We start from the raw sequence: 71,504 nt of genomic DNA on the forward strand, positions 1-71,504 counted from the left end.
AGGAGGGAGGGAGGGAGGGAGGGAGGGAGGGAGGAAGGAAGGAAGGAAGGAAGGAAGGAAGGAAGGAAGGAAGGAAGGAAGGAAGGAAGGAAAGAAGCCTGCTCTATTCCTCATGATTCTGTCATTTTAGTGGAGGTCAAAGGGAAGCTCTAGGAGCTTCAACCATCAAGAGTCAGGCAGCCACATTAGACCAGGTTCTGTATTTGGCCAGGGCCCTGAATTATATTGTGGACATCTTTCCAGAGGAAAATATTTCATCTAAGACTCTTGCCTGGAGGTAATTCCATGGTGCCTAGTCATCTACCAACTGACCTCCTACCCCAGGCAGGACAGGTTGGATGAGCACTCACAGAGAGTCATTCATCATCCACACAGCTACAGGGAAACATACCAAGTTTCCTTGAAAAGAAAGGAGGGAGTTTCCAGGTCAGTCTCAGAGCAGAAGGGGTCAACCAGGAAGGGAAACTACAGCACCCTTCCTTAGGGAGCTGTTGTTAACATGTCTGTCACCTGTATTGATCAACTGACCAGTGTTAGACTCCAAGACCACATCCCCACCCTTGCTGCCTGCATATTCTACCTATTCCAAGGAGGGATTCCAACAAGGCAGATCTCTAGGAGCTAGGGTCAGGCTATGGAGCCTAAAGAAGCAGAGCTGGGAACATTACCTACACTGGGTTTGTCTAGCATGGGAGTAATGTCTGACTTGAAGAAAAATCAAAAGACCAAGGTAGCAAGGTAAAGCTCTCAGGGAACTGTAGGGGTGGTAGTAATGATGGGAAGGGCACTCTTGCTTCAAGAGAACTTTCTACTGGGAGCAGAGTTAACTGCTGCTCCTCTTTTAATCTATGGTCATGTTCACATGAGGCTGTGCTTCCTTTAGGCTGTTCCTGGCATACTCAGAAGTCTGACAGGGATACTTGATCTAGCCCGTTCCTGCTCAACATAGGACTCCTCCAACAGACACACTTTGTTCTGGAATCTCCCATTAATTTGACCAAGGGTTTCTCAGAATGTTACTGGGTTTTTGAACATTTCCTACCAGAGTCTCTTTTCCTTTGATCTTTTCTTCTCTCTCGAGTGTGAGTTCTGTGCCATAGCCTAAAGGCTCTCTCTTATGGTTTGAATTGCAAACATCCCCTAAGGTATCAGGTGGTAGAGAGAGGCTTTAGTCCTCCTTTAGGCTTGGCCCTCTGCTGGTTGCTCAACCAATGAGAGGTACCAAGACTGGATGCTGAGGGTTCTGACCCAGTCAATGGGTTGGTCTTCAGTGGATTCTTAATCTGATGGCTTTATTGAGATGTGACGGAGACTTTCAGAAGTGGGACCTAGGTTGGAGAAAGTAGGTCACTGAGAGCATGTACTTGGGATCTGTGTCTTGTTCTGGGTCTTTCTTTTTCTTTTTTTTTTTTTTAATTTTTTATTTTATTTATTTATTTATTATATGTAAGTACACTGTAGCTGTTTTCAGACACTCCAGAAGAGGGAGTCAGATCTCATTACGGATGGTTGTGAGCCACCATGCGGTTGCTGGGATTTGAACTTAGGACCTTTGGAAGAGCAGTCGGGTGCTCTTACCCACTGAGCCATCTCACCAGCCCGTTCTGGGTCTTTCTATTCCTTGTCATCAACAATAGATGAGCGACTCTGCTCCACTGTGCTCACTCTGCCATGATGCAGTCCCTCAATGCAGGCCCATGGAATTAGGACCAAGTAAGCCTGAACTAAAACTTCTGAAACTATGAGCTAATAGTAATGTTTCCTCAATTTAATTGAATTATTATTGTTGTTGTTGTTATTATTATTAATTATTATTATTATTATCAGTGTGAAACCCAGCCTATGGGATGGTACCACCTACACTGAATCCTCTCTCTTCAATCAAACTATTCTGGAAACACTTTCATAGACACACCAAGATGTATAGTGATTCTAACTCCAACCAAACTGACAGACTAAACAGCACACCTTTCAAGTATTGTCTCTTTGTACTATTTTCACCTAGGAACTCCAGACATCTTGTAATCATCCCCAACATATACAACTGTTTGTTCACTTCAATTGAAGATCGAAAATATATCCCATGTACCCCACTTTACCCAAGAGCTGTGTCCTGAAGAACGTAAATAGAAATTGGATTTGGGAAAAGTCAATCCTATTCCTCACGTTCCGAGGGAACTGACAAAGAACAGCCAAAGTCAGCAATGTTGACCATGAAACAAATGACTGGGAGTAGACCGTAGAGAAGTCAAGCGCACAGCAGTTGTAGTGAGTCTCTGGCCCTGAGGGGAACACCCTGCCCCCTGGAAAGAGGCAGGATTCACTTGGACAATGATAAGATACAGAGGCTGTGTGTGGTGATCACATGAGTAATTCATTGAGAAGCAGGAGAGAGTTTAAAGAATTATCAGGGAGAAGACAGAATGGATACCTAGGCCTGGGCTCTAGGCTAAACTATCTCTGCTACACGATATTATCCTTTTTCTGTCTTTCCCTGACTGTCTTAGTTGCTCTAGGGGCCTCCTACTCTGTTCCTTGGGCCTGGCCACATGCTTGGCCGCCTAAGGAAGATCTGGCATGGTTCCCAAAGCCAGAGGTGGGATACAATTTCGTGGGCTGGTTGGAGTATGGCCAGCCCTCAGGGCCAGCTGCAGGGCACAAGGCCAAGTTGACAATGCCAACCACTGGAGACAGAGTGGCAACTTCTTCTCTAGCTTCCAAAATACCAGTGGAGGTTTTCTTCTACTTCGGTATTTGGAAACTATTTGTATTCCTATTGTGCTTCTGTTTTGTCCTGTTTTCCCTTTTTATGGCCGTGGTTATGCCTGTAGATGAGACAAGACCAGGGGAGCAGGAAAGTTAGCAGAGCATGCCCTGGTTTTGCCTGCCAGCTTCTCCACTAGCCTTGCCTTCCTTCTCCTGTTCCTGGGCACTATGCCTTCTGCGACTTATTCTCCAAAGACAAGGACCAGCAAGGATCCTGTTCTGCCCCATTTTCTCTCCCTCATCACAAATTGCCTTTAGCATGGCTCATCTTCTCTGGGACATTCACTCTTCCTGGACTTCCTTCTGTCTCTGCACATCAAACCTCAGAACCTATTTATAGAGCACAAATCCCACATTAGTTTCATCAGTCCCCATCTCTCCTCTGAGCTCCAGACCTACATACCCAACAGCTTTATTCAGCCGTGTGGCTCATGGGTACATCAAATGCTACATGTCCATCATTTTCAGTCTACCTGTGTACCAAATAACATACTTCTCCAAGAAAGGGCCAACATCCTCTACTCCACTCTTCTCTATCTTAGTGAATGTCACCACCACTCTCTTAGCTGTTTAAGCTAGAAAGATGAGGGCCATCATGAACTCTGTCCTGTATTTCACACACCACACACACACATTCAATGTCAACAAATCTTGCCACTATTATCTCCTAGGTAGACCTCAAATGTTTCCATATCTCTCCAGTCCCACACTACAACTTTAATTAAAATTAGCATCAGCACACTCATAGACATTTAAATAACCTCTAAATTTGTTTTTCTATTTCTTTTACTTTCTCTTACCCCTCTAGGAAGTACCAGTTTCTCCTTAAAATCAAATCTGCTTGTGTCTTTCCCCTCTACTGTGACTTCATGTAAGCATGCTGGAGTAAATTATGTCAGAACACCCTCTTGCCATTAGAAAATCCTAGGGCTGGAGAGATGGCTTAGTGGGTAAGAGCACTGACTGCTCTTCTGAAGGTCCTGAGTTCAAATCCCAGCAACCACATGGTGGCTCACAACCATCTGTAATGAGATCTGATGCCCTCTTTTAGGGTGTCTGAAGATAGCTACAGTGTATTTACATATAATAAATAAATAAATCTTTAAAAAAAGAAAAAAGAAAATCCTAGAAACACAAATACACGTGCGCACGCGCGCGCGCACACACACACACACACACACACACACACACACACACACAGAGGAAACAACTGTTTTCAGATGTTATATAACAGATAGGCAAGGACTGTGATCCAGTGAGAGAAGGGGAATTGCTGAGGTATAGTCTACTGTAGCCTTTGGGTTTTGCCTGGGAAGGGGCCACCCAAGAACAGCATGTAGTCTCTCAGAGTTAATCAGAAAGATGAGAGATGGAGGTAGCTAGAATTTGTCAAGTAGTGCTCTGGAAAGGAAAGAGTAATACAGAAAAGGAGCTCTAGTTATCTTCACAGGGGTCCTTTTTGATTAACGTAGCTGAGCTACACATGTAACACCATGAGACTAGGAGAAGCATGACCAAGAAGCTTCAAGCCCAAATTCCAAGAACACTCCTAGACATCAAAAACATGTACTTCACCACTTTGACTGGTTCAGGGTGATAGATGGTTACTATAATGGCCTTCCAGAAAGAAGCAAGGTTCAACTCCTTAAAGAAAGACCCAAAATGCAAAGACTCAACAATGAATCATTCATAATATTTAGTATCCAACGATTGATTCCTAAATATAGCCAGGTAAAAACATCAGTCAACAGAGAGAGAATCAGAATGGCCAAGATGAAAGAGTGAATAAGTGAAGAGTTTTGTAAGTATGCTCAAGAATTTAAAGGACAACAGGCTATAGTGGGGAAAATCTTTTGAAATATAAAAATAGCCAAATAAAGTTTTGTGTCAAGGTCTTACTATGCAGCCAGCCTAGGTTCAAACATAATTTTTCTACCTGATCTTCCTGGATGCTGGGATTATTTATAGCTATGTGCCACCAACTCCTGATCGAAATGGAAATTTTAAAGAAGAAATACATGATTTGAAATAAAACTTCACTAAAAAGGCATAACCATGGATTAGATCACGCAGAAGAAGAAAAAAAAATCAATGACTAGAGGTGATAAGACTAGAAATTGAAGTTGAGAGACTGGAGAGATGGTCAGCAGTTAAAAGCATGCATTCCTCTTCCAGAAGCCCCCAGCTCTGTTCCCAGCACTCAGTTCAGGTGGCTCATAACCACCTGTAACGCAAGAGGATACCATGACCTTTTCTGGCCTTTGTGGGCACTCCCCTTCACACACACAGCTTACACACAAAGAGATATGTGCACACACACACACACACACACACACACACACACACACACACACATATATATGTGTGTGTGTGTGTGTGTGTGTGTATGTATTTATGTATGTCACTAAAAGGATAATGAACTATAGAGATCAAGGGATTTAGGGCTGCTTAGAGGCTGGTAAAAATATCCTGAAATAGACCGTAGCAAGGATTGCACATTCTCATGAATATGCTGAGAGTCATTAAATTATTCTTTCTTTCTTTCTTTCTTTCTTTCTTTCTTTCTTTCTTATATTGAATGAAAATCTATTTTCAAAAAAAAAACTTTGTGGATCTCTTGACATATATCTCTGGTTAGTCCTTTGCAAACAGCATTCTACGGGCTTAAAAAGGAATTTATGAATTCTTCCTTTTCAATGGGTGAACTGGTGGCATGCAAATTATCTCTCAATAAATTATATTGTTTTGAAAGTGTTAACAGGGATCAGTGCCCCGTGCTCATCCATGTCATAGCCTGACAGCTGTGTAAATAGAACTGAAGGAGCCATAGGCAAAAATTCCAATAAGTAGTCACTGACATTTTAGAAAACTTGAACACTATAAACTATAGATTTAAGAGGCTCAGAAAACCTCAAGGATACAAATAAAGAAACTAAAACCAAGGCATCACATATGCAAATTTCTCAAGATCACAGACTGAGAAAATATGACCAAAATGGCCCTAGAAAAGAAGACATTATATACAGGACAACCAAGCTCAGGATCCCCAAAGACTTCTCAGGCAATATGTAGCAAGCCAGAAGGCAATAAAAATGAAGCAGCATTTCTAAACTACTCACACATCTATGGTACTGGAGATACTAAATGGAAATTCTTCAGGCTGAAGAATAATGATGTCAGAGAAACATACAGGTTTACAATAAGCAGTAAGTGTTAGAAATGATAAACACATGGGCAAATATATTTTCTATAAAATATTTGATTTACTGAAATTTCACACTTTATTCCATAAATTGCATAGTTAATGTGTAAAGCAAAAAAAAAAATTTTTTTAGCCAGACACGGTTGCACACATCTGCAGTCACAGTACTTAAAAATCAAGAGAACGATGATCAAAGAGTTCAAAGCCAGGGGCTGGTGAGATGGCTCAGCAGGTAAGAGCACTGAGTGCTCTTCTGAAGGTCCCGAGTTCAAATTCCAGCAACCCCATGGTGGCTCACAACCACCCATAATGAGATCTGATGCCCTCTTCTGGTGCTATCTGAAGACAGCTACAGTGTACTTATTTATAATAATTAATCTTTAGGCCTAAGCTATCGGGGTCGATTGGAGCAAGCAGAGTTCCTAAATTCAATTCCCAGCAACCACATGAAGGCTCACAACCATCTGTACAGCTACAGTGTACTCATATACATAAAAGAAAAAGGAAAAAAAAAGTTCAAGGCCATTCTTGGCTATATTGAGCGTTCAAGGCTAGCCTGGGTTACATGGGACCTTTTCTCAACCCCCCCCCCAAAATCAATGTATAAGCCAGATATGGTAACACATATCTTTATTCCCAGCACTCAAGAAGCAGAAGCCAGCAGATCTCTGAGTCTGAGGCCACTCTGGTCTGCAGAGCAAGTTCCAGGACAACTAGGGCTACACAGAGAAACTCTGTCTCAAAAAATGGGTGTGTGTGGGGGAGGGGAGGGGGCTGAAGAGATGGCTCAGTGGTTAAGAACATTGGCAGTGCTCTCAGAGGACCCATGTTCAATTCCCAATACCCACATGGCAGCTCACAGCCCCAGGGGATCTGACCCCCTCACACAGACATATATGCAGGCACAACATTAATAAACATAAAATAAATTAACAAAAAGACCCCTCCTCATATTAAAATATAAGGCTAGTAAGATAGGTAGCTCAGCAGGGAAAGGTGCTTGCTACATAAACCTGGTGACTTTGATGTGTATGGACCTCATAACAAGCTTCAAAAGACATGAAGCCAGCTATGACAGAGCTGAAACAAGCAAGGACAAATTTGCAACTAGAGTTGGAAAGTCTGACGTTTCTCTCTCAATAACTGATAAAGCAAACGAACAGAGAATCGGTAAGAATGTAGAAGAGCTGAACAACATCATCCATCAACTTGACCTAGCTGACAGGACTAGAACCCTACAGCCGACATCTGCAAAATACACACTCTTCCCAAGCACACATGGAACTTGCTCTAAAATAGACCATATGCTGGGTCAGGAGACAAATCGTAGTAAATATAAAAGGACCAAAATCATGCATGGTATGCCCTCTGACTTTAATGGAATTAATTATCCAAGAAAAATGAAAACACATGTCCACAAGCAGCCTTCTACAAAAATACCAATAGTAACTTTGTGAAGGCCCCCAACCTGTAACCACCTAGGTGTTCAGCAAGTGTCTATATGTCTAGATGAGTATGTAAACCAAGTGTGGTATCAGTGGTATGCCAGCATCCATCATGATGTACATCAATATGCAGCATATACTATGGCTTATACATATAAAACATACTAAGTAATCACAGGAAACAAATTACATAGAGGATCTCAAAAAATATTACACTAACTGAAAGAAACCAGATACAAAAGTTATATACGGTATTAGTCCCATTTATTCAAGAAACTAGAATAGGTAGCACTAACCTATAGTGAAAGAAAGCAGAATGTTGGTGGTCAGCAATGGGAAACAGAGATAAGATTAACCACAAAGCTCTTCATGCAAACTCTTTGCTATGATGATAATAGTATGACTGTTGTGATTTTCCACACTAGGGCAGTTCTACAGTACCCAGAGCCTTACCAAATACAATTGTGTAGTTCCCTGTTTAGACACGCAGTTTATATCACCCAAAGTCAGTGTGTCTATACCATTCTGGTCACCCAATCTTGTGGAATTCTGTCAAAGACATGTTGTTTTAGCTGGTGAAGCAATCCCTTGCCCCACCAACATCCTGGAATCAAAAAGCCAACCAAAATGATCCATAAATGATCTCATGAGTAAGAATCCTTAGTTTCCTTGGTATATTCACTGGGAACCAAGCACATGGTGAGGGAAGGTCTAGAACCTCAAAGACAGAGAGGAAGAAAGGCATATATACAGGCTACAGTCATCTGAAAGGAAGGAACCTCAATTGAGACAATGCCTCCATAAGATCCAACTGTAGGATATTTTCTTAATTAGTGACTGATGGAGGAGGACCCAGTGAACTGTGGGTGATATCCTCCTTGGAATGATGTTCCTGAGTTCTATAAGAAAGCAGGCTGAGCAAACCATGGGAAGCAAGCCAGTAAGCAGCATCCCTCCATGGCCTCTGTATCAGCTCCTGCCTCCAGGTTCCAGCCCTGTTTGAGTGTTACTTCAAACTCAGAGATCCACCTGCCTCTGCTTCCCAACTGCTGGGATTAAAGGTGTGCGCCACCAACGTCCAGCATACTTTTCTGGCTTACAATTGGCTATAGAATCACATCCAGGAAGCACCTCTAGCCTCACCAGGACCTTTGAGCTCAGCTGAAACTCTCTTCTTTGATCAGTGCTCCAGACACACTGAACTTCGAAGCAGTCTCTAATGGTGCACGCATCTCTTTGCAAAACTAATATTGCACCTCTGCACGTTAGGTTTCCCCCTCTTGAGCCAGCACAGTGTCCACACATGGACTTCTTACCAGTCTTTAAAATCAATCTGAAGAGCCACCTTTTCTGTGTAGCCTTTCACAGCCATCAAACAGAAATGGGATAGAGGGATGCTTCTTCTTAGCAAACCTACAAATCTGGAGACAGACTCCTTATGATTCCGGCCATTTGTCAAAAGTGGAGTGATGTGGAGCTGGGGAGAAGGTCCAGTCAGTAAAGGACTTGCCTCACAGCATGAAGACATGGGTTTGATGCTCAGAACGCACATAAAAAGGCCTGATGGCACAGGCTTGTAATCCCAGAGCTGGGGAAAGCAGAGACAGAAGGATGCCTGGAGCCACAACCAATCGAGACTAATTGGTGAGGTCCCTGTCTCAGAGGAGGAGAGGACAGTGCTTCTAAGGATGACATCCAAGTCCATCTTCTAGTTTGGATTCGTGTGCACATGTAGGCATATATACATGTGTGCCCACATGCACATATGCACCCATATGTACTAAATACGATCTGGGCCCAGTATGGTGATGCACACAAATTTTTGTGAGTTTGAGGCTAGTCTTGTGTGTGTCTACATATGGGATTCCAGGCCATTCAGGTCTACACAATTAGATCATGTCACACACACACACACAGACACATACCGCACAGACTGGTATCTGGGGGTTTTCTCCCATATTGAATTGTAGACTCCTCTAGGACAGATCTTAGGCTCTCAATATAAACTGCTAAATGGTGCATAATGAATCAATAAGTGAAACTATGCTCCCTTTGGGACATTTTAATGGGAGCCCTTGGTTTAGAATGGTTTTGCCACAAATAGTAACCTATAAGAAAACATCTGAAGGGTGAGCCAGCTCACAAAGTAAGAGTTCTTGGTCCATTTTAACTCCATAGATTAGGCTGCTGATATTTTAGCCAGGCTTGGATTAGCCTTTGTGAAATGGCCAGAGCTGGAGCTCAGTTTGTGATTGGCATTAGGTGTCATCTACACTGCCAGCACTATCACCATCACTATCCTTTATTGGACAGTCGGTGGCTGGAGCAAACAATCTGTCATCTTGTTTACTCTTCACAATAACCCTAGGAAGAAAGTGTTTGGGGAATGAATCATAGTAAACTGACAATATTCAACCTGTCTTGTTTTGTTTTGCTGAGATGGGGGTCTCACACTTTGCCTGAGCTGGCCTGGAACTCATTATGATGTATCTCAGGCTGGCCTTAAACTTGCTGTAATTCTCTCCCCTCAGCCTCTCAGCTACTGAATTAGAGGTGTCGGCCACCATACTAGACTCAATCTGGTTCGACCTACAAAGCATCATTCTCATACGGTTCAGCCTAATATTACTTGCTTTTAGAGCCAGGGAGATTGAAGTTTTAGATGAGCCTATTGCCCAAGTTTGAACACACATCTGATCCCATAGCTCTTTTGTTATTTCTTCCCCATAAGGCTCCCATTAGCTGAGAAATCCCTGCTAAAAGCCAGTCCACAGAAGCTAATAGGTAGGCCAGTTGGAACTCACTAGGGTTTCAAATGCTCTTTTGCTGATGGATCTGGCATGTCCTGCAAGTATTGTTAGTCATTTAGTGGTCATGTTTCTAATTCTTTCAGTCTCTTATTTCTCCAGAATCCATGCTCCTCAACACACACACACACACACACACACACACACACACACACACACACGGTGGGGGTCAGAGAAAGAGAGTAATGCAGGGGGAGGTGCAGACTCACACACTACACTATAGCACAGTTGCTTTGATTTTGTTCATGTAGCCTCAGTAACTGAGTGGCTGGAGACTCCTACCCTAGCCTTCGTGGTGTCCACAGCTGGCATCCACAAGAGGCACCATGGGCTACCCTCACTGTGGACATGGCTAGGTCAACTTCTTTTGACCTAGAATAAGAAAACCATCAGAAGTTGGCAGATGTCCACATGTAAAGTCAGTGAGGATTTCTGACATCTGAGAGGGCAGCGAGGAAGTCTGGTCATCTGGATGCTTGAGAGAACCAGCAGCTACTGGGGCGAATCCCAATCCTATAATCTCTACCTTACTTACCAGGTCCCGTGAACTGCCTGCTAGGGGCAACAGACCTGGCAGTGTTATAGGCTGGGAAGAAAGACACAACACATGTTACAGTGACCCTTAAAAGACATCCACTGTGATGCCAAACCGGAGTGTGAGGGTAATGAGAGAATTGCCAGGGTGAGGATGTGTGCAGTAGAAGGCAGGAAAATCTGATTGGCCTGAGAAAGGTTAAAGTCCAGAGAGAGGCCCCATGAATTTCTACCTTAAGATGGGTTCCGGGGAAGGGTCGGGATGACTGGGATGTTAATCTATGGCAACAAAGCCCTGAGACACAGACACAAATGGGAAAGGAACCGGAAGGGCTTCCTACAAGAACCCAGGAAGTCTCTGGCCTTTCCTGGCATAACAAGAAAGAGACACTGACAGCCCCAGGATCCTAATAAAGGACAGCTCAAAGGCTTGTCTTCCTGTTTCTGTTCATGAGAGGACAGCCTCAGATGCTTCAAGACAATGAGCTGGTAGTTAAGAGGATGGGTGGCAATCTGACTCTTGGAGACTTACCCTCTGTGGTCCCAATGCTCCCCCTCTGTACAAATCAAGGTACAGTGGAAAAGGGGATCCATTATTCATGGTTTTTAAATGTTTCTATTTGGAAAATATATTGGGGGGAGGACAGGGCTTTATACCTCTGGCTGGCCTGGAGCTCTCTATAGACCAAGGTGGCCTTGAATGCACAGAGATCCACCTGCCTTTGCATCCCGTTATATGGCTTTGCTTATTTTGTAAATATGTGTTTTTATTTTTATTTACATGGATATATACATATATATATATACCTATATATATGAGTATATGTATATATACACATATATATTTCACATATTGAAAGCATGGAAGAGTCCCTAGCATTGTACACAGCACACAGTAGGCACTCACAGTTGTTAGAATGTAACTGTAAATGCTCTACATGTAAGTCTCTTTTGATGTGTAAAGCTACTGGTCAAGGGGTTCATAGAGGCTGAGTGTTCCCTATAATGACTTTAAAGTCTGCCCCAGCCCCACCACCCACAGGAAATAACACCCCCGCTAATTCTACCATTAGAGGTTATTTCATGTTCAGCATTATCTTTTCCAGACATTCTCTTTCTGCCAGATGACCCCCTTGGGAAGAGGGCAGTTGTTCAGTCCCTGTCCCCCCGCAGTGTTTCTCAGATGTTTTCCCAATTTTTACGGAACATGACCTCGATCATCTGTGAGTTCTCGCAAAGCACCTTACCTGTATCGTTTGACCCAAGATTCCCCCATGGTTCCTAGCACAGTACCTGGCATAGTAGCCAATATAGGAGAATAGAAATACGTGAGCCTGAATTGACTCAGTCCACGTAGGTTACTGGCCCCCACCATCATGGTTAAGGCTGCTTACTCGGGAAGTTTGGAAGAGCACGTGGAGCGCAGGGCTGCCGCCACATTCACCTAGGACTGCTGCCCAGAAGGCCTTTCGAGCCGGTTCCGGGAATGCTCAGAGCCTCTCATTCTCCATCTCCCCTCTTTCAGCCTCACCACTTTCTTAAACAAATTGGCATTGACCCTGGTGACAGACGCGATCATTTCCCTTTGCTTCGTGATTGTGTTAAGTGGCTGCCAAAGTCCTGTTCCTGAACAGTCAGCACATTCCTCAGGGCTGCGAGGGGGAGCCCATCTGCTCCCCCAAGCACTTCCTCTCCTTTATTGTGCTATTTTGGCTTCTACTTCCCATTTGGACAGGAGCATCTTCCAGACGGTCAGTCGGGAAGGGGAGAGGGTGGAGAGGATTGCCACAGCCTTCCTTCATTGCTCATTCATCTCCTTGGTTTCTCGGGGTGGGGGAATATCAACAAATATGACACTACTTGCCAGGCACGTACCACCTTTTGCTTTCTATACATGTCTATGAAGTTCATGCTTATAAAACCCGTGTAAGGAAGGTATAAATATGATTCCCATTTCCAATGGGAAAACTGAGGCAGAGAGAGAGAGAGAGAGAGAGAGAGAGAGAGAGAGAGAGAGAGAGAGAGAGAGAAGGAAATGCCCAGAGTAACACAATGTGACACAGCCGAGAGTTATACCCAGGTATGCTTGGCTGTTCTTACCGATAGGCTATGCCATCTTGAAAGCCTTCAACTGAGAACCTAGAACTAGGCCCAGTGGTATCTGAGGCCATAGCCCTTTCCCTTGTTGCTTTCTGTCCACTGAACCAAAACTCACTTACATCAAAAGCATAATGCTTTGCAGAACAAAAAGGATTCTCCGAGCACTGGGGATGTAGCTCATTAGTAGAATGTTTTCTTAGTGTGCATGAAGCCCTGGATTTGGTCCTCAGTACTACAGAAACTAAGTGTAGCGGTACAGTTATGCAAAAGTAGGTAGTAGAGGAGAATAGGCCCAAAGCAGCCCAAAGTGGCCACAGATCCAGCTGCTGTGCTCCGCTTTTGATGTCAGACAGTGGGGAGCCTTCCCTAGGTGTTAGACATTACCTAAACCCAGTTTTGCATGGACTTAATCCTACAATAAGTCCTGAAGTAGGTATGACTATTACCCCTGCATCCCATTTTACAGATAAAGGAGCTGAGGAGTGATGAGATAAGTAACTTGCCTAAAATAACACAGCCAGGAAGTAGCAGACCTGGGATTAGGATCCAGGTCCCTGGCTTAGACTGTGGAAGACCCAGTATATACTCTTAGCCATTACACTCTACAAGCTTTTGGCATCATGACCACTTCCAGAGGCTACATTTACCCTGCTACCACAACCACCCCCACCACCTCCTCTCCTTGACTTTCTACTGCTCCAGACAAACTTGGTCTTTACAATAGCACTAACTCTTCAAGACAATGAAATGGAAGCCCCAGCTCAGCAGCCCACTAGCAGGGTGGGCTCTGCATTTCTCTCTTGTCACATTCCTGATTTTCAAAGCAAAGACGCTAATAGTAATGAGCTCATAGAGTCCTTGGAGTATTTAGGTCAAGTAGGGTGGATTTCCTCATCACCAGCACCATCTCCTGCTGCATCTTCTCCAGCCCAGCCCAGCTCCAGCATCCTGCAGCATCCTGCAGCATCCTGCAGGGGGAAATGGTGCTTCACGCCCTTTCACTTATCAGTCTCACCCTTCGTGGCTGTCCCTTCCTGTCCCAAATGAAAAGCAGCCCTCAGTTACATGTTCCTAGGGCTTTTCAAAACTTGGTAATTGCAATTCCTCCCAAGAGATCAGAGAAATCCATTTCCCTAGCATTTGAAGCAGTAATTCTATTGTCATTTCATAACTCATGTGTGGCCCAAGGGGGCCCAGCCCATTACCTTTCTTCTCTGCCCTCAGTAGAGATGGAAGATAGAAATAGACAACTTGTCTTGAACAAACCCCACGAGCACCCTATGGCTAGAGTCCCTGAGATCAAAATCCATAGCAAAGAAAGTCTCGTATTTCAAAGATTTATTTGGAGTCTGATCATTATTATTATTTGCTCCAACAACTGCTACAAAAATGAGCCTTTTCCTTCTCCAGCCCCTCCTAGTTGCTGTAGATATCTTAGGTTTTAAATTCAGGTAAACTATAGAGCTACCTGCAAGCAGGCAGTCAAGATTACAAAAGGAAGACCCCTTGCTCAGTTCTGCAGCTACAGGGTCTCACCCTAGCTTTTAGCCGAGCCCTACCATTAATTCAGCCTGGTTTTGGTCTATCTCCTCCTCCTCCTCTTGCTTATTGAAAAAGTCTTAATGTTATCACTATATATTCTTTGTACAAAACAACGGGTTTCCTCATGACATTTTCATACAGGCATATTCTGTATTTTGATGATGTATACACCTTTCTCTCTCTTTAAAAACATTTGTTGTTGTTGTTGTTGTTGTTGTTGTTGCTGCTGCTGTTTTCTTTGAAACAGGGTTTTTCTTTGTAGCTCTAGCTGTCCTGAAACTAGGTCTGTAGACAGCGCTGGCCTCGAACTCTTAAAGACTTGTCTACTTCTGCCTCCTGAGTGCTGAAGTTAAAGGTATGCGCCACCACCACCTGGCTCTTTAAAAGCATTATAAGTGGTTTTTACAGTTAGGATGATAATAGTAGACTCTGTTTGTTTGTTTGTTTGTTTGTTTGTTGTGTGTATGAAGTATTTCACCTGCATGTATGTCCGTGCATGCAGTGCCTCTAGGGGCCAGAAGAGGGCACCAGATCCCCTGGGACTGGAGTTACACAGCTGACTGTAAACCGCCATATCAGTGCTGGAGATTGAATCTGGGTCCTCTGGAAGAGCACTCAGTGTTCTTAACCTCTGAGCCATTCTTCCCAGTCCTAGTAGACTCTCTTAGGTTTTTCATTTATTTAATTTTCATGTGCGTATATGGATGTGATTCTACATGTGTGAGTACTTACATATGAGCAGAGTCGCCCTTGGAGGCTAAAAGAGTTGGACTCCCCTTAACCTGGTTACAGACAGTTGTGAGCTGTTTAACATGAGTGCTGAGAACGCAGCTCTGGTCTTCTGCAAGAAGCAATATGCAGTCCTAACCACTGTGCCATCTTTCCAGCCCCCTTAGTAGACTCTTTAAAGAGACCTTGAACTTCCAGAGACATGGCTCAGCAGATAAGAGAACTTGCTGTTCTTCCAGAGGACCCAGGTTCAGCTTGATGCATCCATATGGTGATTTGCAACCATCTGAAACTTCAGTTTCAGGGGACCTAACATCCTCTTCTGACCTATGCAGGCATCAACCACACATATGGTGTATAGACAATACATGAAGGTGAAACACCCATACACATAAAATAAGTAAATAACAAATAAATTAATTTTTAAAAAAGAAAATCTCTGAAAAAAATAAAAATATTTATTTATTTTAGGGGTGTGTGTGTGTGTGTGTGTGTGTGCACACGCACGCGTGTGTGCTCATGGATGTTCTGATACATGTGCCCTATGTGTGCATGGATGCAAGAAGAGAAGTTGAATCACTCAAAGCTGTAACTATAGGGGTTTGCAGGACACATGGCTTGTTGCATGGATACCAGAATCCAAACTCAGGCTCTCATGATTGTGCAGCAAGTGCTCCTAACCACTGAGCCATCTCTCCATTCTCCTACCTCCCATTCACCCTCTCTTCTATCCCTTATACTGGTCCTCTCTATCCTCCCAAATCCCAATTGATATGTGTATACATATGTACACACACACACACACACACACACACACACACACAAAACACACACAACCTACATTCCATATATGAGAGAGAACATGTGATATTTGTCTTTTACATTCCAGGCCATTTCACTTAGTATGATGCTCTCCAGTTCCATTCTTTTTTTTCTATACGTGACATGATTTATTTGTTCCTATGGCTGAATTTTTAAAAAAAAAATGTTTTCATCTAGCATTGTCTTTCCCCATTCATCAGTTGATGAGATGGGTCCATATCTTGGCTATTGTGAATAGTGTAGCAGTATTATCTCAGAACGTTTCCTGACCTTGTTCACAGAATGGGCCCTGGTAACTGGCTGCCCTTCTTTTCATCCAAAGGTTTAGCACGCAATCAATCACCAGACAAGGGGCTCCAAACCAAGAGGCAAAGCAATTTAGCAGGCACCACACACAACTTGCCGTATACGCAATCCTAGCCGTATATTATCTCTGAACTTTAGCCCGTAGTTTTAACCACACAAGGCAAAGCCACAAAAATGTGTCTGTCTGTATCAATGAGCGGGGATGTCCACTGCTAAAGTTCCAACTCAGACAGGTGGATGCACACTACATCTGTGTTTCTGAGGACAGCTCACTAATCTGGTCTTTCTGGAATTTTTGCCTACAAAGAGTGATTTGTCTGATGAAAGAAATCAATAAATTGCTATTGAATGCAGTCCAACCTCATTTACTGAAACTAATTGGAGATAGCCTTTCAAATTTGTGGACCATCTGTATTGTAGGTTATAAATGAATAAAGCTAGGGGCCAGCAAGATGTCTCAGCAGGTAAAGGTGCTTGTTGCAAAACCTGATGACCCAAGTTCAATGCCCAGGACCCACAAGACAGAAAAACGGAACTGACTTCTGTAAATTGACCCCTGAGCTCAATATGTGGGTGGTGGCACATGCCCATCACTCCCCGTAAATAAATGGGTGCAATAAAAGAGGAAATGAAGCTTTACAGCTGCAAATCATCCCCAGTAACTGTAGGAAGGCTGACAAATTGTGCCTATTCGAAGCCTTAAGAGATTGCCTTAATGAAATGAGAAAACTCTCCGGCATCAATCACTTGAGCGAAAGCGGGCGTGCCCAAGCAACGACCTTTGTTTCCTAGAAGTTTGGAGGCCCGAGGTTCACAGCTTACTTATGCGATCCATTTCTTTACTGGTAGTAGAAGTAAGGCCGGGTAGAGCCCAAGCCATCCGCAGGTGGTACTCAGGGAGTTCTTTTCATGGGGTTTTACTGTAAAAGGATATGACTGGGAGGTGGTCTTAGTAACAGGTGCAATCCAGCCAGTAATGGAATAAAAGATGGTTTTAGAATACTGTCACTTCCTTTCCATTCTCCCCCCCCCCCCGAGGAGATATGGGAGGGGAAAAAAAAAGCTACCGACACAAGTCATGTACCTTCGTGCTTTGTCAAAACCCGGAACAAACAGTAAGCTGAAAACAATCTGAAGGTCGAGGAAAGGAAATAAACAAGAAACATAAGTAAAGCATGAGTCATCCCTTACCACCTGATGGCTCCCCCAAAATACAAATTAAAGCCATGGAAGGAAAGAGAGTCCATGTCACGCTTTGGCATTTTGATAGAGGACCTGACAGAGACTCTGTGCCCTTTTATTTTTACAGAAGGGACTGACCTTTGGCTTCTGGTTTGTATTGCCTTTCCTTCAAGGCCTGATGCGGCATTAGGATGACAAGACTCACCCCGCCTGGGCATCCACCTCCCTGCTGAGCACTGGGAATGGAGACAGGAGAAGGAGATTGTATTGGCTTAGGTTTACTAGCCCTTATCCTGTCTCCCTTAAATTTTTGAGGTTGTTTATAACAATGACAAAATAGAAACAGAGATTCAGAACCAGGATAAATAACAATACATTTTTTAAAAACCAGCTGTTAAAGAGCTTAACAAGCATGTAGAGTTGGCCCTTAGGTTGCCAAAAAGAGGAAAAGCTGGTGGCATGGTCCACTTGTGGGATAATGGCCTCTCTCTTGAGATAACACTTGTTTCTTAGGCAGGCCTCTCTGGAAATGCAACCTTACTCTAAATACCCAACTTTCCCAAGCCTGTCTCATTAGAAAGGTAGGCCTAATAGAGATAAACTTCAGAGAGTATTATGGCAATTTTGTGACATGATATTTTGTAACACACCGAGCCACACTCTCTGGTACCAGATACGCGTCTCTGAAAATGGCATCTGAAAGGATGGATGAGCAATAGAAAGCATTCGCCCTGGAAAGTATCTCTATCTGGCCCTGACATCAGCTAGAGCTTGGACTAAAGGTCACAGAGAAGGGAGATCAAAAGAGAGGAAAATCCTGTAAGACATAGCACCCAGCCTGGAGCTTCTCATGGCCAGAGATGTGCTGTCATTCCAGAATGCCAGAAGATGGCAAGCTGGAGGCCACTCCAAGCCATATAGCAAAACCCTGTTAGATAGAAATAGAAGACAAGAGATAGATAGATAGATAGATAGATAGATAGATAGATAGACAGACAGATGGACATACAGACAGACAGATAAGTAGAGATAAATAAGAGGAATGTTCTGGCAGCCCATGGGGATAGTGAGAAGACGGCCTGTGCTGGAGCAGAGGGATGCATAGGAGATAGGTGCACAGCAAGGAGGGCAGAATCAGCTCCTACAGCTGCTTGAATTTGGCCAAGTGGTGAAGGCATGTGTAGCCCATTTGACAGGAAGTGGGGAGTCACTGAAGGATTCTGAGCAGGTTGAGCAGGGGAAGGATGTGACATGCTGAAAGGGATGTTTTCAAAAGCAGAGTCTGTCCTCCGTCATCGAAGTGGTGTGCGTGCAGCTGGGTCGGAAAGGGAGGAGGAAGCTGGCAGACCAGCTGCAGCTTTCCAAGACAGAGGCAAATGATGAGCTCACAAGCTAAGGCAATGGGGATGGAGAAGATGGGAGATGCCAAGTTCTACCTGAGGGGTAGTAATTTAAGTGGCAGTTTCCTCAGGGCATAGACCATTCATGCTTTTTTTTTTTCCTGTATCCCTGCAATTTAGCATCCTGCTTGGCACACAGCAGGCACTCGGTCATGACTGACTGAATGAGTGGGCGAACACCTCCCTTGAAGACTGACGATGAATCAGAACAACTGTTTAATCAACAAAAGGCAACAGTATAGTACAAAACAATTGGATAGAGGATTATTCAATGACTCGGATTACATTCACTTTCTCTCACTGTCCTTGGACACACACTGGCAATGTGGTATAGGAAGGCAACCTAGAAGAGGCTGGACCGGCTGGGAAAGAAGCCACCTAAAACAAAACACATGTCAGCAGGAATTCTCTGTAGGAGAATACCAACCATCCATCCACTGGACACTTCACACATGAAGAAATGTCACACAGCAGGTAAGCTATAGATGGGAGAAGAAAAATTACAGCATTTACCTCACACAAGGACTAACTAAAAAAATCCACTTCACTTAGCAGGATTTGAGTTCCTAAAATTGAATTCCCATCCAAGACAATGGAGAAGAATGGGGGAAAAATACGAGAGTCTCCTAACCCTTGCCTTAATCCTCAGCTTTGTTTTGTTGTTTTCAATTCTTTAAACATATATTTACTTGTGTGTGTGACAGTGAGTGCCACAGCATGCACGTGAACACCAGAGGACAACTTGAATTTCCACCATATGGGTTCTAGACTTCAAACTCAGTTCATCAGATTTATGCCACAAGTGCCTTTAGCCATTGAGCCAACTCAAGACAAATTCGATTATATTAAAGGCAGGTTTATTGGGAAGTTGCTCTAGGTTGAGTTCCCTTGCCTCAAGGACCAAGAACAGGGAAGTTGCCATGGGGAGAAAAAGAGCGCAGAAGGGGAAAAGAAAGAGCACATGCAGAGAGAGAGAGAGAGAGAGAGAGAGAGAGAGAGAGAGAGACCTTGAGGAGACAAAAATGTCTGGATTATATAGGGAAGAGCCTCTGGGTTAGAAAGTTCAGGGTTAAGGGCAAGTAGGGACTGAGGGATTCTCAGAGGACCTGGAGGCCAAGTCTGCTGTGATAAGTAAATATATACCTCAGTCCCTTGTCCTGGGGTCTGACCAAAACAAACTGCTATCCCTGGACAGCTCTAGCCAAACTCTAATGTGGGATTAAGACTCCCCAGATTCTTCCTTTAGGTTTCTCATCCAAGCCAGAGGGCTGCAATCGCACCAAACTCTGCTGCCCTCTGCTGTGTGGCTCCAGATGTGCTGGCCCCAGTTGGGCCAGTAAAAGCAGCTCCTGGAGAATGGTCAGTTTCTTTCAGCCCTTGCTGCACTCAGACCTCTCCAACAGTGTGCATGTCATGCCTGTCCCTAATCTACACACATGAAACCTTTCCTATTTAGACCAGGCATAGCCCTGCTACAGCTGATGGGGTCCATGAGACCAGAATTGTCTTCAGCAAAGAAGGTGAGTTACTATGAACACACATATTCTCATCTAAATCCCATTTTAAAAACATTCCTTTATCATGTATTGAGCATTTGCTGTGTGCCTAATGCTGTAACACACACACACACATTACTTTAATGAATGCTGGCACCAATTTTGCAAATAAGTAATATCATTGTTCCCATTTTACCGCTGAAGAAACTAAGACTTGGAAAATTAAATGGCATGCCTAAAGCCACAGTGAAGGGCAGAGATGAGCCACAAATGCAGATCTATTTAGTTCTAAAGCTCTAGATTATTAGCCACCAACTGTGTCGTGGAGGGTAGCTTGGAGGGGAAGAGATAAAGGCAGACATGCTTGTCAGGGTCTGTGGCAACAGTTAGTGAGAACACCGGGAACCTGACAACCTTTAGATGCATTTAAGAGATGGACTAGGTTAGACAGGGTATTTCCCTGAACCTGGAGATGGAGGAGAGGAAGGGATCTGAAATGGCCCTCGGGATGATGGCTTGGACATCTGGGCCCACAGGGACATGTTGGTAGTGTGAGGGCAATGAAGGAACAAACACATATGGTTTTGCTGACTATGACATACGTAGGCAATTTGTTCCCTGAGTTCAGAGCTCATGAAAGAAGTCTGAGTTGGTGTTGGCTTATAGATGAGTGAGATTATCTCGAAGCAAGTGTTAGTCATCAGGAGAGAACCCTGAGGCTCAGACATGATCACGAAAAGAGCAAACTGTGTAGAAAGAGGACAGGAAGAAGCAACCATGAATGGAGTCAGCTTTGTCTTGATTTATTTCGTTTTGTTTTGTGACAGGGTGTTGCAACGCAGCCCGAGAAGGCCTTGAGCTCACACTCCGCCTACCTGGACCTCCAGAGTGCTGGCATTATGGGCCCTTGTCGACATGCCTGGCCAGAATCAGCCATGGCCACAAGGAGAAAACTAAAAATAACTCTCAAGGATAAAAAAGGAGGGGAGAGCTCTCTTAGGTGAGCTGCCACAGTGAAATCAATACTCTAAAAGTGGTCCTTTATTTTAAGAAGGCTATTGCTAAGTAAGAAAAACATACTGACTTTAAGCAACAGACACCATGGCATTAACCTGATCTCTCTCAAGGTGTCTGTGGCTTGGGAATCATCTAACTTGGGGGTCTCGCATGTGGTACAGAAAGTGGCCAGAACCAGGGCATTGGGGGAGGGGGAATGAGGTGGGGTAGAGGATAGCTAATGTAGTTGGGTGCTGGTGGAGCATCTATGTCTCTCCTGTGGTGGTCTCACCATCTCTCCAAGCCATCTTGCTCATAAGCTGCTTTGAGCTCCCCGGAAGCTTAGACATTCCCAGGGTAGTTGGAGTGCTTGCATAGCCTCTTGAAGATTGATTCAGTGTGCTAAGCACTCAGTGCTGTGTCCCCTAAAACTCTCATGTGGAGATTCTTGTCTCCAGTGGGTTGGGATTTGGAGAAGGAATCTTTAGGAGTAATTAGTCAGATGAAGAAGTTCTGAAGATACTGAAGACACCCTCAGGGGAGCCGTGCTTGTGTTAGTTACTTTCCTCCGTGCTGTGACAGAATATCTAACAAAAGGAGCTTAAGGAAGGAAAAGTGTGTTTGGGCCCCCAGGTTTGAAGGTACAGACCATGATGGCCCAGATGGCCTGGTGGCAGGAACGTGAGGCAGCTGCTCACATTGCATCTGCAGCTGAGAATCGGAGAAATGGGGGCTAGCGCTCTGCTTGCCTTCTCTATCCTCAGTCCAGGCCTCGGTGGGATGAGGCTGTTGACATTTAGAGCGATTCCCCCCCCCCCCACATCAATTAACCCAATTGAAAAGTCCCACACGGGGGTGGGGAAAGTGGAAAATCACTTCACCATCTGCTCATTTTCAAACAAGTCACAAAACCTGCCTCATTTCAAGGTGAGCCCCATTATCAATTAGGGAGCACCATGAAAGCCATTGGTACTTCTGCACGAGTACCTTCAGTAGAGTGGCCAGGGAAACTTTACATGGAAAGTCATAAAACAGAAAAACAAAACAAAACAAAACTAGATGTGTTCCAATGAGGTTCTTTTGTCTCTGAGATTAATCGAAACATCTAAAGCCATCTTGACTCCAACAATAATAGGGGTTTTTATAGCACTTGATGAGCTGATTATGTAGACAATAAAATATGTAACATGACAAAAAGTATTTGAAAAACATAGAGTAAAGCTTTTACTACCAGCTATCAAAACACAACACAGACTGCAGTCAACAAACCTGTGGGATACTGGCACAGGACACCGATCAGTGGAACAAGCCAGAGCTTAGTGTAGTCTCGTGTGTATGCTAACTTGCAATGCATGCTGAGCAAGGCATTACAAATCACAGAGCAGAAGATGTACCCGTCAATAAATGGTGTGGGAACAGTTGTCAAAATTGAGGAAAAGCCCAAAATATTGTTGGATCTATATTTCTTTTCAAATCTAAAGATAAAGTCCACTTGGATTAATGATCTAAGCATGCATACACATACATACACACACACACACACACACACACACACCTAAAATTCTGTAAGAAAATGTAGTATACCATTTCACTTGGAAGTAAGTCACAAACCATAGAAGTTATAAATGACTATTTTTAGATAACTATGTGTATGCACATGCATACAGAAAATTGATAAAAATTTAAAGCATTAATAATATCCATCATTGATGACTTTATGGAAAGAGTTATTTTCATACTCTGCTGGTCAGATGTGAACTGGCCCAGACAATTTGGCAGAATCCATTAAAGTGAAAATGTACTTTTTCTATTTCTAGGTATGGATCCTAGATAAATCCTTCTACATGTCCACAGATTTTCCCCATACCTGTTTCTAACAATTCTAAGTCGCAGGCAGTCCAAATGGCCATTAGTCATGGGAAGCAAGCTGACTCAAGGTTGGAGGATAGGTTAAGTGCCAGGAATTGCTAACGAAGATCATGGGAAATGGAGCTGACCCAGGATTAAGTTAAAAAAAAAAGAGGAAGAAGAAGAAGGAGAAGGAGAAGGAGAAGGAAGAAGAAAAGAAAAGAAAAGAAAAGAAAAGAAAAGAAAAGAAAAGAAAAGAAAAAGAAAAGGGTTGTCAAGCAGTATCAGGAGGCCCACCAAGGTTGGGCACTGCGAGTCTGAAGTGACCTCAATCCCACAGAGAAGACAGATGGTTCAAATGCCTTGGGAGTCACACACTCACTCCCTCAATTCGTACTTATTATTTCACTGCCTATTAAATGACAACAGTAGTCTAGGCCTTGGGATATAGGACTGAACAAAAGCAAACATAACCTACAGAACATAATGCCAAGTCAATGCTCCGAAGAGTAATTAAAACAGGATAGATGATGACAAGTACTGTTGAAGCACGGAGACCAGGGAAGGCCTCTCTGTAGAGGTAACATGCAAACAGAAGTCCATATGAAATAAAAAAGAAATGTCTGGAAAAGGAGATGGCTCATTTAGGGAAGTTCTGGACATGCAAACATAACAATCTGCGTTCAGATCACCAGCATCCAAGTAGGAAAACTCAGGTATAACCTCTATAGTCTCAGCACAGGGAGGCGGTACAGACAGATCCCTGAAACTCATTCACTAGCCGGTCTACCCAAATAGATGAACTGAAGAGTCAGTGAGAGAGCCTGTTTAAAAAATCAAACTGAGGGATTAACAAGAGGACTCAGAGGACTGAAGCAGTTGGTGAGCCTGATAGCTTGATTTTGAGCCCTACAACTCACACGGTGGAAGGACAGAACCAATCCTAGAAAGTTGTCTCTGACCTCTACGTGTGAACCATGGAGCACAGGTGACTCTACTCTCACACACATACTACACAAAATAATAATAATAAAATTGGAAATGATCAAAGAGGACATCTGATGTCTACCTGTATTCTCTATACTCATATGCGCGTGCGCGCGCGCGCGCACACACACACACACACACACACACACACACACACACACACACAGGGGAGCACCTTTTTTGTAGGGATGTCATGTACAAAGGTCTTGGGGGCAGGAGCACTGAGAGGATAGATGGAAAAGGAGCAGAAGAGTTATATGTAGTGGAATTACCTGAACTGAGGGAAAATGTAGTTTGGATCAAATAAGAAGGAAATTGGGACAAGGAGATGCTAATAAGTGGACAAGAAAAACAGGAAGATTTGGGATGGTAGAATAAAGGATAAAAGTCTATTATGGATGGGAGGATGTATTCAGAGGATAAGAGACTGGAGTTAAGAGAGTGAGGGAATAAAAATTCTAGGCAATACCAAGGCCCGAAATGCTGCTGTGGGTGAAAGGTTAAGGATGTGTGTCAAAGAAAGGGCTGAGAACGGAGGGACTGTGGACTGGAAGGATGTGCCAAATATGGTTAGAGGCATGACAGGAAGGGACAACCTACCTTCCAGAGCAAGCAGCCGAGGAAAGACTAGGAGGGTGTGGCAAGGCCAAGTCAAGAAGAAAGAAACCTGAGAGAAGGACAAAAGTGGTGTGGCAAGAGTGGAGATGGAAAAAAGGCGGCACAAGATGGCTGAGAAGTAAAAAAGATCTGGCTACCAAAGAGGACAGATGGTGAGGAAAGTTCCCAAAGAGCCTTGCCAAGTCCCAGGGGTGCAGCCGAGGATCCTTATGTAATGAATGCACACAAGGTTTGTGAGAAGCCCAGCAAAGCACAGAACTCAGCTGGGCCTCCAGATCTGAGTCCGTCTGTGAGTACAGAATGAAAGGAAACACGCTGGGGGACAGAGCATGAGTTCCTAGCCCATGACCACTAATTTAGTGCAGGGGATAGAAGAGGAGGAAGTGAGGAAGAAGACAGGTGAAGGAACAGGACATGGGAAAGAGACCAAGCAGGAGAAGTGGAGGTGGAGGAGGGAGAGGAGGAAAAGGAAGAAGAGGAGGAAGAGCCAAGAGCTTTGGCAGGCAGCTTGGAAGAGCCACAAGCAGTTAGGAGCCACTAGAAAAGAGTTGCTCACCAAATCTACCAGGCACGGCAAAGGGCCAGCCAACATGCTCTCTGGAAAGGATGAAAGACCATCTGCTGCCCTACTGTGAGCAGACGAGGAGACCACGGGCTACATAACTCTGAAGATCAAGTTCCATGAAATAAACTCTGCCCCTCCCTTTTGACCACTCCCTACCCATGCTCCCCAGCACGAACATACACACTTATGTACAAGGAAGCATTTTCCATGCTTGCTTTTCCGCTCTTAATATAGAAGATGAAACCAGGAAGTCTCACATGCTAGGCAGGTATTCTATCACTGAGCTCTATTACACACACACACATGCACTCAAGCACACACACACATACACCTTTTTTTTTTTTTTTTTTACCATTTTGACACTGATCTGAATATATGATCTGAAGGTCACATTCTTTTGAGGAGAGATGCAGAGGCTGGTCTATGCATTGCTGGGGTTTAGTGCCAACAACCTCATGTTAATCCTATTCTGCTAGTCTCTGTCCTGGATGCTTTGATGAGGCCAAAATTCTGTAACAGCAAGCTCCTATCTTCAGGGATAGGTGACACAGAAAGGAAAAAGGAATAAAGTAAAGCTAGTAAGGCAAAGTTGTGGGGTTTTTTGTTGTTGTTGATGTTTTTGGGTTTTTGAGACAGGGTTTCTCTGGATAGCCCTGGCTGTCCTGGAACTCACTCTGTAGACCAGGCTGGCCTTGAACTCAGAAATTTGCCTGCCTCTGCCTCCCAAGTGCTGGGATTAAAGGCGTGCACCATCACGCCTGGCAGTTGTGGGTTTTTTAATGCCCAAATTGTTATTTGTTTGTCTGTCTGTCTGTCTGTTTGTTTGTTTGTTTGTTTGTTTGAATTCTTTTTTTTGTCATTTGTTTGTTCTGAGGCAGAAAGGACAGATCCTGATCAGAAGTCGGGATGGTGAGGAAAAAAGCAATGGAGGCATGGTGGAAAGAGACTCTCTCTGCAAAGCAACTTCTCCAATGTCAGGACTTAGCCTTTAGTGTTGAGGCCTTAGGTCCAGCAAAAGCAGAAGTAAACTGTCTACGCAGCCACGGGGGTACTGCAGAGTGTGACTCATGGGTTTCCAAACAGCTTTGATACAAAGGACCCTTGGCCAGTCACCCTGCCTATCTTCAATCAGTGCTTTCCACTTCAGGACTGTTGCCAACATTTGAGGTCAAGTCCCCAAAAGGATGAGAGCAAAGACAGTAGTTTCTCGATAAGGAGATAAGGAAGGAACTGAGGGTACAGGCATGTGAGGTCATTGTTACCACCAAGGCCAAGTCAAGGTCCCAGGGGATGGAAGTGGAAGGCTTAAGTACTAAGCAGAGACATCCCAGGACAGAGTTCAGAAGGTGAAGGCAGGATGCCTGGGTTGTTGGATTGCTTTTGAAACATAGGTCTCACTGAGGTTTACTGTTGTAGCAATAACTGCCATTTCAGCAATGTTGGTGCCAGGGACAGAAAGGACAAAGTGTAGTTGAGACTTGCTTTGCTGCTGGTGAAGCATGCCCATGAACAAGCACAAAGCCTTTGGGCTTTGCTCTGTCAGGCAGCTGCTTTATAAGGACAGATTACCCCACTGATGCTCTGCTCCTTGTCGAACCAGGCTGTCATGTTTCAGTAACAGCATGTTACAGGTAAAGAAACTGAGGGCTCAGAGAGGTGAAATCAACGCCCAAGGCCACACAGATGACCGTAGACAGTAACTGTCCCCGAAAGGCTATCTCTGCATGAACCCGTGCTTGTCCTGTGAGGTATTTGCTCCAGCCTAAACAGGAGGTGAGTGCCTTTGAGTGGCCATTTCCTCTATCCTCCGATTTCTGGGAATTACGTCTTCACCAGTCATGGAAAGGGTGGGAAAGAGGGGACAGGATGGAGGGGAAGACAAGAGCTTTGGCAGTCATGGAATGACACAGAGTTCTCTCCCAGTTCTTGGCCCTGAGGCTGGGGTCTTCTGCCCTTTGCTTTCCCCTGAAGACAGAGGTCAAGGAGTATCCTCACTTAGCTTGACTCTGCCTTGTCAGGGGGTCCCAGAAAGACCCCCCTTCCCTCTACAGAAGGCTCTACCTCATCGTTCTTTTCTATTGCTTGATAATTTCATACACACATAAAATGTATTTTGATCAAAGCACCCCTATTCTTTCCACTCCAACTCCTCTACTATCCCATGTACCTTTTTCCCCTCCCAACATACTGCACCTTTTTTTTTTTTAAATACTCTGAGTCCAGTTAGTGGGTGTGGGAATACCCACTGGAGCACGGAAAGCCTCTTAGGAGCACATATCTGAAAACAGACTCTCCCTCTCTTAAAGGCAATCAGTTACCTCAGAGAAGGGTGGGACTTCACGAACCCCCCCCCCCAAATCTCCCGTAGGAATGAATGCTTCATCATTCTTAAATGGATTGTTGAAAGCCACCAACAATTTATTATGGTTACATTAGAAATAAAGTCAAAGCTAGACATGATGGTCAATGCCTGTAACCCTAGTAGCCAGGAGGCTGAGGCAGGAGGATTATAAAATCAAGACTAGACTGGGCTGGTTTTTTTGTTTTGTTTTGTTTTGGTTTGGTTTGTTTTGGTTTGGTTTTTTTGAGACAGGGTTTCTCTTTGTAGTCCTGGCTATCCTGGAACTCACTTTGTAGAGCAGGCTGACCTTGAACTCAGAAATCTGCCTGCCTCTGACTCCCAAATGCTGGGATTAAAGGTGTGTGCCACCACCACATGGCTGGGCTGATCTTTTGCTACAAAACCCCTTATTGAAATGAATCATTGTTACTTGGAAGAATTTCTTTCTGGGCTCACAGGACCCCAGAGGTTCTAGAGAGCCTTTCCTTGGAGCTGTCTTAGAATCAGTGTGGCGTGACACTCCCTGATGGGACAGAGTACAGGGGGTGAGTGCATGTGCCTGCCAGCACACACACACACACACACACACACACACACACACACACACACATGATTTCTGCTTTTCAGCTTTCTGCTTCCCTCCCAGTGAGTTCTGTTCGGGAAGCTATGTCAAGAGTATTTCCAGTTTGCTGTCTTCTCAGACCCCTCAGACTCCTCCTTTGGGGTATTCTAACTTCAGCTGCATCCCCTGGTCCCTGCAGATATTTGGGCCTTCAAAGGCATTCCAGATATCAAGGCCCCTAAGCAGCTTAGGCTTTGCAAAGCCCAGAACATGCAGCTGAATGGCACTGGGGGATCCCCAGGGAAGGTCTGCTGGTATATTTTAGGATGGACTAGTGGGGAAAGTCATGCCACCAATTGTAACTCAGTTACCAGTTGTAAGACAGTAACCCCTCTCCCCAGTTGCAATCAACATTCCTGATCTGGGTGTGGGAGTGGGAGAACACTCATACACTCATTCACTGGCTTTTTTTTTTTTGACACAGGAGGGCTTAGAGGAGGAATAGAAGTAGGAGCAAATATCTATCCCAAAGCAAAAGCAGGGCTGCACCAGTGCCTGATGTGAGCTAATAGGAAACAGCTTGCTGGAGGGTGGGGAACAGAATTCAGAAACTGCTAGGGTAGAGCTGCTGAAGAGGGGGGCTGGGAGAGGCTGGGTGATTGAGACCAGCTGTTGCTCGTCCATCTCAGAGATCTTTGGACTCTGCCCAGGGGCAGGCTCACACCCTACCTACCCTAAGCCACAAGAAACCAGCACAGGTTGCTTGGGCAGCCCGAGGCACACTCTCCACGGTGGCTTCCCAGACTTCCTGAAACAAAAGATTACAGAAGGATCCTCATCTAACATCGAGACACAGCCATCAACCTTATTTGCTTCTGCCCAGGAAAGGCCTGGAAGAAGAGGCCACCAAACAACCCAACCCTCTCTCCAGTCCCTTGATCTACTCGTCGCCTGCATCTGGAGACCCAATGGCCCAAGCCTACTGGCAGTGCTACCCCTGGCTTGTTCTCCTCTGTGGTATGTGCACCCCAGCCACTCCCAGCAGGCAGCTCTGATCTCTCTCTCTCTCTCCAGGCTCAGAAAAGTTTGGAGTAAGGGCTAGGACCCAGGTTATCTTTTTTTCTCTTTGTCACTTTATCTTGCAGAAAAGGCCCCTGGTGGGGCCTTCATGACTTGGATCAAATCTAGTTTGGCCCCTTTCCATGCCCAGACAAAGTGATTGCGTCACTTGTGAGGTTGATGGCTTTTTAAAAATGACTGCACGAAAGGCCTTGCAGAAGGGAGCCAGGTGGAACACACACACAACACAGTCTGTTAGGGATGTAGAACTAGTGAGTACTGGAGGGCTTGCTGCCAGAAAGTTACTAAGAGGAATCCTTGAGGTCCAAGGATGGCGTATTCTTGCTAAACTGACTTAACAGGATTCTTACTGAAGGCTGGCCAAGGTGATGAGGTACTAAGGGGTGGGGAATAAAGACTCTGATCTGATCTTGAAGGTGATCAGATATTGAAGGGTGGAAGTTTTCTCTAAACTGACTTAGCAGAATTCTTGCTAGGACAATAAAGACCTGGCAGGACAGGGCAGGTACAATAGGTCAATGTTGAGGTTTTGTCAAGAAAAGAGATCAAGGGGAGATGTGACATAACCTGTGGCCTGTTTGTTTCCAAATAAGTACCCAGTTCAGCTTCCCATCACTATCCCTGGTCCTAGGAAAATATTTCTCTTTGTCCTCTGACAGCAGGACCTGTTGATTAATTCAGCATCCAGTTATCTCGTTGGTACCACCCTGTACCAAAGAAAACAGAGAGAATGATAGACCCTGGCTGGTATTCAGATGAACGTGGATTGGCTAGGTCTCACTTCCTATGTTGGCATGTTAGCACTGCTATTTTGCTGGAGAGCTGCTCCGCCAGAATTGGGAGTGCATTTTCTTAGATGAACAGTATGGGTATCATCGCTTCTTTGAATTTATGAGACCAAGTCATTCAAGCAGAGCTTTCATGATGTTCCAGCCCAGCTCCTTTCCTTCTATCTGCTTCTCAAGCCACTTATAAGGTATGGCAACTCCATCCTTCCATGGCCCCAGGGAAGTATGTCCCTTTATAAGTGTCAAGAGGTAGAAAGAAGGGCTGTAAGAGATCACTGGACTTTCAGGTTAGGAAGGATCTCTTTTAAACAGTTCTGGTGCCTGGCACACAGTAGGCACTTAAAATAACATTTTTTTCAGTGAATATTGGGTTGCTTTCTCAGGTTCATACCAAATTTGGTACAGAGCCCAAACAGGAAAATAAACCTCCATAGACTGTGCAGCGTTTGCAGCATCCCTCTATTTCCAGGACCACTTCCTGTGCTTGGCCTCGAAAAAGATGGAAAGGGAACCCCTGTTTTCTTTCATGGTCCTGAGAACTAAAACTGGGGACTTTTACCTTTTTTTTTTTTTGAAGTATGCAAACACTTTACCACTGGGCCTTACAGCCAGCACCATCCTCTGTACCTTCCTTAGGTGGCCTAGGCTCAAACTTCCATCTCACTACTCGGTCACTGTGGCAAAACCTGCACAAATTATCAAACCTATGTGGATCTCGACCTCTCCCATTATAGAAAGTGAATTTCTCCCAAGGTTGTCACAAATATCAGAGGAGAGACAGTTGTAGCTGATCGACAGTGGGACTGCATTCTGGGAAATATACCATTAGGCAATTTTTTGTTGCACAAAAACATGGAATGTGCTTATAAAATCTTTGGGTGACTGTATAATGATATAGGCCCATTGTTATATATGCAGCCCTTAGTTGATCTCAATAGTGTCACAACTATGCAACAGTTACATTGTGGAACTCATTTGTATTTTGTTCTAGATTATCTTTTGAGACAGGCCCTCATGTAGACCAGGCTGGCTCCAAACTTGCAACACAGCCAAAGTTAACCTTGCATTTCTGCCTCTCCCTCCACAGCATCAGTAATTCAGGCATACAGTGCTATCTATGCTCTGCTGTAAATCACCGACTTCCATGTCTGGCACATAGTAGGAGCTCTTTAAATGTTCAGTCACCTTTCTCTGCCCCATGACGGTGTTGGACTAGAATTCCTGTTTTATAGTTAGTTGAAGCCTAGAATAGTGAGCAGAGACTTTGGCTGTAAGAAAGGGAACCAGTGACCTTTGGGTTTAAATAAAGCATGCACATACACACACAGCCCTCTAGGGTATTTCAAAGAAAATTTGATTTAAAAATTTAAATTATACCATTTTTTTTCACTTTACTAGACCCTAAAAAGACACAATTAGGTTAGAAATGGAAAAATAATGTGATGAACACTAAAACCCATCCAGAAGTGGCAGACACTTGCCTATGCGTGTGACCCAGGGTGCCATTCAGTTTCAAGTCAGCCTTCTTCTCCACGAAATGTGATTCTTTTTAGTCTCAAATAGAGTTGGCCCCGTGTGGTGTGTTTTAAAGGATATAGGTCTTGCTGGCTGAGAGAAGATGGGTCTTCACTGTGTGAGAGCTCCCCCAAATAACCCTAGATTTGTCTCCCACTTCTTAGCATGTGCCTGGAGCTACCCAGAGCCCAAGTACCTTGGAAGGGAAGATGTGAGAAACTGTTCAACCAGCCCTGAGGTGAGGCTTTGCACCGCACCCCTCCCCATACCTGTCTCACACAGTCATTCCTCCCTGTTCCTATTAGCCCAGCTGCTAACCTTTCCTCCTACGAGCTTTCTTCTGATGTCTGCACTCTGGGGCCCCTGTTTCTTACTAAAGTCCAGCAACGGCAGCGGCTTGGGTATCTAATATACCCACTATGGGTGCTCCATTCCTTGACCCCCTGCATGTCCACAGCTTGTTGGCTTCTGTCCTGGCCTAGGGCTGGGAAGCTTCCATTGGAAGGGAAGCAAAGAGGTTGAGTGGCGAGAGAGACCACTGGCTCTTTCTTTGTGAGACTAGGCAAAGAGCGGCGAGGAAGCAAACGGAAGGAGTGGAAACAGAAACTCAAGAGCAGCACTTGTCAAGCTGTTGGTTGTAACCCTGGGAAGACAGTTCTGACCATCTTAAGAATACCACAGGGGTGGGGGTGACTAGAGAGGTGGCTCAGCAGTTAAAAGCACTGACTGCTCTTCCAGAGGTCCTGAGCTCAATTCCCAGCAACCACACGGTGGCTCACAACCATCTGTAATGGGATCTGATGCCCTCTTCTGGTGTGTCTGAAGACAGAGACAGTGTACTCATAATAAAAAAATAAAAAAATAAATAAATAAATAAATAAATAAAACAATAAAACTTTTAAAAAAGGAGAATACCACTCGGTGGCAAATTCCAGTTATTAAGTAGCAATGAAAAGAAATTTATGGTTAGAGGGTTCTTAAGACCATTGGAAATACATTTTTTTTCTGACAGTCACGATCTACAGGTTGAGAACCACTATTTTAGAGGGAACCTGTGCAGAGAAAAATACTAAAGGATGGGGGCCCAGGGAGAAAGCCAGAGAGCTAGCTGATCTAGCTGAATGGGAAAGGGAGGGTTGAGGTTGGTAGATGGGAGCCAAAGAGAAGAAGGTGGCCAGCTTCACAGCTGGACTCTAGAATGATCATTTCCACAACTACAGAGGGTAAAGTTCACTGAGCAGGAGGGGCCCCAAAGTGTGAAGAGGTGGACCAGCTCCAGCAGTAGGCAGAGCCTTAGGATAAACACGGAACATCTGCATACAACAGCAGCTTTTTAGGACCACTAGGGCCAGCAAATGGATGCGCAAGCCATGGCATTTTCCTATGCGAACAAATCTGGATTTCTTGTTGAAGAGAAGGCAAAGCAAGCAAGCAAGCAAGCAAGCAAGCAAACAAGAAAAAAAAAGACCTTGGTTTTCATTTGGAAGATAAAAGGCCCTCTAAAGAAATATTTGGCTTGAAGAGGATCTTTCTGGGAGATGTCGCAAATGCCAGGGTACACGTTCACTCTCCAGTACCATTTGGGGCCAGTGAGTAACTCCTGGAAGAGTAGACTAGCTGAATGGAAAACAGGAGAATTGATTATTGCTTGAATTTCAGGTGATAATATTTTGGTACTAAAGTGTGCTCCAAATAGTGCATCGGACATATTTATATTAAAATAGGATCCCTTGTTTAACAGAAAGTCCAATCTAACCAGATAGGTGGCCTGTACTTTTGTTCATTAATCTGGCAACTCTATTCTCAAGACGTCCCCAAAGGGTCTTCACATAGCCTGGCCTGGGACTTGGGATGAAACCCCTGTAGTTTTCATCTGCATAAGGGACATTTAGGTCCCTTAATTGTTCCAAAGGGTCTTCACGCTCTATAAATAGCTCCATCTGTAGTTAGCTTAGGCTTCTTAATTTAGACTAAGAAATGCTATCAGCAGTCATCCCATCACTCTTAAATATAGCCTAAATACCCCAAAACTCACCCTCAGGAAAAGCTGGGCACTTCCCTAGAGGCAAAGTCTCAGGCAGCATTTCATTTAAGCAATTCGTGTGTTCTCCATCAGCGCCTGCCAGTTACTGCCGTCAATACAACAATGCGGCTTGCAGCCCTCCGCCAACAGATGGAGACCTGGAATCTCTCTGCCTACATCATCCCAGACACGGATGCACACATGGTAAGGACCAGCTCTGCTCTCTCTCATCTCCTTCCTCTCACTTACTTGGGGTTGTTGGCCTCTAAATACGAGCCACCAATAAGAGCCTGGTAAGATGTGGAAGCTGAAGACAGACACAGCACTTCCATAGCAAAGAGGATGAAATGGTTGCAGTAAATCTCTAACCCAAATAAGCCCTGGCAATGAAAACACAACTCAATTAATATGAATACATGCTGCGTGCCTAGATTGGGCAGATCTACCACTACACTAGCATCTTCCCCATATAAGAGACCCCTTAGAAATTGCAGTTTCTCCAGGCCAGGTGCTTCTGCTCCACTTTCCTTCTTCTTCCTCCTCCTCCATCATCATCTTCTTCTTCTTCTTCTTCTTCTTCTTCTTCTTCTTCTTCTTCTTCTTCTTCTTCTTCTTCTTCTTCTTCTTCTTCTTCTTCTTCTTCTCTCTCCTTCTCTCTCTCTCTCTCCCTCCCTCTCCCAAAACCTTCAGCTCCACCTTCCCTTCATTCTCTGCTCAATCACCAGCTCTAGACTTTATTTATAAATTAAAGTAGGAAGAAGGTTTACAGGAAATCACCTGAGTGCTGATTCATTCCTTGTTGCAGCCCCTCACAGGAGAACAGAATTAACATCAAATACAATTAGCCCCAGGGCTATCCGCAACAATGGAAAACTTCCCATACACTCATTTAAAGTCAACTGAAAGAACATACTTCTTTACACTGGAGAAAAAACAAGGCCAAATTTTCTTGACCTCTAGAAACAACATTACACAATCAACTTTGGTGCTAGGGATGTGGCTCAGTTGGTAATGGCATTCGCCACCAAGCTCAATAAGCTGAGTTCAATCCTTAGAACCTATAAGAGAGCCAACTCCCACAAGGCTTTCTCTAACCTCCACATTCACATGTCTACACACACACACACACACACACACACACACACACACACACACACATGCACACACTTGCACATGCACACGCACACACAAAATGTGTAAAAACTTAAAAAGACTCTGGAAGTGATTTTGACCAACTTTAGAAAGAATGTTTTAGGCTATCACTGGAACTCGGACCTGAAAGAATTCTAAGCTCCTTCCTGGTCCAGCTTGTTTCAGACTCTGTTGGTTGGAGCAGTATAATGATCCAGGGTGCTAGACTCTATAGACATGGGCAGTAGACGGAGGGGAGAAAGCAGACAGAAAACAAGGTGATGGTCTCTATATGAACCATTTCCCCAAAATAGCAGCCCTGCCTACTCAGCCCACTTTTTCCTACCAGTAGCTCTGCCTCTACCTCATGCAGCATCTCATACCAGCCCAGCTAGAAGAAAAAGGCATTTTCAAAGTCAGTGTATCTGCTTCAGTTAATTTCTGACCTGCCAGGGATACATAAGAATTTTCACTAAAGATTCAAGCTCCTTTCAGCAAAAATAACAGTGACTTGTCTTCAGGGATGATGAGAACTAACATAAAGTCATCTTGTATCAACAGTCCAAAAGACGGATGTTACAACGCCCGCATACAAAATGACATAGTGTTTGCATATAATCTATACAGAGCTTTCTATATGCTTTAAAATAATCTCTAGAAGGTTTATAGTGGCTAACACAATACGAATGCTATGTAAATGTTACCATATTGTTTTGCTTAGGGAATAATGATATACATTGAATGCAGTGCCATTCCCCCCCTCCAATATTTTTGACCAAGGCCAAGGTTGATAGAAGCTGCAGATACAGAATCCATGGGTATGGATGTCTAACTGGTCAATGTATAAAGTCCTATGTAAAAGTTATTTATGCAGTACCCAATATAGTGTGATAGACTGCAGAAGAAGACATGATATTTTAAGGGGAATACCAAAAGACATGACCATACTGAATTTGCATTATGATCACAGTGGTAAATTTTGCAGAACAGTCTGGTGTAATCAAGTCTAGTGCTAGACTGTGGACGGTGTACCCCAAGAGGCACCGTTTCTGAAAAGTAAAGAAGACAGCATGCGGAAGGAGCTACAGAGACTTCCTGGGGGGGAAAAGTGCCTGGGGTGGCAAGACAGGAAAAATCCAAGATGTAGTTGTGACCTTTCACTTGGCACCTGAGTCTGTGAAGAAAGTTAATGATGGTATTGTTGATTTCCTAGAGTGAGTACATTGGCAAACCTGATAAGAGGCGAGAGTGGATTTCAGGCTTCACAGGGTCTGCAGGTAAGAGCCATTATCCACCATCATTACTTCTGTTGGTAGACCTGAGCTGGTTATAGAGGAACTGGGATGGCCAGTTCCCCAGCATCCAAGACCACAGGCTGGCACTCATTCTCATTCTCCCCAACCCCAGAAACCTAGCATGTTCCCCGGATCAAATATCTCATACCCCACTGGCCACACTTCTGCACAGGAGCTGCCCCCTCCCCCTGGCTTCCTTCCCAGGCTTTGGTGCCTCTGCCACAGACAGCCTAGCACAGCACTCCTTGGGGCTGATTTCTGAAGCAATTGCTACTTCCACATCTATTGTCAAAAAGCCTGCTCTTCCTTTTACATAATAGTTCATTTGGGGATAAAGTTTAACTTTTAGGATGTTTTTTACAGAAATCACTCTACATGGCCAAATGAGACATAAGCATGGCTCTTAATGAGGTCTCCTTTCAGTTTCTGAAGGGCCCTCTTATCCTGATCCTGTTCCCTGAAATGAAAGGCAGCTTCCTTTGTTGACCCTCACACATTCCTTCCTGGGCCTCAAGGTGCTCTGCCTCCCGCTTCGTGAGCCCTTACTCTCTCTACCACAGTTGCTGAATTTGTCTTCCCTATCAGTCCTCAGGTAGGCACCTAGTTTGATGTTTTATCAGCTCTCATCTTTCCTGAGAAGACACATGTGCAACATTAGTTCCTTTGGACTGTTGGGAGCCAACCAGATTCTTTTCCTAGTTCTAAATGCCCTCCCTCTCTAAGGACCAAGAGCGCAGAGCAGAGACAGTTTGCCCAGTGAGCTCCCTTTGTAGACAAGATGCCTTTAACATCTCCTCCAGAGCTCTCTTCCTGCCAATGGGGGAGAAAAGCTCATTCTAGAGATGCTTGTGACAGAGCCAGTACTACACTGTACATTCAACAAAGTTGTACTCCTCACTTTCATCTTTATCCTCACCTCTAGACTTCTCCATTCTGCTGCAGGTACTGCTGTGGTGACCATGGGGAAAGCAGCTGTCTGGACCGATAGTCGTTACTGGACTCAGGCCGAAAGGCAGATGGACTGCAACTGGGAGCTGCACAAGGAAGGTAGAAGGCTCACGTGGGTTTGTTCCCCCAGCCTTGGACCCTAGACTAGGTTTGGGGAACTACAGGTGAGTGGGTGGTGCGTGGCCTCCGTGGGTAGTTCAGGAGATACGAGGGCTTGCCTGATCTTTGAGGCACACACATGTGGCAGATAAAAGTCTGCCTAAGGCATTGGGTGCTCTCTATTCTGGGAAGTTACTTTTGTGTTCCCTCCTATCTTTCAGTTAGCATTTCTTCCATTGTCGCCTGGATCTTAGCTGAAGTCCCTGATGGACAGAACGTGGGCTTCGACCCCTTCCTCTTTTCTGTTGGTATGTTCTTCTCTTAGTCCCTTGGATTTGTGGGAACTGACCACAAGGGTGGCTCAGCCTCCTGGGAGGCACACATATTTGCTTAGGGAGAGGGGATCTTGAAGTTGTAGCTGTAGAAATATTTTGTAACAAAGAGATGTTCATGGATTGTGTAATTAAAATATATCAAAAATGAATCAAAATGTTTGTAAAAAGCATAAATGCAGAAAGCCAACCTAGATGACTTGGAATAATTAAGATCTAGTGATTAATAGGTCTGGTATATCTTTGACCCCAGAACCATCCTCTGGGTCCTGGAATCTACCAATCAAGGTACTTGGGATCTCTTAGAAAACATTTTTGGAAGGACCTTAGAAGAGTGAAAAGTGTAGAGAGGACCTTTGAGCAAATCAGGGTTCCAGGGAATACAGCTTTCCAAGTTCTGAGGCCCCAGACAGATGGATAGCCCATACCATCAAAGACTTCATGAATATACATTGAAAAGCTCCTACTTCCAAACTAACCTTTTCGTTGACCTATCCAATGCTCTGAATGGTGACATTACAGCCTAATAAAAATGTCTTGTACCTTAGAAGGACGGTCCCCAATCATTGACACTTTCAAAAGACCAGGTTAGGGTCAAGGGTATATATAATGTGTGGTGGTAGAGTACTTGCATCACATCCTCAAGGTCCTGGGTTCAATCCCTAACACTGTGCCAGGGAATGGGGCAGAGAAATGCAAACTTAGCTAATTGATAGTGGACAGCATCAAGGCAGGAGTGGGACAATTAGGTTTGGAAAGCAGGCAAAGACAGATGGAAGATGCACTGTGAAGGAGAGGTGTGCATTTCAGAGGGCTGGAACCTCGGCCAGGCTATGGAGACATAGGAGCTAAGCAAAGGCAAGGCTGCAGGACTAACTTTGCCTAGGCCAGATTTCACTGAGTTGCAAGTGGATGAGGGGCAAGTGACTCCTTTCTATCTCTGCAGATTCCTGGAAAAATTATGATCAAGGATTCCAAGACTCCAGCAGACACCTGTTATCGGTTACAACCAACCTTGTTGACGTGGCATGGGGGTCAGAGAGGCCCCCAGTGCCAAGCCAACCCATTTATGCCCTGCCGAAAGAATTTACAGGTGATTCCATAGGTCTATTCTCCTTCTGAATTTGTACAAACAAGGGTCCCTACCAGCATAATCCCCAGTGCTGCTGATGGTATTTTTCCCTGACAATATCAAGGCAACAAAGTAATGTTTTACAAACCACCTGAGATGCTTGGTTAAAATGCAGATTTTTTTTTTTTGTCTCTCCCTCTCTCCTCACAGAGTCCAAAGGTGCTCAGACTATATTTAGAAAATACTGAAAAAAAAAAAGCACTGTTAGGATTTGAAGAAAGATACAGTAGAAAAGGAGGGAACAAGAAAGTCAAAGAAAGTTGGAACAACAAAAACCCCTTTCTGTAAAAAGTTTTCCATTGTCCTTTTTTTTTGTGTCTGGATGTTTGTTTGGCCTGCATGGTGTCTGTGCAGTAAGGTGCATACAGTGCTTGAGGAGGCTACAAAAGGGCATCAGACTCCCCTGGGACTGGACTTACAGATGGGTGTGATTTGCCATGTGGGTGCTGGGGATCAAACCCACATCCTTCGGAATGGCAAGCAGTGCTTTTAACAGTTGAGCCATCTCTCCAGCTCACCCTGCTCTATCTCCCACTTCTTTAAAAATCTTTCTTAAAAGAACAAGCCCATGATCATAGTTGTTTATCTGGTAGTGGAAACTGCCGGAGCCATTCAGCTCTTCACTTCTGCTTCTACTCTAACGAAGGATTTAGATTTTTGGACAGAACTGACTTGGACAGAAGAAGTAGATGACTAAGTTCAGTGTCAGTCTGTGGCACAGAAGAGGGTTTTGGCTGGACCACAAAATAAGGTTAATTGACCCAGAAAAGTCTAGCATCTGTAACCAAGACCTCACTGGAATTATCTTAGTCTGATATGAAAGTGCAGCTTGCATTATGATTCTTGTAAGCAATAACTGAATTCTGACCAGGGCTAGGAGACCTATCATGAATCAGGGTCTTGGTCACTAACCTCCCTGGAAATTCTGAATGGGCCAATGGAGTTGCATTTCTTGTCACATTGAGCAATCTGAAAACCCCCTTTCCACACACAAATCCACATATTATTTCTGATTTAGAAAGGAGTGGAGAAAGTGAGAAGGAAATTTCAAAATTGTGGCTATGATGAAACAAGTAGAAACAGTGTCCAATTTTTTATCTGTCCCAGTGTAACTTGCAGAATCCTTCTTTGTGCACCTTGACTTAGTTTCTAAAGAGACTTGCAATCTATGAGTGTTTGATTGTAAATACCACTCATCTTATTCAGATATAAAGGCCTCCACTGTGCTAGGGAAGGGGAGGATAACATGGAAAAAAAGACTCTCAAGGATTGAGACAGAATTCACATGGATTTTGTCACTTCCCATAAGCTAGGAGATGCTGAGGAGTCATTAGTTTTCAAGGAAAAGACATTTGGGGTCAGAGCTTAGCCCAGAAGCCAAAGAACAGTGTTCAACTTCAAGATGCATAGATAAAAATGAATGTTCCTCTCCAGCCACGTCTAGATGTTAAAGGTGGTGTGAAAAGACAAAGGCAAGGTGTGGCTGGCACAGGAAATGTTAGCTACTCACGTGTCTGACCATTTGTGTGTGATTTTGTTTTCTCCAACTGGATCGTAGTTACACATCTTTCTTTTGGGGGTTCTAAGGTTTTGGGTGTTTTGACTTGTTTTGTTTCTGGGACAGGATCTCACTCTGTAGCCCAGGCTGACATTATACTTACTATATTGCCCAAACTGGCCTCAAGCCCACAGTGATCCGCCTGTTTCAGCCTCCCATAGAGGCATGGACCAACATACAAAGTAATACTTACGAATCGTAACCATAATTTTAAGTGGAAGAAGCCACAACTTGTATGATTCCATTTATATGAAACACCCAGACTTGGCAAATCCATAGAGACAGAAAGTAGATTAGTGATTTCCTGGGGCTGGAAGGAGAGGAAATGAGGAGGGACTCCTTAATGGGTACAAGGTTTCCTTTGGGGATGTTGAAAATGTTTTAGAATTAGATACTGGCAATGGTTGTGCAACACTGTGAGGATACTGAAAGCCAGCTGAATTGTGTTCTTTATGAAGGCTAAACTGTCTTGTTTTATCAGAATAAAATAAACTTTAAAAGTATATCATACCCAGAGCTTTTGGTTCTAGTTGAATAGTTTAACCCATTTGCATAAAGTTTCTTAATAGCATTAAGTTATCATTTCTGTATCTGGGCCCAAGTAGGAATCTTAATGCTTATGACATTCTGCCAATTTTTCCCCTAGCACTGTCTAGAGAGAGACTTTGAATGCCTTGCAGGAGGCAGAAAAGGAGATGAAAACTGAACTCATAGAACCAAGAAAGGAAAGTACTGGGCAAAGTTAAAGACCACTTAAAAGACTGAAAAACTTTAGCCAGGTGTGGTGGCGCACACCTTTAATCCCAGTACTTGGGAGGCAGAGGCAGGCAGATTTCTGAGTTCGAGGCCAGCCTGGTCTACAGAGTGAGTTCAGGACAGCCAGGGCTACACAGAGAAACCCTGTCTCAAACAAACAAAAACAAAAACAAACAAACAACAACAACAAAGACTTGAAAACTTTAAGAAGAAAGCTCAGTATTAGTGCAGATTCATAGTGTGGGCCAGCCCCATCACACATGGGTTCAAATCCCTGCTGCACCTCTTAAGCTATGAGACTCCGGGCAACTCACTTTACCTGTCTGAAGCCTCACTTTCCACATCTGTAAAATGGCACATGCAAGAATAAAAACAATGCACAAGAAGTGCTTAGTTCAATATCCATGGCTTATTGGGTGCTGGAATTACTGCTGGGCAAAGCTAAACACAAACCTGGTCCTCTTTCTCGTCCTTCTAGAGCAGCTCTTCTGTTCTTTCTATGTGTTTACTGACAGGTCAAAAAAAAAAGCAATATGAGTCTTAGCAAATGCCTTTCTACGGCTTTATAAACGTTGATCCATTTGATGTGAACCTATTGAGTTAAATACTACTGTTCCAACCCACCCTCATCTAACAGATGTGCAAAATGAGACATGAAGGTGTCATGTGATTTGCTCACCACCACATCCAATTACTTGACTGTGGTTGAAGGCCCATCTGGGTTAGGGGGCAAGTCATTAATAATGCAAGTCAGATCCCGTTTGATGATAGACTTCTACAGCTTTGGGAAATATAGAGGGATTGAGTAGTTCAGTCATAAAGTACTTGCCCAATGTTCAAGGCCATTGGCTCCACATCCTCCACCAGAAATAAAGGAAAACTACTATTCTTAGGGAGTTTCCCCGAATCCCTATGCCAAAGACGAGGTATGTCACTTATACTTTCTTTGGGTTCCTTTGCTTCTAGGGAGCACTTGGCAGGAAAAAGTATCCGCTGTCCGAAGCTATATGGAGCACCATGCCAAGACTCCAACTGGGGTCCTTCTATCTGCACTTGATGAGACAGCCTGTGAGTGGGGATTTTTGAACATGGGTCAGTCTGGTAGTCCCAAGCTTCCTGGACCTTGCAACATACAGCTTTTCCTAAAACAACAACATATTCACCAGCTCCTACGAGCTCCCAAGATCATAGTCTGTGGAAACTCAGAGGGGAAGAGAGCAGCTGTTTGGGGCTATAGAACAAGGAAGCCAGGGAGCTCCAAGCAAGTGGGTAAGCCCACAGGCCACCTGAGAAATGTACTGGCCAGAGTGATAGGGTAATTATGTCTTCTTAGGAGGAAGAAGGCCCACAAAGCCACCAGCAGCCCTGGCTGTCATCCAGGACAGCTTTGATATCCAGAGTAACCCTATTCTGTCCCCACATGGCTGAGGGCTTTCTGTCCAATCCCTATGGCTGAACTTCAGACATTTAGAGAATGTACCCATACTGAGTGCTAAATGTCACCTATCTCTATTTTGGGTGGGGGGGATATCTATACCTCTCTTCAGCATCTCCATGATCTCCAAGATTAAGAAGCATTCAGAGGCTGCTGTCAGTAATAATCTTAAAGCCAAACTAAACAGTGGAACATAGGTGTTATAAATGATGGCCCCCATTCAGAACGGCCTCCAACAATCCCATCAATTCTTTTCCAGGGCTCTTCAACCTTCGTAGCAGTGACATCCCCTATAACCCCTTCTTCTACTCCTATGCACTGCTCACGAACTCCTCCATCAGGTACAGCTTCTCCTTAGCTTACTGTTGTGAGTTTCCTCTCCTACCCTATCCTATACCACTGATGTCACAGCCTTCAGAGTACTCATAAATTTGGGTGCCCACCACTAGATGACCCCTTGACTTCTGGTCCCAGTGAACCCAAGTCTAATCCCCTGGTTCTCTATGTTGGCTTCCTGTGACCCTTTGGAATCAAAAGACTGGTATATACCTCCAATTCCATGTGTTCTCCTTAGTAGGCAAGCACTCAGGACCCTCCTGGTCTTCCCTCTCCATATAGGTTGTTTGTCAACAAGAGTCGCTTTAGCCTTGAGACCTTGCAGTACCTGAATACAAACTGCACATTACCCATGTGTGTGCAACTTGAGGACTACAGTCAAGTTCGTGACAGTGTGAAGGCCTATGCCTCAGGCGATGTGAAAATCTTAATTGGGGTCAGCTATACCACCTATGGGGTCTATGAAGTGATACCCAAGGTAGGTTTGCCAGTCACTGGCCTCCTTCTGCTCCAGGCATAACAACTGACAAAATGGGACCCCTCCTCTATTGGGCCAACTTGTCAGGCAGCTAATGTACACTGTGTACCCGTGTAGACCTCATTGATGGGAGACTGAGGAGAAGGAGGAAGAAGAGGAGAAGGAGGAAGAGGAGGAGGAGGAGGCAGCAGGGGTGTCTGTCCACGGGGCCTGTGGGCAACTTTTTTGAGGAAACTAGACAAAATATAGCCTGGTCTAGAAGAAGCTTTAGAACCATCTGAACCCGATTCTGATCTGAGCTCTTTTTCTAAAGGGTCGTGCAGTGACCTTGGACAAGTAGCTCAGTCAGTCTAGATCTCTGTTTCTTTAAAATGGTAATGAAGTTGAACACTTACAGGAGTGTTGCAGACTTCAAGGATATAGCACTTGTGAAGTCTGTTGGCTGACAAAGTATATGCCTGGGGGCTGGTAACCTCTCTGATATGTATAAGAAACTTTGACTGCTAGAACAACCTGTGGACTCTAGCATGCCAGGCCTGACTGCTGGTACCAGGACAGTGCTCACCAAGGAAACCCATAGGCAGAAAAGTAGGAAAGTCCTGCCTATCCAGAAAATAGCCAAAGGAGAGGGCCTGGTCAAAGAGATCAGCAAGTCTTACAGTCTCGCCCCAGTGGGACTTGCTCTATGTCCTTTGTAAGCACTGCTTATCTTGGACAGTGCATCTAGTGCATCTTTCGGTCCCTGTTCTCAACAGGAGAAACTCGTGACAGACACCTACTCCCCAGTGATGTTAATCAAGGCTGTGAAGAACAGCAAGGAGCAGGCCCTTTTGAAGAGCAGCCACGTAAGTCCATATGGCCCTTTGGGAGGTCTGCTTCATGGGTTAGCCTCCTAGACAGAAAATGCTTAAGGAAGACTCTAAAAAAAAAAAGCAAGAAACAACAAATATCTCTATATTTATATAGATATGTAGATATCACATGTGGTGATTGCATTGCTTTGAACACTGCCTGTATTAAATAAGTGTTAGATGTAACAATTTCCTGCCTGGCAAGAGGATGACTCACTTTTTAGACATTAGGATAAAATATTTTTTTCTTAAAAAAATAATAATAACATACACTACAGAACAGAAAATATCCTAAGATTCCCTGTCACCATTACCCAGCTTCAATAATCAAGTCTTGCCCAAAGCTGTTTCATCTGTAACACCACCCACACCCCACCCACACCCCCGAGCATGACCCTCCTGTCCCACCCCTTGCTGCTGGATTATTTTAAAGCGTATCCCACATATTCTATCATTTCAACTGTCACTGCTTCAGTGAGTATTTCTAAAGATAAGAAGGCTTTTAAAAACATGAGCACACTCTGATTAGATATAAACATTAATGAGAATCCTTTTGCTATCCAGTAGCCAGTAAAATTGTCATGTTTTTAAAGCACTCAGTTGCAGGGCAGCTATCTGATCGTCTTCCCTAAGCGAGGAGGCTGCCATTTCGGCCAGCCTTAGTCACTCTTCCGGCTTCAGGTGCGGGACGCTGTGGCTGTGATCCAGTACTTGGTCTGGTTGGAGAAGAACGTGCCCAAAGGCACGGTGGATGAGTTTTCTGGGGCAGAATACATTGATGAGTTACGACGGTACTGGACTTATTATCTTTTGGTGCGGGGGTGGGGAAGTGAGGAGTAATTAGTCCCCTTAGGAAGAATAAAGATCATGCTTGTATTTGGAAGTGAGATTGACAGGTTCGTGGGTGGTCTGGGAGCGGTGCTTGGGGTGTTGGAGGATATTCTCCAGCCCTGCTGAAAGTGGGGACAACCCAACAGCACCCCCTAGCGAACGCCTCAGACACAGCTCCTTCTCCCTGGGAAAGGCCTGCTTAGGCCAGGGGGCCCCTGGGACTCTTAGGAGCTTCCAGTAGAAAGAAGGCTTCTTGAGGCAGCTTGCATAGCATCTATGTTTGAGGTGCAAGACATAGCACATGGGTGGGATGTTTCTCAGATACAGGGAATTGCCTTTCTTCTCTCCCGTAAGGAAAGTAGAGGCAAAGGTCAAGAATTGGTGTCCATAATCTATCCTTCTCTGTGCATGAGTGTTCTCTGTATATGTGACAGGACAAAGCTGGCAGAGGTGGGGCAGGGAGAGGTAAATGGAGTCAGGTTGGGGTGAAGGCAGCTGGGCATTTGCTGTGCGACATATCCTAGTCACAGCCTAGTCCGTGCGCCATTCTCTGCCCATTCCTTACCTTGCCTTGCCTAGGAATGAAAACTTCTCCTCTGGACCCAGTTTTGAAACCATCTCTGCTAGTGGCCTGAATGCCGCCCTGGCCCATTACAGGTACTTCAGAACAAAGAAGTTTCTACAGTGCTTGTGACCAGGGGTCATGGTTGTGAGTAGAGGGGACCTGGGTTGGGAAGGGAATGTTCTGAGCTTTGAGTCAACATTTAAGGTTTGGGGCCTTCAGGACTGTGGGTAGTCAAGGGAGGGACTCCTTTGCCATTCGAAATCTCCTTGAAATTAATAGGTCTGAGAATGGCTTTTGTTCCCAAAAAGCAGGGATTTGGGGAGTGCTTGAGTGCTTCTGGGGTCTTTAGGGTTCAAGGAAAGCACAGTTTCTGTTAGAAACTCTTTCTGTGAAATTTTTATGGTTGTTTTTTTTTTCAGAAATAGTTTTATTGACTTGGGTTTTTGTTTTTGTTTTGTTTTTCGTTTTTTTGTTTTTTTTTTTTTTTTGGTTGGTGGTTTTTTGGAGGGTTTTGTTGTTGGTAGTGGTGGTGGTGTTTGTTTTTGTTTTTGTTTTTGAGACAATGTTTCATGTAGCCCAGGCTAGTCTCAAACTCATTACATAGTCAAGATTGGGTTTCCTAATCTTCCTGACTAAGGTTTCTTAAGTGCTGGGATTAAATGTGTGCACCACCACAGCTAGCTTGAGATGGGGTTTGCTTCATAACTCAGTCAGGCTAGCAATTTGTGATTTCAGGCATGAGTACAATCACACAAAACCCCACAGAGAAAAGGCCTGTCTATTCAGCTTCTGTCAACTATAGTGAGTGCAAAATATAAGATAGTCAAATACTTGGTCTCACAGAAAACAAACCATGGTAGGCCTGCCTGATAAAATTTGGAGGACCAAATTAACCAAATGCATCAAGTTGGCCTGGACTTGACAAAAGAGGAGTCAGAGGCCCTCCAGAGAAAGACCTGGCATGTCTAAGAGTTCGCCCTCCCTGACCCCTCCCCAACCCTTGCCCATGGAAGCTCGAGAGTGGTAGAGCTGATATACCTTAGTCCCCTAAAATATTGTTGTCCAGTCCTATTTTTAAAGTCCCCTCTCTTCCTATGCACTAGCTCCTTGGGGCCCTCTTGGATGTATCAAGAACTTACAGAGAAAGAGAGTTCAGGCCCAGAACCTCTTTGCTTTGCTGTGTACCTCGTGCAAGCCTCTTGCCTCTGTGGGTTTGTTCTTATTCGAGGAGAGATGGCCAAACCAAGTAGCCTCTGAAACTCTTAGCTCCTCTTTCCAAGGACCAAGGTCCTGCTTAGCCATATGCAGGATAAACAGAAGTGTACTAAGACAGCAGCTGCAGCTGCTGTCAGAGCCAAGTGCTTCCCAGGATTGGCAGATGTGTACAGATGATTTCCCCAGAGCAGAGAGCCTGGAAGGCTAGCCCCCAAGTAAAGGGAGTTCTTCGGTTTCTCCTTAGCCCCTGTCCTCAGCTCCACCCTGTTTGCCCAGTGCAGGGTTCGGAGTCTCTCCTCTCAGTATTTGTTTTTCATTCCTAGCCCAACAAAAGAGCTGCACCGTAAGCTGTCCTCAGATGAGATGTACCTGGTGGATTCTGGGGGGCAATACTGGTATGTATACCCACCCCACTGTGCCTTGGCCTAGCTCTCAGCTCAGGCATTCTGGGTTTCCTGAGGCTGGCTGAAGCTGGCTTTCCTGAGTCATAGGTCTTCATTTGATTAAAGCAGGGAACTGTATTGAATAAGCCCTGAGCAGCCTTCTCGTGTTCCCATTGTGGGCATCTGCACAGTAGAAAACACACAGAGGTTAGAATAATAGGGGCACTCATGCAGCACCTGGGTGAGAATTAGGAAAAGACTGGACTTGTTTAAGGAATTTTTTTCAAGTCTGCAAATTATTTACACAGATCTGCCTGGCCGCACAAACGTGAGCACCTATATCCTCCCCCACTCAAGCAAGCCCTAGACACAGCCCACATCAGAGTCGTTAAACCCAGCTCATTCCCTGTGGCAAGATGAGTGACCACGTAAGGTTGGAGATGGAGGCAGATAAAAGACGAAGCCCTTTAGAAGTGATTCTTTTGTACAGTGTTAACCTACACAGTTCCAGTGTGACAATCATGCCTAATGAGCTAACCATATTCCTTTGAAATGTGTGGCTAATCATTCGCAGTTTTATTGGGTTTCCCAACTTCTATCCCGTGGAACGCACCAAGGACAGAGGCTCTTGTTCATAGCACACCTGTTGGGGAGCCAGCTTGCCATGTGCTCAGTTTAGCAGCCTGTACTTCTCACTAGATTGATGCTGTGTGAACTTGAGATGGCTGTAAAGAGGAAGTACATTTGTGGAGGCGTGTTGGGTTGGGGCATGCTTAGAAGAGGGTGAGGTAGGGAAATAGTCACCTCACTTCCTCTTCTCTCCCGAGGAAGAAGTTCTCCATGCCCCATGACCTACTGTCAAGAAGCCCCAGAGTCCTGGGACCCTTTTTCCATGCCTCCCCCATGGGATGGGTATGCTCTGTGCCTGTCTGGGGGAACCACTACAGCTAATGATTGTGAGTTGGACCTGGTGGCTCTGGCTTCACTTTCATGGAATTCCAAGCCATGCCCATAGCCAAGAGCATCTTATGCGGAGTCAGCATTTTCTCTAGCCTGGCTTTAACCAAATCTTGGGGAAGGAGACAACCTCACAGCCTAATGGCTTCAGTGGCCTCATCTTTAATAAGGAAGCCTGCTCTGCTGCCCTCTGTGGGGAGATGCAGAAGTGTCCTATAAATAGTAAAGGGCTATGACTGTGGAAAGGTTAGGATATTGTCATCGTTCTCAACCTCAGTCTTCCCATCTGTAATTTATTGAGATAAATAGATAGATAGATAGATAGATAGATAGACAGACAGACAGACAGATAGACAGAGATAGGCAATGCCCTGAACATAGTGACTTTTACCTTAAGAACTCTACTAAGTCTCTTTGTTACGTGGATGCTGAGATATGATTCTAATGGTGGTACCTATCCTCTATCCCCCTCCCATCCATCAACCTTTCTTTCTTTCTTTCTTTCTTTCTTTCTTTCTTTCTTTCTTTCTTTCTTTCTTTCTTTCTTTCTTTCTTTCTCTCTTCCTTTCCCTCTTCCTGACACGATCTCACTGTGTAGCCCAGACTGGCATTGCCATCACAATCTTCCTAACTAATTCTCCTGCATACCAAGATTACAGGCCTGCACCACCATGCCCAGTTCTCTCTCTTCCTTTTGCCCTTCCACATGTCCTATTCCAGCCCAGTCACTCAAAGCCCAGTAGAAACAAACAATAGAAAATACACAGGAAGACCATGGCCCTGGGCCCTCCACCCAAGTCCTCAGCAGAATTAGATGTATTAGTTCTCTCTCTCCACAGGGATGGGACCACAGATATCACCAGAACAGTACATTGGGGCACTCCTACTGCCTTCCAAAAGGTAAGTGCTGGACCCTAATTTTTCCCTTCAGTTTACTCCAAGTGATCACCTCATCAAGAGCCCTTTCAAATTGACAGGAGTAAAACCGAGGCCCAGAGAAGTGATTTAGTTTGCCCAAGGTCAAACAAAAAGTACCAGGAAAGCCAATGCAAAATCGGGCCTCCACCAAGACCTCAGGCCATGTGCATCCTCTTGTCATGTCCGTGTATGAATGTACAGATATTGGCCATCTGGATGGTTAGCCTGTGCTCTGCAAAAGGGAGGGAAAACTCTTTTTAGCGGAGAAAAACAGCACAGGGCATCTGAGATCCGAAAGAACTAGAGCTGGTCTAAAAACAGGGAGGTCTGCGCAGCTGGAGTGGAACCAAGGACACTGGCGGGGTGCTGAGTGGACCAAGGAGCTGCTAAGATGCAGCCAGCAGACCAGGAACACAGAACGGGGAGCCCTGTTGTGCAGGCCTCCAGGAACTCATAGACTAGCCTGTTGAGGAGTCTGTTTCCCCAGGGCCCCAAATGGCAAGCCAGTGCAGGAGTATGGGGAAATGATATGACCACATGGCCACTAGCAGTGACCAGAACAGGTCACCACTGCCCATCTCTCTCTCCCCCAACAGGAAACAGGCTCTGCCACATGATCAGACCCAACCCACACTTCAGACCTTAAGGAAAGCTAAAGGAAGTTGCTAAGGCATGGTAGCACATACTGGGGCAGTTAAGACAGGAAACTTTTACTGTTCAAAGCCAACCTTGGCCACATAGCAAACTGCAAGCCTACCTGTGAGGAATATAGGAGTAAGCAGGCTACCTCTGCCTGAGCATTTGCTCACTGGCTTCTGCTCATTGTCAGTCTACTTTATCCTATGACTTTAGCAACCACGTACCACTAACATCCTATTAAATATAAGGGCACCAAGGAATAGAGAGGGGAGAAAGTCAGTGAGTGTCCAAGCCAGGATTCTAGACTTGAGCCTGCCACCCACTCAGTCACTACCCTCTACATTTCCTCTGCACATGACTATGACCCCTGTATATGAGCCTAAGAGAAGCACATGGAGTTGGCCCCAGCTTTGGAAACACCTTTTCCCCCCACCTTCATTTGGTCATCTTCCAAAACCTGAGTGAGTGACGGCACATGAGAATGTGTCTCCTACCCCTTGTCCTGGGCCTCCATTCCCATCTATTCTAAGACCTAAGCAGCTGGAAATTCCCCTATCACTCCTCCTGTGCTTCATATTACCTCTTCCTCTCCTTTCCTTACCAGGAGGCCTATACTCGAGTGCTAATGGGAAACATCGATCTGTCCAGACTTGTCTTTCCTGCTGCTACATCAGGTAGATTCCAGAAAACAGACTGGACCCAGGCACCTCAAGGCTCTGATATTATGGGACTTGGATTGCTATCCTGGGAGGCCAGTGAGATAGCCCATCCCTCTCATTTAAAGAAGGAAGTCTAGCCAGGAAAGAGGATTTGTCCAAGGTCTTACATAGGATTACTGGGGGTACCGGGCTTTGAACCCAAGTCCTCTGCCTCTTAATCCAGTGCTGTTGCTCAGAGGCAGGAAAAGCCAGTGTGAGCTTCAGACATCATATACAAATTCTTGGAGGACATTATTGTCAAAGTGCTAAGGCCTATGTCGTGAGGGAACATTTCAGTAGAGTCATCAGTCCAGATAATAAGTCTAATGTATGTATCCCTCAAGATAGTGAGGGATAGGACTGGGTTTATCAGAGAGACACTTCCTACTTTCATCCATCAGCCTTTCTCCATCCCACCCCAGTGTCCTCTTAAGAGCTCTTATCCTCAGGTACCACCCTAGGCATGGAGTAGGAAATGCCAAGGTAGACAGTCTAGGGTCCAGCCAATGGACTGGAAACAATCTCTTTTCCCTTTTAGGGAGAGTGATAGAAGCCTTTGCCCGAAGAGCCTTATGGGAAGTTGGGCTCAATTATGGTCATGGGACAGGCCATGGCATTGGCAACTTCCTCTGTGTGCATGAGTGTAAGTATATTCTCAGCCATCTCTGTTTGACCCTCTTCTATGAAATAGAGCCTTCCACCGCCATGGAATTACCAACCCCTCCAAAAAGGTATGACCCACCCAAGGTCACCAGATGGAGAAGGATGCTCCAAGCGCTAAATGAAGAATACTGCCAGTGGGCATTCCAGAGAGAACCAAGGCCCGTTGACCAAATGGCATATACCCCCGAGAAGGAAAAGGCAAAGTCTGTCTGGTGTGTCCAGATATGACAAGTTCTAGACATACCTAGGGACCTTCCCTCTAGCTACCTTTCTTCCCCAGAATCTCCTCACTTCCAAGCTGGTGATACAGAGAGCTAAAACCATGCTTATATCTTCCTTCCCAGGGCCAGTGGGATTCCAGTATAACAACATTGCCATGGCCAAGGGCATGTTCACTTCCATTGGTATGGTTCTTGATTCCCTCCACCTTACCACCCAATCCCAGAGTAGAGTTATCTGGGGAGTGCAGTCATATGCACCCATCTTTAGGGAGCATGCCGAGCTGTGACTTAGCTTGGGCTCTATCACTGCTTTCTTTCCCAAATCTAGACCCAAATGGTTATCACACCCTTACTCCAAGTCCCTCTGCCCATACCTTCATTTTTGCTGTTTTGTTTCAGACCATCTTATATAGCACAAGCCATCCTTGAACTCATTATATAGCTGAAGCTGGCCTTAAGTTCCCAGTCTCCTACTTCCACCCTTTCAGTACTGGGATTACAAGCATGTGCCAATGTACCTGGATTTTCATAACTCTCCTTTTATCCTTGGGAATTGGCTTCCAAGTAGATACCCAGACTATGGAGCTGTCTATCAAATGCTGGGGTAATAGGATAATGGCACACAGAGATTAGAGCCCCAAGTAGGCTCCAGTCTTCCTTACTAGACAACAAAGGAGAGAAAGTGAGGCCAAGTTTTACCAGAGAGGATTTGAGACCTGGCGTCTAACAAGTTGTAGGGCTGACAGAGCCAAAGCCATAGGCAGCAAAGCTGCCAGGCTATGTAGTTAGTTGTGGATAGGCATAAGCAACCTGAGAATGGGTCGGTCTCTCCCGTGGCTTAATATCACTAGCATCTCTACACATATCTCTCAGAACCTGGATACTACCATGATGGGGAGTTTGGAATCCGTCTTGAAGATGTCGCCCTTGTGGTAGAAGCAAAAACCAAGGTAATGTGCCATGGGCTAGACACACGTGGACAGCATGATTCTGACTTTGGGATGAATGGGAGTAAGGAAGGCCAAAAGAGAGGGGCATTTGATGTACATGTATGAATTGATCTGAAGTCTTACTTGGGTCCTCAAGAATTCTATAAATCCGTTTCTCAAGCTGCACACTGGCATCATCTGGGAAGCTAGGGGTTTTGTTGTGTTTTGTTTTTTAATATCAGTGCCAGGCCCCACTCCAGACCAAGTGAATCAGCGTTCCTGCCCTAAATCACTCTTTTTGGTGCACATAATAATCCCCAGGGGAGCTTGTTAGAAATAAAGATTTGATATTATAGCAACCAACCAGATGAAATACCTGGATATAAACTTTAAAAGACTTACACAGAGAAACTCGGCTAAGGGGCATAAAAAAGATTTAAGTAAATGGTGCTCTCTGGGAGGAAGCCTTGATATTATGAACATGCCATTCTCCGTAAATTGATCTATAAATTCAAGACAACCTCAATTTCACTGTTAAGTGGATAGTTTTGTGACTTCACCGATGATAGTCAAGTTTATTTGTGAAAATAAACACGCAAAGCATCTAGGAAAAAAAAACATTGAAAGCTTGAGGAGCAATAGGGTAAAACCAGACCTATCCAAGCCAAGCATAAACTATCCCGACAAAACCAAGGTGGCACTGGAGAGGAAACAGACAGCAGGAATAATGAATCAAAACAGCCAGTCCAGAAATAAACCTCTAATTCACATAAACATGGGGAGTTAGCTAGTGCTTCACCACAGGAGAGAAAAGAAATCACTTCACAAATAGGCAAGGCAATGAACAATTAATCATTGTGGGGAGTAAACAAAATGTCATCATTGTTACAGCAAAGAAAATCCCAGATGAACCAAAGAGGGTTTGTTATCACATATTCATTGCATGAAATTGGGGGTACCATGTACCTTGATCATATCTACATACCCCTTACCCGCTCTTGGCTCCCTCCTCCTACTGACAGATGGACTGAAATTTCATGGTGAAGCTTCATGGCCTACAAGAAAACCTATATAAACTCACTTATAATCCCAAGTGGAAAAGGACCTTTCAAGAAAAGACCCAGAAGCGATGAAGAAAAGGGCTCAAAACTAAATTGAATAGAAAATGTCTGTATAGTCAGCTATTGGATGGAACACAGGCCCCTATTGGAGGAGCTAGAGAAAGTACCCAAGGAGTTAAAGGGGTCTGCAACCCTATAGGTGGAACAACAATATGAACTAACCAGTCACCCCCGGAGCTTGTGTCTCTAGCTGCATATGTAGCAGAAGATGGCCTAGTCGGCCATCGATGGGAAGAGAGACCCCTTGGTCTTGCAAACTTATATGCCTCAGTACAGGGGAATGCCAGGGCCAAGAAGTGGGAGTGGGTGGGTAGGGGAGTGGAGGAGGGAGGGTATGGGAAAAAAAAAGAAAAAGAAAATGTCTGTATAAAAATCATATCATAGCCAAAATCAAAAGATGTTTCAAGGGCTGGAGAGATGGCTCAGTGATTGAGAGCACTGCTCTTCCAGAGGTCCTGAGTTCAATTCCCAGTAACCACATGGTGGCTCACAACCATCTGTAATGGGATCTTATGCCCTCTTCTGATGTGTCTGAAGACAAGAACAGTGTACTCACATATATAAAATAAACAAATCTTTAGAAACAAAACAACAACAAAACAAAAGGTTGTTTCAAGTTAAGTGCAACAAAGAAAAAATTAATATTCTTAATTTACTGTAAAGATCAAAAGCTATAAGATCAAAACTGGGAGAAATGAGCAAAAGACATGAAGAGACAGTTAGATAAAATGAACAATAATTTGACACATGTGAAAAAATGCTCAACAACATTCTTAAACATGTATAAATCAAAACATATCATTCCCCTGGGTTTAGCACTATGTAAAAGTAGTAGAGGAAGGTACAGAGAAATGTGTATGGTAGTATCCACTTTGTGTGACTTTTTAAAACGTGTATATGTATGTGTATGTGTATATACAGTTACCAGATTAGTAAAACTTAAAGACTTTGATAATACCCAGTGCTGGTGAGTATGTGGAATGGTGAGCACCCCCATGCACTGTTGGGAGAAGTACACATTGGGGTAAACTTTGTGGAGGGCAATTTAAGAATATCTATCAAAATATCCATTAAAGTGTCTATGCCTTGTGTCTCAGCTATCCCTCCACCAGATGTGTAAGATTCAAATATAGTCCCAAAAGTTCAAGAGGTTTACATAGTTAACAACTTGTAGCACTAATAGTAATAGTAAAAATAAATACAAATAGCCCCCAAACCCATGGCTAGTTAAGTAAATCAGTGTATATCCCCATACTTTACTTACACATCCCCTTTAACATGATCCTGGAGTTGAGGGAGATAGCTTAGCAGTTAAGAGCATTTGCTCTTAGGTCCTAGGACCAGTTCCCGGCATCCATATGGAAGCTTATACCCATCTGGACCTTGAGTTTCTGGGGATCTGACACCCTCTTCTGGCACCTGTGGGCACTGGGATATGCTCAGTTATAGCCTAGGGTTCATCCTCAGTACCAAATGAACTGGACCTGGTGGCACATAAGAGACAGGAGATAAAAGGTTCAAGGTCATGCTCTGATACACAGTGAATTTGAAGGCATCCTAGGCAACAGGAGATCTTACCTATAGATAGAAAGATAGATGATAGATAGATAGATAGATAGATAGATAGATAGATAGATAGATAGATGAGATTAAATAACATTTCGAGGCTATTTAAACATAGGTACATATATCCTAAGGTCGTGCCCTAGATGTTCTACCTCCAGTGGGTCTTGGAAGTACTTCCTACAACCCAAATGTTTAATGTGCTCCCTACACACTGTTGATGCTCACACTCTGAGAATCAAACATGAGTCTAATCTTTCAGGAAGCAGGAAATAGGATGCTGGGCAGTAGACAAGAGAACTGGCCAAGAGAAGGACTCTAGAATGCTCAAGTCTAGCAGAGCTGGCAAGGATCACTCCCTCCCCTCGGCGGCTCCTGACTCCTTCCAGCCAGTGTCTCAGCCTCTCTCACTTTTTTTGCTTTCTTACCTTCCCTATGGAAATTCAGTACCCAGGGGACTACCTGACTTTTGAATTGGTGTCCTTTGTGCCCTATGACCGAAACCTCATCGATGTCAGGCTGCTGTCCCCAGAGCAGGTAAGTGTCCTTAGTACTGCCTACTCCTTAGCCTATGAAGAGCTGACTTCCAACCACCCTAGGCCTTTCTTGCCTCTCTTCCCCTTACTCTAAGGGCTTCTGTCCTTCACCAGGAAGATCCACATTGTGCCACGCTACTCCTTGGGAGCAAATCCTTCCAGCTTGTCAGCCATCCCAAAGCTTCTAGGACTTTCTAGTCAGACCAGCAAGCCCCAACTCAGTTAGGGAATCTGAGACTGGGATTCTGAGCTCTGCTACCAGAAGGCATAGGAAGATGTGATTCCTTCCCCATGCTGGGCCCCAGTCTTCTCTTTTGTAAAATGGAGATGATTTCTCTGTTTCCTTTATATTCCTGTGCCAGACATCAACCTCTTCTCCATGAATATCACTATAACATTAAGTAACCACCAAGGAGCAGGGTCTCTGGCAAGCCCCAGAAGGTAGCAGAGGTCTGAAAGTGGCTGGATCCCTAGTCCACAGTGAAGCTAGAATCCTGGGGACTACGTGATGGCAAGACTTCATCTTTTGGCAGCTTAGCCCCAACCCTCTTCCTTTTGCAGCTCCAGTACCTGAACCGCTACTATCAGACCATTCGTGAGAATGTAGGCCCAGAGCTGCAGCGTCGCCAGCTGCTGGAGGAGTTTGCATGGTTGGAGCAGCACACGGAGCCCCTGTCAGCCAGGGCCCCTCATATCATCTCCTGGACCTCTCTGTGGGTGGCCTCTGCCCTTGCCATCCTCAGCTGGAGTAGCTAGAGGCCCCTGATTCTCCTGTGGACTGTTCACTTGTGTCTGGGGATTCATTTGCTTCTGCTCAGCTGTCCTCTCCCTATGCCATACATGTCCCAAGGGCTACTGATGGCTCACCACCTTGAAGCCACTGGCCAGATCCCAGACAGTATGTTCTACCTTCTCCCAGATGTACATACTTTATCATGAACTCCCACCCCTGGGCCCTGGGATATCAGAGCCTGCTACAGTGAGTCCCTCTCTCCCAAAGTAAAGGACCCTATAGGGCAACACCCAGAGGGCTCCATCCTATCCCCACCTGCTGGAGAAGGCCAGAGCTTTTGCCACCCACACTGACTCCAGACTTTTAAAAGGTGCCTCTGGCCACTCTTACCCACAGGCCTACAGTAGCCTGTCTGCTGTATTTGGAGAAGAAAGCTACTGGGTAGTCTGGTCTCAAACTCCCATTTGTAGTATTGGGGAGAACAGATAAGTTGAAGTCAGCTGTGGCCTGGAACTGAACACCTCAGTCAATAATGTGTACCTACCTCTCCCCATCTGTGAACCCGCAGCTTCTAAACTACCGCTGTGCCCCTTAACAATGACCACATTGGGAGTGAAGGCTCAGGATTTAGACTATGGAATGGAGGGAATGGCAAGGTGCTCTGGCTATCCCAGGCTCCCCTGGTGCTTGGAGCAGTTTAATCTTCTAAGGTAGAGCCGCCATGGCAGTGCTATTAAAGCCTCTCATATCTTTGAAAACCTCTTAACCTTGTGTGGGCAGACTCTGATTCCCCCATTTTATAGATGGGAAAACTGACTTTCAGACAGAAGGTGTGGCCTGCCTGAAGAGACTCTGCACTTGGTTAGGGGACGAGGTTGGGAGATGATGGGGCCAGATGGGTTGGCATTCTAGTTCCTTTGCCCATCAGCACCATGCCAAGCCTCTTACCCTACATCTCAGCCCCTGCCTCATTTATTGAACCCACTGTCATCAGTGGTTTCTCTGGTCTGGCCCTGTCTAGCCGTTAGCCACCTGGGCTCACATCCTGCTAGATGCTTAAAACAACTTTGCAAAGATGCCTGCCTCTGGTTTTGCATTGTGTCTGCTATAGCTGTACTGGGGGAGGCTGCTGGTACCTGTGGCTTTTGTGGTGGGGGAGGAAGAGAAGAGGCTGAGGTGGGGGCAGGGATGTGAGGCTCCCAGAATCTCAGTAGAGAGACACGTGGGCTTGAGAATGTGCTCATGGGCATGCGTGTTAGTGTGTGTGCGTGCTTGTGCTCATGTGCATGTATTCCATGCCCAGCCAGCTACCCTGAGCCTGTATGAAGGTTATTACAACATAATGAAGGCGACAAGAGAGGCTTTGGAAACTTGTTAAGTGTGCTCCATAAAAGTTGCAGGCAGCTCTTTTGTCTCAAGGGAGCACATTGAAGGTGCGAACCAAGGTTCTAGGGGCGCAGTGTTGGACAAAGGCAACAGGCTCAGAGTTTGCCTGGGCTGGACCAACAAGGCCTAATTTTCCAAATGTGAAAATGATGTATGGAGGCCGTGGAGATGTCTCTGTGGTTAAAGCACTGGTTACACAAGGGTGAGGACCAGAGTTCCTATCCCCAGAAACTCGTATACATGAGTGCTAGGTGGGTGTGGAGGCCTACCTAGAAATCTAGTCTCCCAAGGTGGAGACAGGGCATCCTCAGAGCAAACAGGCTAACTTTTGGGTTGACTGAGAAACCCTACCTGTCCTACCTTGATGCATAAGACAGAAGAGCCATAGAAGATGATTTCTGATATCGACCTTCTACCTTAACGTGGGTATGCGCATACCCCCCCCCGCCACCCCCCCGCAACACACACACCTACTACAGCCACCCAAATCTGCTTCCAAAGGCCTGCAGAGCTGTCTTGTCCTTATTGACAAGCCTGTCATGGGTGAGCCTGTTTCAGGTGTCACTTGGTCTCTGAGAGCTACTACTGTTCCTAAAATGTCAACACACTCTCACTCCAGTCACTGCATTCTGCCCCACCATTCAGAGAGCTTTCCCTGCACTGTCTTATTTGATCCCTCCAAGCCATGAGGAGATGTTGGCACCCTTCTCATTTTCAGAGAGGCTGGAGGGCAAGCAACTTGCTCAAGGTGGCTTGCGGATCGAGTTGCCAAATGAAAGAGAATTCAAACCAATCAGATGGCTCAAGGACCTGCTCTCTGAAGAGAAGATGGGGGGTGTGGCTCTTGCCACTTTTCAAATGAGAAAGCCGGCTCCACTGTGCTCACACAGCTGAGGAGAAGCCAATTCTGGACTGCCTTGCTTTCCAGGGCCTGCCCGAGCCTGTCCTGTGTGCCCTGACACTTGACATTCTCCCTGTCACGAACACTAACCAAGCCCTAGTTGCAGCTCATTCAAGCCAAACCTAGAAACCCCACCCAATCTTCTCCTTGTGATTTAGCTTCCCTGGGCCACCATAAGGCCTTGAGATTAAGCCCTGCCTCAGATGAGCGGCTCTAGAAGGGACTCCAGCCAGGCCAGCAACTCCGTACTGTGAGACCTGGAGGGCTGACCCCAACTGTTCCCGTTTAAGAGCCTCACTGTAGGGTCAGGAAGACACTGAGTGTGTATACAGTTAAGACAGGCACCTGAAGGAGCTCCTATGACATCATTAGGAATTAAAGACAGATAGCTCCTTCGGCTCTGTATTTCCCTTATCTCTCCTGACCTTATCAATGCTGTGCAGCAGGCCATTTGAAAGGTCCTTCCCTGTTCCTAGGAGTTAGGTATCTAGCTAAGGCTTCTAGTCTCCATTGTAGCAGCCGTGTGGCCTTGGGCAAGTCACGTCTCCTTTCTAGTCTTTGGTTATCAGTTCTGTAAACTACCCATGCAGACTTCCTGATGAGGTTGTAGAGAACTGGCCTGTAAGACCCGGATGTGGCATTATTCTGTAAATCAGGAAGCTACACAGACAAAAGATAATAATGTTGTTTTTCACCTACCACAAGCTAACTTCAGAGGTAAATGGGAAAACAATTTATTTGGGGCTCAAATTACCTTTCTCCCTCCCCTCCCTCTTCCCTTCTCCCTCTTGCCCCCTCCCCTTCTCCTTCCCCTCTCTTCCTCTCCCCTCCCCCTCTCCCTCTGAAAAGGCTGTTGGGGCTAGCGTCTAATTTGGCTTTTTCTAACTATGCTCCCTAGAGCCCGAGTTTCCTTAGAAACGCTGCAGGGCCTGTCACAGAAAGCAGGGCTCTAGCAGCAAGCAGCCCCCTGGGCTTTCCATACAAGTGTGCTTGAAGTAGTTGAAGGGTCAGATTTGTGGGTGGGTAACCTGGGCATTTTTTTTTCAGGGACTTGTGCTCAGAAGGGCCTCAAGCTGGGTTTTATGGTCTCTTCCCAGCCTCATGTCTTACAATTCTTTTCTTCCTTCCTTCCTTTTTTGTTTTCATTTATCTGTTCATTGGTTTTTGTTTTTGGAGACAGAGCCTCTTGTAATCCAGCGTGGCCTCAAGGTCACTATGTAGTGGAAGCTGGCTTTGCTTGTACCCTCTGCCTTGTTTCATACGTCTTAATGCTTTTTCAAAAGAGCCTCGCACTTCCATTCTGCACCCAACCCTGCAAGCTCCATATTCAGTCTTGAATAGGCGCATCGCAACCAGAAAGAAAAAAGGACACACCCAAAGTCATACAGCCAGCCAGGACCAGAGCCAGGATTCAATCCCAGACGCTCTGCTTTGGCTGTGCCGACTCCTCTCCAGTCTTCTTTTTTGTTTTTCTTTTTATAAAGGAAAGCATTTAATTGGGGGCGTGCTTATGGTTTCAAAGGCTTAGTCCGTTATTGTCATGACAGGGAGCAGCGTGGCAGCAGGCAGGTGTGGTGCTGGAGAAGTCGCTGTAAGCAGAGGAGGGAGAGCAAAGGAGGGAGGGAGACAGACAGAGAAACAGAGAGACAGAGTCAGACAGAGAGATACAGAGAGACAGACAGACAGACAGCGCCTAGCATGGGTGCATGGGTGTTTATCTTCTCCCACTTTGAATGTGTTCTTCTGTCCTTCCCATATTGCCTCTAGTGAGCAAACTGAAACCCCGGGGGGGGGGGGGGACCTGTTTGAGGTCATGTAACTCTGATGAAAGTGGTAAGCTATTGAGATCTATTTGTCAGACTCAGGCTCTCTCTCTACCCCAGGCTGGCCTCAGACTCTACCCTCCTGCTGTTCTCTCCCAAGTGCTGGGAGACTAGACCACCAAGCTCCACCCTCAGCCACAGTTTTATTTCTTTGTTGCTGCTGAGGCAGGCTCTTCCTAATATGATCCGGATGGCCTATAATTCTCCAGGTTGATCTTGAATTCATGGCAATCCTACTACCTCAGCCTCCAAGTATTGATATTAAAATCCTTTGTGCTTTAAATCATTCTTAGACTTCAAAAGGATATGTGAAAATTGGCAGATGCACAAATATGCTCGTGGGGAGTATAAACATTCATCTATAAGTGATAACAAAGTCAGCTCTCACTCTTTGCAAGTCAACAGGCTGTAGCTGGTCATGGGCTGGGACCTCAGAAGGGGCTGGGCTATCTACTACTTAACCCACGTCACTCCTAGAGCCCTCAAAAATTGTCCACCTCACTGGGCACTTCCTCAAATCAATAGTTGGACACTCTTGGTCTCAGAAAAATAGGAATATGAAGATTTAGTAGGCACTGTTTCTTCTCTGTCCATCCCTGGCCCATCCCCCATGGCTCATCACAACTGGGAGTGGGAGGTCCTTCCCAAGCCCCCACCCAGCCAGCCCTAGCTCTTAACTTCTGTGTTTCTCTATGAAACAGGAACTTAGCCAGCAGCTTAAGTCGGGTAGGATGGATGGTTGAGAAAACCCCAGTGGGCTGTGGCAAGGCCCTGAAGCTGAAAAACTGGTTTCCCTCCTAGCTGGTCCCAAGCAGCTTCAGGCCTTTTTACTTGCCATGCTGCCTGTGTTCTTGTTTGGGTAGAGGGACCTTGACTTGACAAGGTAGAAACGCATAAGCTATGGAGACACACAAGATTTGGGTCCATGGGACCATGGGGCAGAGGTTCAGAGGGGGTACAAGAAAGTAGGATGTGCCAATGGGATGTAGGGAGGAGGCAGGGGCTCCAAAATAGTTGTCACCAAATTTGTCTCGGCTTTGGTAAGGTTTAAAAAAATAATAAATGTGTCCCAGAGGGAGCTGATGTAGGGTCATCTACCAGGGATCAAGTATGTTCTATGAGTACTCTGTGTAGGTGATCTGTAATAAGCCTGGTGTCTCTGTCTCTGTCTGTCCATCTCTGTCTGTCTGTCTGTCTGTGTGTCTCTGTCTCTGTCTCTCTCTCTCACACACACACTCAAACACGAGACCCACGTTATCAGTCTTCACAAAGCCTCATCATATATGATGTCATTTGCCCCAGGTTCTATATCCCTTAAGAACATTTTGAATTCAGTTCAACCTGCCTCCTTTACTGGGAAGTATTCTCTTCCTCACTCCTAGAGTCCTCAAAAATTGTCCCCATGGCCTCTGAAGCTCATTGATCATAGACTTTTGTCCTGGTATCCTAATCCTGGTAGTAACTCAGGAACCTGGTAACTGAGTCCTAGGCAGAGCAACCCAGCCACACCTAGTCCTCCAATGAGTCCTAGTGTGTTTTGTTCTGAGCACCAAAGCCCCGCCTCCTCTTCGGAGGGTAACTGCCACAGCTGCTGGCAGGTGGTTTTTGTTTTTGAACCAAGACCTTATCACGAGTTCAGAACTCCAGATATGATTGTCTTGCTGGCAGGAGCTCCCCGGTGATCCTGAGCTGAAAGCCCTGTGTGCGTCTTGCACGTGTTCTATGTTAGGCACAGATGCAAGAGGTTCCTACCCCTTGTCTCTTGGCCTCCTTTGCCCTTACTTGCAGTTACCCTGCCTAAGACAGAGATTACAAGCCAGGCTGCTGAGGTGGTGAGCTTCACCCCATGAGCTGGAAATCCCCATGTATTTCAAGACACTGCATAATCCTCCATTGGAGATTTCTAGAGACAAGACCACTACTTAACAAAGACTGAATTCGGATCAGCTAAGTGTCCAAAACTTCTTCGTCCAAACGAATCCAAGTCATCCATTTTCCTAGTCCTCATCGTTCCTGGCCACATTTATATGTTCCTGTACATGGCAGGCATTAGACCTTGACTTGCTTCAAATCCCTCCCACAACTCTCTAGGCAAAGTTGCTTTTCTCCTTGTCGGAATGACAAGGGCCTCCCTACACGTCATTCCCACTTAATCAGCCCCACGTAGGCGGCTGGAGTGCAAATCATGTGACTTGAGATGCCTTCTTCATCCTGTTCACGCCTCTCTGGGCCTGCTTCGAGGTGGCCCTGTGGCATCTAGTCCTGTACCCAGCCCAACATAATCCTAGCTTAGAGAAAAGGCTATGAAAAAATGTTCCACAATGCTTTCATCTACCCCCCCCAAAAAAAACCCACTCTGTATTAGAGGCACCTTAACCAAAATGCTTAATAGTGTGGCCCCAGACCAAGACCTGCCTATGTTTAGAACTCAGCTCCCATCATCAATTACTAGCTGTGCAGTCATAAGTCACTTAACCTCTCTGTGCCTTGATTTTCTGGAAAATGGGGCTGGGAGGGGGGTGTTATAAAGCCAACAAATTACCTGTATAGCATAATTTTCAGCTGGAGTGTAGGGAGAATTGAAGGTAGGAAGTGAGATAAGAATCCTTGGAGGAAGCTTTTCCAAATGGAGGTATTCCAACAGTATCCAAACTCTTATCTCTCAAAGCAACACCTCGTGTCTGGATCCCACCTGACCTATATATCCCACCCACCACCATCTACCAAAAGAGAATCCCCCCCAGGTGTGCTGGTGGGGGGCCGCTATGTGTAAATACAATCTACAAGGTCTCAGTGACTTGCTGAGACTGCTACATCCTGAGGGTTCAGACTCACCTCTGTTAGCAAGATAACCCTAAATACCACACACAGATACATGGACACACACAACTGTATGCTAAATCAAGGTTCTTTTACCTGATATTTACACTTCCTTCTAGGCCACAGCTCTGCAATAATTTATCCCAACCTAAACTATGCCCCTTGCTTCTCTGGAATGTTGCAGTGGAATTGAATATTTGTGACATATCTAAGGCAGTTGTTGACAAAGACCAAGCACAGGGCAAATGAGAGCCTGCCACTCCACCTAGGATGGCAGTTCTCAGGTACAGGGGACTTTGACAGCCTAACATGAGGCTGTGGCCACAGCAAGCTCCTGAGTCCTGCCTGCCAGCCCATTATCAAGTATGAGGTGGCCTTGTTCATTGAACTATTTTGCCCTGGGTCACTACTTAAGCTGTGCTTGCTGTGTACCTGGAATGGAACCTAGAAACTGCAAATATGGTGTAGAAGCCTATTAAGAAAGCATTTAGGATCCATTAGCTTCCTGGAGCTTGACCCACTGGGACTCTAGCCAGGGTGACCTACTGAAAGAAAGGCTGGAGGAAGGCAAGTATGCTTGCGGGAGAGAGACCACGGATGCCCAGAACACAGGCTGTGGACCGAGTCTTATGCAAATCTAAAAGAGAAGGGGAGGGGCTGAGAACACTTGCCCCGCCTGTCTGAGGAGGGTCGGCCACCTCTGTATTCTGTCCAGAATGCCCTCACCTCCCACTTTACCCCTATCCCTTTCCCAGGCCTCAGTAGCCCAACGCCTACCCTGGTTGCTGACAGCATCTGAAGGTTCTGCGGTTAGTTTGTGAGCTGTGCTTGCCGCTGGGGGCTGGGCAAACAGGAAGCGGGCACATCCTGAGCCCTGCCTGGCCAGGGACTCTGAGCAGGCGCGGAAGGTTCTGTGAGCTGCTCCCACCTTCCGAGGCTTCTGGTCTCCGAAGCCTCAAGTATCCCCCCCCCCCCCCCCCAGGCTTGGTAAGTCTCAGGTATCCCTGGACAAACGCCAGCAACATTCTATCCCAGACTCCGGAAAGGATGACCTTCAACCTAGGATCACACTTGAACTCCCACAGGCTAGATGGCTCATCCCACCTCCTAGCTTTCGGGCTTCTAAACATCCTGCGAAGCCTTAGCTCTTTGATACGTTCGTACCCCTAGGCAGTCAAGGAAAGACTTTCCGTCCGAAAAACTCAAGCCAATAAATAAAGGGCTGTAGAACGCAGAATCTTTTCATGAGTCAGCCTGGTAGTTCGGCTGAACTAGAGCCAGAGGAAATATGGTTTTATCTTGAGAGAGATGGACTTTGACCTTCTTTCCTTAGCTCAAAGGCAGATGAACTGAAGGCCTTAGGGCCCAGGGAGGAAGTCACGAGAACATCTTGGGAGCCAGGACAGGCTTGCTCAGGATTTCACAAGTGTCACAGAAACGAAAGCCTTGCAAAGGTGAATCGTTTGATTTCTTTATAGTGATGTATGAGGTTAGGAAATGAAAGTTGTAGGCAGGGCATGGACCAGGTAAGATATACTCCTCACTGAAAATAAATATTCAGTTTCACGTCGCTTTGAGGGTTCAATTCTTAATAGTTCTCTTCTACATTCTTTGAAGAATTCTCTTAGTGTAAGAATAAAACTATCTTTGAATCAAGGGGGGGGGGCGGTGAGCATCCCTTACCCCAGCAATTCCAAACTTTCTAGACACTTAGCCTAATCATAAACTTATACATGTGACTGAGTATTTACCTTAAGGACATTCAATAAGTACTTGTACATTTTTTAAAAAATCAACCAAGGCAAGATAATTATTGTGGGTTCAGACAACTGAATGCTAATCAGCCATGTAAAAAAAAAATCGTATCATTCAGGCTAAGAAGATGATTCGTTGAGGAAAGAGCGTGTTGTAAAAGCACGAATACTTGAGTTTGTATCCCTGGAACCTACATAAAAGCTGGGTGATAGACAGATATCTATAACTCCAGCCCTGAATGGGGAAAGCAGAGACCTATGGATCCCAGAAGGTCACTAGCCAGCCAGTCTAGCTGAAAACCATCAGCTCCAGATGTGGCGAGGGCCCCTTTCCCCAAAACTAAGGTAGAGAGTAATAGAGCATCGACTGCTACCCCCAGATGTGAACGCACAGCTGAGAACGCATCCTGAGTGTGCACACATACACACGCATGTCCACATGAAAAATAACCGTTCCAGACTAGTTCGGCCAGTCATGGTGGTCCACATCTATAATCCCAGCACTCATCATAAGTTCCAAGCCAGCCTGGGACACACAGTAAGGCCTTGAGCAGGAGAAATGGGGAGTTTATTTTCATTAAAAATTCAAGATAGTTTTCCTGATGTAGACATTCCTAAAACTATTACCACAATCACAATAAACAAACTTATTCATCACCTCCAAAATGTTCTATATGTCCTTAGTTATCTGTCCCTCCAATTTTTCCAAATCTCCCCAAACCAATGTTTTTCGTCCTGTACGGGTGTGATTCTTTGTAAGAAGTAAATTTCTGTCTAGAGAGAGGTGCTAGGTGCTGAAAACAGTAAAGGATATTTACCTAAACAGTGTGAAATCCAATTATGGAGACTTTTTTGAAATTTCATTTTATTGTCATCTGTATTTGATAAAGTGTAAATGATACATACCAGTTGCTTTGTAGTGAACAGGAATCATTGAAAGTACTTAAACATCTACCGCAATTGCTCAATGGTAGTAAACTTACCTGGCATGGGTAAGCCATAGGTGAGACCCCTAAGCACTGCAAATCAACATTGCCATTGTCATCATTATCATCATCATCACCATCATGTGCTGAATGTAACCCACAAGATGGGCGCAATGCCCAGGCAGTTGATGAATGCCTTTTGAATGGGGCACCTGCTGTTGACGTGGCATTGCCTTCAAACATTTCTCAGTTGTTCTTGTATGACCTGAGGGGTTGTTGTGTGTAGGCACACCTCATCTAGACTGAAAACCATATGTGTGCTGATGGAAATGTGGATAGTTGCTGGATTGATAGCTTTAGAAACAGTGGATACAGGGCTATTGAAGGTTGTAGGGATGAGAGCATCATGGAAATGACTATAGCATCTGTAAAGGTGACCACTCTAAGGATGATGAAGCAGTAGAAATCTCTGAAGAGATGAGAGCTTTACCAATCATAGCTAAGGTATACTGACGGCAGTAGGGATGGTAGGAGGGATGATGGCTGGGGCGTGGGGAGTGGTGGTAGTCACGGTTGTAGTAATGGCTATCTGGTAATGGTAGCAGTAGTGATAACCATCAAGATGATGGCCACAGGAGTGACAGTAATGGTAATCGTGATCGCAGTAATGACTTGGAAGATGCAAATAGACTGGGGGCATTTACTCAACAGGCAGGGAGATTGTTCACCTTCTGATTTCAGAGGTTTAGTCAGTGAGTGTAAAGCCCAAATAAGCCAGAACATGAAAGGACTGTAGTGGATGACCGGAGACAACAGGATTGGGGCTTTTCTCTGACTGTTCAACTCAAGGTCTGTCTGCATCAGAATCTCTGGAGACTGAAGCTGGGACTTCCTTCCTCCCTAGAGGCCGGCAGGGGCCATGATTGCTGTAAGAGCAGGTCACGTGGCAAGGTTTCCTGTATGCTGCTGCTGCTGGGTGTCCATGGCCCGCACCCCCAAGCTGCCACTGCAGCAGTAAAGAGTAGCAGCCCCAGGCTCAGTCTATGCTGTGCCAACTGGCTGGTGCTGGGGAGGCTTTAACAAGAGATTTTTGCATCTTAGCTCCTTGGAGAACAGAGCAGGAGTGCCATTTCTGTAGAGGACCATGTTGCGTCGCAAACCCTCCAACGCCAGTGACAAAGAGCCCACTCAGAAGAAAAAGGTAAGGCGCATCTTTGAGCGTACACTCCTTCCTTCTCTCCTCTACACTCTCTACCAAGGCCTTCATGGACTCTTAGAAGGTGGAAGTTGAACCAAGGCTCTATGTTGAGCTTGGACGTGAGGGTTCTTCCAGAAAGCAAGGGGATGGGGCTCAACGCTCACTTGAGTAGTAAAAGTACTGAAGGTACTTTCTAAACTCTGGAATACAGAGCTATGAGTTGGGCCTTTGGAAGTCTAGAGTGATAGACTGAAGAACATAAGAGTTAAATCCACAGACATCAGTTGGAGAGTTACAAAATGTCGTGTTCAAATTGAATCCAAAGAGCGTAATTAATTTTGTCTCTCTAGCTCGGGTTCTGTGTTGCTTTTGCTCGAGTGTGTCCTCTGGGGACTACCTCATTCAAAGGGCCCTACTAGCCTACCCAGCCAAGGTGGTCACAGACTCCCTAACTCTTTGGCAGGAGCCATAGCCATTTCCCACTAGGCTCAGATCTACAACATCTCCCCCAGGCCACTGGAGATGAAGCAGTAAGTAAATTTCAGACTCAGGAAAAGAGCCCACCCAAATGCCGTAAAGTTCAGGTGGTGGTGGTGGTGTGTGTGTGTGTGTGGGGGGGGTTGAACAGGTTCTTTCTGGGCAAGTGAACTTATGAAGAATGAGAAATGGAGCTGATGACTTGCATGGTGAGTAGGTGTGAGAGCTAAGGGGGAAAAGTTCGTTGGGGGAGGGAAGGGGATTTCAAAGTCCAGGAAGGAAGGTAGCTGTCAAAAATGGCTGAAGTGTTCATCTTCCTGAGACAGGAGCTAGACTGAATGATTCTTGAAGACTCTGATATCCAGGTTTCCCTGGCTGTATGTATAGAGTTCATTTTATGTCAGGACTCTCCCAGGCAATCAGCCTGTCCAGTCTGCATGTCTAAGTGGACCACAGGAATGGTCCAAAGCAGGCCTGACTAGATCCAAGCACCCAAGCCTTAATCAGGGGCCTCCAGGACTCTCACTGTGCCCTATCCATTTTTCCATGGAATTCAACTCAGGTGCACTGTGGGGGGATGCCCCCTTGTCAGAACAGTTCCCAGGCAGTGGGCGACAACTAAGAGACAGGCTGAGAGCATTGGGGTGTGCATCCTGTCCCACCTCTCAGGATCTGGGTGGCTGCCGCTTTCGGCTGTACTCTCTCCACTTCAGCTGCTTCTGTAAGATCGCAGTGGCGGGTAGGTGGAGAAGGGTAAGATTTGTGAATATTCACACAGGGCCTTGTCACCCCACCCCCCCACCCCCGCCAAAACTAGGCCCCAAAGGCTTGTCATTGGCTGCCACTCCTCAAGAGCAAAGCCACTTCCCCTTGCTCTCAAGCTCATGAGAAAAACAGAGACTGCTATATAGACCCTGGTAGGCCCCAAACCACAGCAGAATCAAGCTGGAAGAAAAAGTCTGAGAAAGAGCTGACACCAGAGTCCGCAGCTACCTCAGGTAGAGGTGCCCCAAGGCCTACAGAATAAGAAACCCCTTTCCTCTCTCTTGGCTCCAGTTACTCAGATCCTGCATCTGGGAATCCCTCCAGGTTTCCTCTAGAAAAGTCTGTGGTCCACATCCTTTAGTCCACACAAACTGCACCTCACCCCTGCCAGGGCCTCTGGCAGCCTCCAGGAGGCCAGATGAGTTTGCCTTTACATATTCAAGCCCCATACTATAAAAATGCCCTTAACACAACCAAACCTCCAGAAGATGTGGCATCGTCCCAAGGCCCAGAGACAGTAGCCAGCTTCATCTTTGATTGCCAGATGACTGAAGTCAAGTCTCTTCCCTTTGGAAACTGAGGTGATGTGATAGAAGGGAATATACAGGGACAAAGGAAGCTCCTCCCTCCTGTTCCTGCCTCTTTTCCTCCTTCAGCCAATGAAAATGTACTGGAGAGAGGGCAAGAAAGTGGAGTTAGAATGCTCCCATTCTGCCATAGGAGCCTGGACAGTACTTCCCCTGGGCCTCAGTTTCTTCACCTCTGAAAGAAAAGGTGATCTCTGGAGGTAGGGCTCACTGGAATAATAGCTGTGAGAGCACCCTCTCCGGTGTGTGCTTCTGCCTACAAGGGGGTGCTAGCTTTGGCATGAGCCCAGATGGAGCAGACACACAGCAAAGAATAAACCAAGGTCCCAGTCTTGAAGTACAGAAAGCAGGGCCTAACGGTATGGAGAGCCACACTGAGGGAAGGCTTGTCAGCGGCCACGTGCTACACTCTGTACCTCAGTCACGGTTTAGCTTGCGGAGTTTTCACTGCAACCTCAGAGTAGAGACAGGTATATACTGATTTCACACTGGACACTCCGACTGGGGACATTTGCTGGAGCTATCACAGAGAGTGTGTTGCAGCGTTCCAAGCCAGGGTGCTTAATTTCAGAATCTTCTCTCCTTCTCTCTGCATACCCTTGTCCCATAACTGATCTCAGAAGCACTAAGAGAGAGTAACAAGCCCAAGATTCAGCCCTCCAGTAGAAGAACTCTGCAAGGAACACCAAGAAAGTTGTGGACTGAGAGATGAGAGAAGCCAACAGAACAGAGGAGGGAGTAGGCCTTTGCTACAGTAGGTTCAGAACATGGTACCTACTGTGGTTCATAAGGATGCAGGATGCTCTAGAGTGGGAGGGATTCTCCCTTAGCTGCTCTGTGGACACTTGCATCATCTTCAAGTCCCAACTACTTTCCTTTTGCTCTTACTTCCATCAAACATCCATGTCCAGGTCTAAGAAGTGGAGAGGGATTTGGTCTAGATTTGTCTTCCCTAAAGAGAGCCCTTTTCCAGTGAGTCTCTATTTTCTAGCCTCCCGCCAGGGCAAATGCAAAGAACCCAGGCTCATGTTCAAGTGCTACATTGTTGTTTCCTTTCGGTCTCTTTCTTATCTCTTTCCCAATAATAACACATTGCTCCCCATGGGTGTGTGTGTGGGGGTCTCATGTCACAGGTCTAGAGTAACACCCCACCAACACATGCTCTGTAGTTACACTATAGGTTAGCATCCTTATTATGAAAATATGAAATGCTCCAAACTCTGAAGGATCTTGAAAATCAACATGATGCCACAAGTAGAAAATTTCACACCTGACCTCCCATGAAAGGTCACAGTCAAAACAGACACACTATAAGTGCTCTATAAAATTACCTTCAAGCTATGTATATAAGGACTATATGAAACATATACGAAATTCATGTTTAGATGGCACATTACCAAAATAGCTCATTATATATATATATATATGCATGCAAATATTTGATTTTGTTTAAATCTGAAGGTCTAACAATGTAGCTCACTTAGTAGGATGCTTATCTAGTATTCATAGAGCTCTGAGTTCCATACCCAGCACAACATAAACTGAGTATAGCAGCCATAGACTTGTAACTAATATGAATATTAGTCATTTTCTGCTACATAGCAAATTAGAGGTCAACCTGGATTGCTTAAGGCACTGTCTCAAAAAGCAAAATCTGAAATGTGGAAGACTTTTGATTCTACACATTATAGGTAAATAATATTCAACTCATGACTGTCCATTATTCACAAGAGAATGCCTACATCCCTTGGCGTGGCTAGCAAGGACCTTCCATGACTGTTTCTGCTTGGCCTCCCAGAAGAGCCATGGGCAGATCCTCTATTACATCACCTCAGACTACCCCTAGCTCTCGCTCATTCAAATGCTTCCTAGCTCCAAGTGGAGGGACTATCCCATCTCCTGCCTGGGGCCATTCCAGTGTTCTTCCTCCACAGTTGTCCCTGCCTGTTCTCCTAGAGGCTCCAGGCAAACAGTGCCTGTAGTCAGCGCTATACCCAGTTTCTTTCTATCTTGTCTTGGGACCAACTGTGAGATGGCACAAGCATGCTAATCACGTGGCCTTCCAGGGTTCCCAGACCTGGGTTTAGGAGTGCCCTGCTCTTGTGTCACCACTACCAGCCATGGGACTCTGCCTAGAACACTTAATTTCTCTGCATCTCCATTTCCTCCACGGAGAGCTGGGGATATAATATGGAGTTGATGATGCTGGAATAGGGTGCCATCACATGTGAAGAACTTGGCACACTATTGGGCATATGGCTAGTAGTTAACCTTTCTATGATGGTTTCCCATACACACAGAGGCTAAGGCATGGACTAATGAAGTAACTGAGAGGGCAATTCAGGGGATATGTAGGAAAGGTGTGCCACCTTGCGCACTGGGGAAGCCATGAGGGGCGATCAGAGAGGATCTCTGTAGGGATGCTGCCTTTGAAAATGGAGTAGGAGGGGCTGGCAAGATGGCTCAGTGGGTAAGAGTACTGACTGCTCTCCTGAAGGTCCTGAGTTCAAATCCCAGCAACTACATAGTGGCTTACAACCACCAGTAATGAGATCTGACACCCTCTTATGGTGTATCTGAAGACAGCTACAGTGTACTTATGTATAATAATAAATAAACCTTAATAAGAAAGAAGGAAGGAAGGAAGGAAGGAAGAAAGGAAGGAAGGAAGGAAGAGAGAGAGAAAGAAAATAGTAGAAGAGGAACAATTTTTTTTATCTGAGTATGATATCCATATGATGAGTTTCCATTAAAATAGATATCCCCAGGTAGGCAGCACTCAAAGAAATAATTCATTTCTGAAATTCCAGAAACGCCAGGTAGTGATGGCGCACGCCTTTAAACCCAGCACTTGGGAGGCAGGGGCAGGAGGATCTCTGAGTTCAAGGCC

General features: G+C 45.3%; 2 protein-coding genes across 5 annotated transcripts in view; both read left to right on the forward strand.

The window, feature by feature from the left end:
* Positions 1-26,983: 26,983 nt before the first annotated feature.
* On the forward strand, positions 26,984-57,053 carry Xpnpep2 (X-prolyl aminopeptidase (aminopeptidase P) 2, membrane-bound). 3 transcript variants are annotated; one of them, XM_006541432.1, is made up of 22 exons: positions 26,984-27,118; positions 29,132-29,265; positions 31,796-31,869; positions 33,748-33,858; positions 35,999-36,062; positions 37,023-37,127; positions 37,349-37,435; positions 38,406-38,552; positions 41,872-41,973; positions 42,600-42,681; positions 42,959-43,154; positions 43,910-43,999; positions 44,687-44,796; positions 45,416-45,493; positions 46,940-47,011; positions 48,796-48,856; positions 50,118-50,187; positions 50,750-50,854; positions 51,219-51,278; positions 51,969-52,045; positions 55,156-55,245; positions 55,806-57,053. In XM_006541432.1, exons 2-22 carry the CDS (start codon positions 29,217-29,219, stop codon positions 55,998-56,000), a joined length of 2,025 nt encoding a protein of 674 aa, XP_006541495.1. In that variant the 5' UTR covers positions 26,984-27,118; positions 29,132-29,216; the 3' UTR covers positions 56,001-57,053. The 3 variants fall into 3 exon arrangements, with proteins under 3 accessions (XP_006541495.1, NP_001276658.1, NP_573476.2); NM_001289729.1 differs by lacking the exon at positions 26,984-27,118 and having other exon boundaries at positions 28,796-29,265; positions 41,872-42,174; positions 55,806-57,052; NM_133213.2 differs by lacking the exon at positions 26,984-27,118 and having other exon boundaries at positions 28,796-29,265; positions 55,806-57,052.
* Positions 57,054-66,506: 9,453 nt separating this feature from the next.
* The window catches only part of Sash3 (SAM and SH3 domain containing 3), a 15,130-nt gene continuing 10,132 nt past the window's right edge, over positions 66,507-71,504 (forward strand). For both annotated transcript variants that reach the window (NM_001313749.1, NM_028773.4), the window contains exon 1: positions 66,507-66,788. In NM_001313749.1, coding sequence (NP_001300678.1) covers positions 66,732-66,788 — 57 coding nt within the window. In that variant the 5' untranslated portion in view covers positions 66,507-66,731. The remainder of the gene's footprint in view (positions 66,789-71,504) is intronic.

Source organism: Mus musculus, chromosome X (genome assembly GCF_000001635.26).
Source record: "Mus musculus strain C57BL/6J chromosome X, GRCm38.p6 C57BL/6J".
Lineage (NCBI taxonomy): Eukaryota > Metazoa > Chordata > Mammalia > Rodentia > Muridae > Mus > Mus musculus.

Coding starts and splice junctions, on each gene's coding strand:
- Xpnpep2 (NM_001289729.1), top strand. CDS start 29,217: ATGGCCCAAGCCTACTGGCAGTGCTACCCCTGGCTTGTTCTCCTCTGT. Junction 37,436..38,405: donor CCCCTTCCTCTTTTCTGTTG/GTATGTTCTTCT, acceptor CTATCTCTGCAG/ATTCCTGGAAAAATTATGAT. Junction 50,188..50,749: donor CTTTCCTGCTGCTACATCAG/GTAGATTCCAGA, acceptor TTTCCCTTTTAG/GGAGAGTGATAGAAGCCTTT.